This window comes from Cornus florida, unplaced genomic scaffold (genome assembly GCF_030987335.1).
Source record: "Cornus florida cultivar Cherokee Brave unplaced genomic scaffold, ASM3098733v1 CherokeeBrave_3.0.0_Hap2_Chr10, whole genome shotgun sequence".
Classification (NCBI taxonomy): domain Eukaryota; kingdom Viridiplantae; phylum Streptophyta; class Magnoliopsida; order Cornales; family Cornaceae; genus Cornus; species Cornus florida.
Window position 1 is genome coordinate 14,171,976 of NW_026775580.1, and position 72,089 is coordinate 14,244,064.

The window sequence follows — 72,089 nt, forward strand, 5'->3', positions numbered from 1 at the left end:
GTGGCATGGCTTAGTGGGTGAGAAGAGGTTTGGGTATATGGAGCATATGGGCCAAACTACATGGTTCGGCTTTGACTGAAGGAAGTGTTAACAACTCTATATGGAATCCAAATGGCATGTAAAGACTTACTTTAAATTAGATGATAGATAGAGTTTGTAAATTTTGTTTTATCTTTTATTTTGGGTGCATTTAAGTTTTAAGGTTATCTGTAGTTTAATTTAATTTGAATTGTTGTGTAGTTGTGATTAGAATTTTACTACAAGTAGGATGCTTGTATGTAGGGTTTAGTTGTTATGATTTATTCTATAAATAGTTAAAGAGGCATGCTGTACTAGAGGTCCAGTTCTCTCAGAATCATTTATTATTATTGTTTGCTTTCTCAAGCCTTTCCTAGAATAGCTTCCTTGCTATTTCTTTTCTATCTCTATCTCTCAATATCTCGATCTTTTTTTCTCTCTCTCTCTCTATCTCTCCTTATATTTCGTTCTATATCTATTTCTTCCCTTTTCTATTCTCTAAACTATTACTATAAATTATTCACCGCAAAGTCCTTTTAACTAAGGCAAGTAGAACTCACTAAGGAATTATTTGTTCTCTTCCTCCTATAATCGCCTGAAGTCAACCATCCTTAAGAGACTGCAAGTTGACCATCCACAATTGAACCATATAGTTGGTTCTGGCACACCCGTTTTCCATCAATTTAGAATCGGATCTTAGGAGCCGATTTTAGCGTCAACAATTGCATCTGTAATAAACTTGTATGTTAAACCATGTTCCAAGTCCAAGATCAAGTAATGGACGAGTTAGTTAAGAAACTAGCTCTGCTTAATAGACTTCATGCAAATTTGATTGATATTTTTTCTCAATAGATTGTAAATTAGCTAAATGTGATTGCATATAGAATTTTTTACAGTCATAATTAACTAGAATGAACTCACAAGATCATTTACTGGAATGAACATAATCAGCATTCAGACCCACTCAAGTGAGTAGCATAACAAAAACTACACTATTTTTAAAACAATTAAAATATCACAAACATGTAGGTTACAGCCTGTCATAAATAAGAGAAGAGTGAAACCTCTTCCATTTCCCAATTTTACTAAGTTACACATAGGTTTGGCAGATTTAAAGGAAAAGAAAAAATTAAAATTCAATAAAACTAAATTTTAAAATAATAAGACTAAAATAAATGTCAAAAGCATGTAAAACCAAAATATCTCAATTACTTTCTATCAAGTCTCTTTTTCTCTATTTCTCTCCATGTTAGAATTAAAAAATGATATGTTTATTGCTTTTTTCTGTCACTAGATTAATTCATTATCAATCAGTTGAGTTAGGAGCAATGGCAGGTTGGAATGGAAGGAAAATCAAGCATTTAAGCTTTAAATCAGTGTAAAAAAACTACACAGTACACACACAAAATTGAAGACACAAACACACAGAGACATATAAATACATTAACACACAAAAATCCTTCAAAAGTATGGAAATATTACCTCACGCACAGAAACACCCAAAAACTGGGTTGAAGAATACTGGTATAGGTTAACCCAATTGCAATGGCCAAATACCCCAAATCCCGTAGCCAATCACCCCTCTTCTTCGTCATATCCAGTCCCAAACTGTGGCTCAACGATGGTGAGGATACGGTGACCTCAGCAACTCTTTCTCGGCGATAGTAAAAGACCAACCAATGGCAAAGGACGAAGCATCAACACCAAACGTAGATACCCACCACAAATTCAATCACACATGGTGAATACACAAATGACAATTAGCGACAATAAATAGAGGGATCATCGAATCGGTGATGACGAGCCCCTTTCTATGTGTTTAGAAAATGAATTTTGTAATGCAAGAGGTCACTTCGCAAGGTTAAAATATGATTGTGGTTTAGGAAGCCTTTAAAAGTCAAATTTACATTTATAAAACCACTACTACAACTAATGAAGCATAGCGAGTAGGGATCGTCCGTAGGGATTATACATGTTGGAATTTAATTTCGACTCTAATGTACCAATTGATTGCAAAGAAAGAGATTGGTTGATTAAACTAAGATATAAGGAAATAAAAATACAATTAAAATAAACTAAGTTGAGTTAGGGATTTAAGAGATGAGAAGTGAGGTCTTAGGGTCTATTGGAATTGCCACCAAGCTTGCTCACCAAACCACACACTTTCAACTAATTTGGCGAAAACCTTCTTGTGAACAAAATGCGGCTACCAATTGCAATATTAAGCATGGACCATCAAATTCAAGTATGAATTGTCTACCTAACAAATAATTAAACTAAGTGTAGCAAAACCCATCAATTCTAAGCATGACCCATCAAACTAGCCACAAATATTGTAGCACACATCAATTTTGAGAATCACGGAATTTGTAATAATAAGCCATAGAATATCAAATCAAGAATAGATTGTCTACCTATCTATAAGCATACATGAAATTGTAGAACAACCTATTAAGTATAAGCATAACCCATCAAATTAATTGACAAACCTATTCAATGAAAACCATGTATAGCCATCACTAAATTCTTAGTTCATCATACATAGACATGCAATAGACAAAGAGAAAATAGTGAAGAGACCAATTCCCCAATAATCACACATAAGACAACACGTAATTACATAGAGAATTAGATAGAAGTATTTAATCATAGAAATCAAAGGAGAAACTAAGATTCATTAAATTCATGAGGCTAAAACACTAATCACAAGATATTATTCCCCAAAAAGTATGAAAAGAAGGGTTTAGATTTATAAACTTGGGGCTTATCCAAGCCCCAAGGAGAAGTCCCGCCAATCATGGAGGAGGTGGGTGTGATCTTGGAACCCTCAAGGGCAATCCTCAAACATGACTCAATCTTCTTCCTCTTCTTCTTTGTTGAATTCTAGAGAGAGAGCGAGTGTGTAGATCTTGAGATGTGTTTTTGGTGCCTCCACTGTTCTCTTTTCTTCTAACCCTAATCTCTCACTTTCTAGAGAGAGAAAACTAATGAAAAATATAAAACTTACAATGTAAAAATAAAAATATATCGCTTGTGCCTCCACTTCTCTTTTTTCCAAAACCCTAATCTCTATCTCTTACTTTCTATCCACTTTTTACAAAATGAAATGTAACAAAATAATGGTTGGCCCATTTGGAAGAAGTCCAGCTCAAGTAGGAAAAGAAAAGAGAAAAAAAAGAAGATAAATCTCGTAATGCTGTCAGGGGCTATGAGATCAATCCCCCAACCTTGGAGATCGATCCCCAAAGGGCATTTTTAGTTCTGTGAACAGTGGGGGATCGATCCTACACTCTGGGGGATTGATCCCTTAGAGTTGGAATTTTCTTTAAGCCCCTTTTTAACTCTATTTTGGCCCCGGGATAATCAGTTTGCTTCTTGATCATTAGGGACATCATCAAAGGCCCGAAAAAGGTAGAATTGACAGCTTTTGAAGGATAAACACACTATACGAACAATGGGCTGCGACCTTTTTTTGTTATTTTTTGAACTTTTTCCGAATGTCTTTGCTTGTCTCTAAAAAGACTTTAATGAACCCAAATTAGCCCATTTGAACCTTATTGACCTGAAATTGACAAAAACTCAAATAAGTACTAAAACATGAAAATAAAGATAGATGAATGGGCTAAAATACCCTACCTTAGGTGCTAAAATGCTTCATATTTGAGCACTCATTACACCCCCAAACTTAGATATTGTTAGTTCCTAGCAATGAACTATAAGGAAAAGAAAGAAATAAACAACTAACTATAAACTATAAATGCAATAAAAGGATAACGCCACTTTCGTAGGGAACACGATTGCATTTAGCATATGCAACAAGCCTTTAAAACCCCTAGGTTAGCTCTAGCGGACGAGTGAAATCTCGCGAGGGTTTCTAGAAATGATACCCATAAACATTAAGTTCTTTCTCACTAAAGAGGCACCAATATACAAAACAAGCATTGGGAAAGAATTACTTTAAGTATGCAATATTTTAACCCTTTCCAAGCAATCTGCCAAAATCTCAACACCAAGCAAGCAAGTATGGTCCTCCACACATCAAGACAATGATCATGCAAATTAAAACAACTTTAGAATCCTTGTTAAGGGAACCGACACCAAATATGTTGCTATTTAAGCCAACTAAAGAAATAATCACATCTGGCCTCAAGCTAGCACACAAATCTAGCACTAATCATCAAGATAAAGAATAGACTTTTTATAAAAGCTTTATTCAACTAGGTGCGCTTATTCATTTCACGCGATTTTTTTTTTTTTACTACCCTAAAGGATCAAAGATGGAAGTACGGTGCAATGTAGTGATCTATTAAGCTCTCTAGCAATCTATGAGGTCGAGCGTTAGGTCAATGACTCCCAAATCGAACAACTTTAGGGCATTAGGTGTTTAAACACCCCTAAGGACTTACAAGCTCAAATCAACTAGGTTACAAATCAAAACAACCTCCATCTAATCATTTCCCATTTCTAACCTTTTGGGAGAAGTTCTCACTTTTTTATTTGCTTTTGCAAATTTGTTTTTTTTTTTTTTTAACCTAGAGTTTGAGCCCTTTACCTTTCGGCGCGAGAAATTCAGTGTTTGATGAGGCTAGAATCCTGGCTACTTAATGAAAAGGGTTTATTATCCACCTTTGTCAAGAATGAAAGCTTTCAATGTACTAATAGCTCAATTGGTGTATAACCAAATCAATAATCAACAAAGCATATACCCCATAAATGAATGCTAGTGTACACCTGTGCTAGTGTAGAATCCTAGAGTGAATCTCAAAATAATTACAAAATCAGGATGATGTGGACCACAAATGCAAGCAAGATATCAATCTTTCAAAAAATTTACTCCTAAATGGCATCCAAAAAACATACAAGGAGTATTGGACTCTCAAGTCAAGTAATTTTTAAATTCCAAGTATCATGGTCCTCAAAAAATCAAAATCATAGCTAACATCAATCTCAAATCTCAATCATGCATTTAAAGCTCAACTTAAATAGAATGCCACAAAGCCACTTTACCCCCAAACTTAGACCGCACATTGTCCTCAATGTGCAATGAGAACAATGGAAAAGATGAAAAGAATATACCATGGTGGCAAAGACATGAAGCTCGGTAATGATCCATTGGGAAAAAGAGCACCCCCAAACTTGAAATCAACAACCTACTTGAATAACCACACTAGAAAACTCACATCAAATATCAAATGGGATAAGATAAGTAAATCAAGCATTCTAAGGCAATATAGCACAAGATAAAAGAGAGATATGAGATCAAGCCCAATAGAAAATATGAAAGTAGCATGACTACACATAAGGGGTTTTTTTTATTTATATTTTTCATTTAATGAAAGCAAGTATATACAAAATGCAAGAAAATCAAAGAATAAAATGCATGAACAAAATACAAAAAGAAAAATAAAGAAGGTAAAATACAATGAAAGAATATGTACAATGCAAGAAATGAAAAACAAAAAGTAAGAAAGGATGCAAGAACAAAATAAAAATAAAATAAAAATAAAAACTCTTTATTTTTATTATTATTATTTTTTGACATAACAAGTATGTACACACACACAAAAATAAAATAAATAAACATGCAAGGAATGAAAATGCAAAGAAATAAGGGATGCAATATATATATATATATATATATATATATATATATATATATATATATATATATATATATTATGAACAGTGCTCGATCGATTGAAAGGGGGCTCGATCGATCGAAAAGCTTGTAGAATGATGCCCTGGGAACAAAAATTTTTGACACAATTCTGATCAATCGAAATGATTTTCGATTGATTGAGACCACTTTTGATCGATCAGAATAAGCGTTGATCGATTGAGAAAGTCTTTGATCGATCGAATTGGGCACTGCCTGGGCACAAAATGCTGAATTTCGAAAAATTTTCAAAGGTAGAAATTTTTCTAAGGCCCCAAAATGCATGAGTATGGTCTAAAAACCTGATTTTTGACAATGAAATGCAATGGAACATATCTAGACGCTACAAGAAATAAAAAATAAAAAGAAATAGGAGAGGAATAGAGATGAAAACTCAACCAATGCTAATGTTTAATGTCTCTAACAAAACGTTGGGTCGACTCACTAGTCGAACGAATAAAAAACTAGATATGAAACATCCTCATTGACCCTCTTTTCTATTTTCTTATTTAATGCCTCACTTACAACAATGAAATCATCCTCCAAAAGAATGACTTGAAAAGAAATGAAAGAGATGATTTCGTTCCTTTCATCAACGGTCTTGAAAACAAAATCAATCATGGTTGGCCTTGTCCTATTTTTATGCTCTTGAAGTGTATTCAAAGAATCACTTCCTTTGTGAATTGTTAAGGCAATGTCTTTCAAAGACTCATTTGGAATATCAAGAAACACTTTCTCTTCATCCTTTTTCTCTTCCTCAAAAATCACCATCTCCCTACCTTCCAAGTTAGCTAAGGAGTCTATTAGAGAGTTTATTTCATTTTTAAAGCTTTCAAGGTCAAAACCACAATTTTTATACATTTCAAAAAGACATGTCTTAAGAGGGTCTTTGGAGATAATAGAAGAAACGCTCTCTTCAAAAAGTTCCTCCTTATCCTCTCTTACCTCTATAGTGGTCAACATCTCCTCACTCTCTAAAGTATCAAAGGTCGGAATCAAATCATGATCAAAATAAGGAAAATCGTTATAAGTCATGTTGTGCTCTATTGGACTAGCCATTGGTGGACTCATTAATTCCTTAAATTACTCACTTGTTACTTCTTCCTCTTTATTTTCATCATCCTCATCTATATAAATTGAAGTTCTTGCCATTTTTTCATTTGCCTCTTCCCCATCCTCTTGATGAGAAAGAGTACTTGCAATTTGCTCAACTTAAGCTTCAAGCTTGGCTAAGATTTGAGAATGTGAAAGAATAAGTTAAGTTTGTGAAATATGCATATCAAGTAAAGCTAAATTTTTTTCTTGAAACTCGGGTGAATAAGGTGATAGAGGTGGTTCTTCATAAAATGGTGGGGGAAGGTAATAGTCACAAGGAGGATTAAAAAAGTGATTAAGTTTATAATAAGATGATGCATGAAATGAATTGGACTCAATCTCATAAGGATTAAAATATGATGGAGGAACATAAGATGAAGGGATATAATTTCCCCCCAAACTTGGATTCAACAATTCCTCTATTCACAATTAAAATCCAAATGCAAGAAAATATTGGCCATCACATGGGCTGATACTTGGACAAAAACTTAAGCAGTATAATGAGCCTCAACAAGGGCTATCACAAGCATGTAAAGAAGTGAAACAATTAAACTATGAGATTTTCAAGAAATGCTCACAAAGGTCCTTGAGCAACTTCAAATTCCAATGCTAGCTTTAAGCTCCAATGATATATTGCTTTAAGATCCAATGTTTACCTTCCTTGCAGTCAAGTACCTAATTGAACAAATAATATCAAGAGTAAGAAAAGAATATACAATGGAAAATAAAATAAACATAGAAACAATCAAATGAACACTATTGTCTAGTCTAATTCCAACAAAACCGTTAATCCCCGGCAACGGCGCCAAAATTTGACGAGCCCCTTTCTATGTGTTTAGAAAATGAACTTTGTAATGCAAGAGGTCACTTCGAAAGGTCAAAATATGATTATGGTTTAGGAAGCCTTTAAAAGTCAAATTTACATTTATAAAACCATTACTACAACTAATGAAGCATAGCGAGTAGGGATTTTATGCAGGGATTATACGTGTTGGAATTTAATTTCGACTCTAATGTACCAATTGATTGTAAAGAGAGAGATTGGCTGATTAAACTGAGATGCAAGAAAATTGAAATGCAATTAAAATAAACTAAGTTGAGTTAGGGATTTAAGAGATGAGAAGTGAGGTCTTAGGGTCCATTGGAATTGCCACCAAGCTTGTTCACCAAACCACACACTTTCAACTAATTTGGGGAAAACCTTCTTGTGAACAAAATGCAACTACCAATTGCAATATTAAGCATGGACTATCAAATTCAAGTATGAATTGTCTACCTAACCGACAATTAAACTAAGTGTAGCACAACCCATCAATTCTAAGCATGACCCATCAAACTAGTTACAATTGTAGCACACATCAATCTAGAGAATCACGGAATTTGCAATAATAAGCCATGGAATATCAAATCAAGTATAGATTGTTTACCTACCTATAAGCATAAATTATATTGTAGAACAACCCATTAAGTATAAGCATAACCCATCAAATTAATTGACAAACCTATTCAATAAAAACCATGTATAGTCATCACTAAATTCTTAATTCATCACACATAGAGATGTAACAAACATTGAGAAAATTGTGAAGAGACCAATTCCCAAATAATCACACATAAGACAACATATAATTACATAGAGAATTAGATGAAAGTATTTAATCATAGAAATCAAAGGAGAACCCAAGATTCATTAAATTCACAAGGTTAAAACACTAATCATAAGATATTATTCCCCAAAAAATATGAAAAGAAGGGTTTAGATTTACAAACTTGGGGCTCATTCAAGTCCCAAGGAGAAGTCTAACCAATCATGGAGTTGGTGGGTGTGATCTTGGAACCCTCAAGGGCAATCCTCAAACATGGCTCCATCTTCTTCCTCTTATTCTTTGTCGAATTCTAGAGAGAGAGAGAGAGTATGTAGATCTTGAGATGTATTCTTGGTGCTTCCACTCTTCTCTTTTCTTCTAACCCTAATCTTTCACTTTCTAGAGAGAAAAAACTAATGAAAAATATAAAAGATACAACGTAAAAATTAAAATATATCACTTATGCCTCCACTTCTCTTTTTTCCAAAACCATAATCTCTATCTCTAACTTTCTATCCACTTTTTACAAAATGAAATGTAACAAAATAATGGTTGTCCCATTTGGAAGAAGTCCAGCCTAAGTACTGTTCAAGCCAGAATGACATTCCTTAGATCATTTGAATTGTCTTTTTAACACAGTGAAATGGACAAGCTACCCCTGTGGATCAATTTTATGCACTGTTTAAGCCAGAATCACTTGGAACTCAATGTAGAGAACCCATGTTAGACTTTTTGACATTTAAAAAAGAAAACCTTAATTCAAAGATGGGTCTAACAGTCACCTTATTCAAGAAATGATATAAGTGGGTCTTATCAAAATATCTTATGTTCATACTATTGAACAAGTTTCGAACATTTTGACTAAAGCTCTTAGAAGGAATATAAAAAGACAAATGATAGAATTGTGTAAAGGCTTGAATGAGATAAATCACTCATTCACAGCTCTAGTATTTATAGATAAAAAGAGCACATGCTCATATTACAAGAAAGGAAATTAAATCAAATCTAAATCAAATCATAGCATATTTTATAGCATAATCAAATCTCTACTAATATGGTAAGTCATTCCATAAATCGTGGCTATCATAGCTGTTAACACTTAATGAGTGCTTAGTCGCTTCACAATTGTCAAATTAAGATAGTGTGGTTCAAGAAGCCTTTAGTCAAATTTAAATTTATAAAACCACCACCACTACTACTACTACTACTAATGTAGCATAGAGAGTAGGGATTGTCCAAAGAGACCGCAAGCGTATTTTGGAATCAAATTTGGATTAGTAGGTCGAATGATCAAGGAGAGGGTTGGTTGGTTTAATTAAACTACAATTGGATTGAAAACGTGCAATGTAAACAAGCTAAAATATGATTAAGGTGAGAGAATAGAAGAGAGGCCTTAGGGTATTGGAATTACTGCTAAGCTCTTCTTCTAAACCACTAGTCTTTGATAAATTTGGGGGAAAATTAAATGTTGTAAACCAAGTATGTGCTAACAATTGAATCAATGAGTATGGATGACTAAAGAAATGTGAATTGTCTACTTAGGCTAGTGTGTAGCACAACCCATCAAGTAAAGACATTAACTATTCAATAAACCCACAATTATAGCACATAATAATCTAGAGAAAGTTACATCATGTGACAAAAAGCATGGACCATCAAACGCAAGCATGGATTGTCTACCTATCTAGGAATTTAAATGCAATTACACTACAATTACACTAATAACAAGAAAATTAAGCTAATTAACTAAAAGGTTGTAGAACAATCCATCAAGCATAAGTATAACCCATCAAATCAATCACAAGTGTAACCAATAAGCACCATGCATGACCATCACTATATTCATAATTCCAACACACATAGACATGCATCAAATTTATAGAATCTAATGTAGAGACATAACCATCCATTGCATCACACATAAACATGTAATTAAACTGGAAGATTAATTGGAAGAATTGAATCATGAAAATCACAAGATTTATTAAATCACAAGGTTAATACATTATTTACAACAAAAATCCTCAAATAGGTCAAAGAACTAGAGTTTAGAAGGCAAGCCTAGGGGTTTTTCCGAGCCCCACGAGGAGGATCTAGCCACTCATGGATGTTGTCTTTCAACCCTCAATGGCTATCTTTATGGTTGAGTTCATATTCTTACTCCTTTCTTCCTCTTCTTTTGCTCCAAAAACCCTAATCTAGAGAGAGAAAACTATGTCTAAGCTAGCTAAATTTGGAACAAAACTTGGACAAAAAATGGAACTAAAAGTGGAACCTTATACAATTAGTTCAATTTGATTTTTATATAAGCCCCTTTGTGTAGGAAACAAGTCAAAAAATAGCCATTTCATTTGTCTAATCCTGCAACCAAAAGTTAGGTGGAATTTGGGTGCGCACGGGAATTAAACAGCTCATTGCCAGTAGGATTTTAATTGATCGAAAGGGGTCTTTTATGGATCAAGATTATCTTCGATCGATCGTGAATGACATAGCATGCTTATTTTGACAACTGGTAACCTTATTTGATTAGCTGGCACTAACGTGGCACTACGATTGATCATGAAAAGCTTCGATCGATCGGGAACTTGGTCGAATGATGAGGTGGCAGTCTTATCCCTTTGTTGAAGTGGCTTCGAAGGATCACCAACCTTTGATCAATCCTGGATGGATCTTTGATCCATCGAAGTTGCTCCAAGGCAAATTTTTAGACTTTTTTTAGATTTTCTTCTTGACCCTAAAGAGGGCTTAATAGGTTGTTTTTAGCCCATTTGAACCTTATTGACCTGAAATAGACAAAAATAAGAATTAGAACAAAAATGAGAAAGTAAGATAGATAAATGGACTAAAATACCATAGCTTAGGTGCTAAAATGCGCAACATTTGAACACTTATCACAACCCCAAACTTAGATATTGCTAGTCCCTCGCAATTAACTATAAAGCAAAGAAAGGAAATAACAAATAAATGACTATGAACTAGAAAGCAATAATAGGATAACGCCACTTTCGTAGGGAACACGGTTGCATTTAGCATATGTAACAAGCCTTTTAAACCCCTAGGTTACCCCTAGTGGACGAGTGAAGTCTCGTGAGGGTTTCTAGAAATGATACTCACAAACATTAAGCTCTTTTTCACTTAAAAGGCACCAACATTCCAAACAAGCATTGAAAGAAAACTACTTTAAGTATGCAATTTTTCAATCATCTCTAGGCAATCTCCCGAAATTTCAACAACAAGCAAGCTAATATGGTCCTCCACACATCAAATAAGATGATCATGCAAATCAAAACAACTCTAGCATCCTTGTTGAGTGAACTGGAATAAAAATGTTGCTATCTTAGTAAATCAATGAAATGGGTATAACCGGTCTCAAGCTAGCACACAAATCTAGTATCAATCATCAAAACAAAGAATGAACCTCTTTATTTCAATTTATTTCCTACATGCTCTCTTTTTTATTTCTTTTTCACTCTTTATTTAAATTTATTTATTTATTTATTATGGGATCAAAGACAAGAGTATGGTGCAATGTAGTGATCTCTTAAACTTTTTAGAAGATCCATTGAACGAGCGTTAGGTTAATGACTCCCAAACCGGACTGCTTTAGGGCATTAAGCGTAAAGACACCCCTAAGGACTTACAAGCTCAAATCAATTAGGCTACAAATCAAAACAACTCCCATGTAATCATTTCCCTACTTCCACCTTTGGTGAGAAGTGCTCACTTATTTGCACTTTGCAAATTTTATTATTATTATTATTATTATTTTAACTATTGTGTGGGCCTTCGCTTTTCGGCACGAGAGTTTAATGCTTAATAAGACTCGAATCCCGGCTACTCGGTAAAAGGTTTGTTATTAGCATGCAAGGTCATCTTGTCAAGAATGAGAGCCTTCAATGTAATACTAGCTCAATTGGGATATAACCAAAGCAATGATCAACTAAGCATGTACCTTACAAATGAATACTAGTGTGCGCATGTGCAAGTGTAGAACTGTAGAGATGAATCTTAAAATAATCTCACAAACATGATGATGTGGACCACAAAAGCAAGCAAGATGTCAATCTTTTGAAAAATTTTGCCCCAAAATGACATCCCAAAAGCACATAAGGAGTATTAAACTCACAAGTCAACAAATTTTTATATTCTAAGTATCATGGCCCTCAAAAGATCAAAATCATTGCAAACATCGATCTCAAATCTTAATCATGCTATCAAAGTTCAACACTTTAAGTAGAATGCGACAAAGTCATCTTACCCCCAAACTTAAACCACACATTGTCCTCAATGCGCAATGAGAACAATGAAAGAAATGGAAAGAGTATACCGTGATGGCAAAATCTATGAAGCTTCGCACTTGAAATCAACAACCTACTTGAATAACCACACTAACAAAATCACATCAAATATCACAATGGGATATAGACGGAGCTGGGTTCATCTTTCTGGCGATCTGTTTCTTCATCCGATGGTACAACTGGTTCGAGGTTCTTCTTCGGCGTCAAGGCTGGATCTTTGCGGTGTCGCAGCTAGTTCTTCTTCTTCAGATCTTGGCTAGGACCAGTGATTTGTTTTTCTGGCGAACCGCGGCTGGGTGCTTCTCTGGTCGTGGCTGGGTCGCCATTTTCCCCAGCGATTTCGGCTGAGATTCTTTGGGTTTCGATTGGGATGATTACAAGATAAGTTGGGTTCGCCGATTTGATTTGGTTCTTCTTCTTTAGGTCCCGGCTGGATTGTTGTTCTGCCGGTGAGACCCAGCAGCAATTCCGGTGGCTGTTCATCTTCTACAGCATCGCTGCTTTTCGTCTTCTACAGCGCTGTTTTCTGGGTTCGTCGGCGTCACGGCTTGTTTGCTGGTCTCGTCGGCGATTCTTGGCCAATTTACCTAGCTTTGTCGGTTGTCTACTTCGGCTAGCTTGTGATGCTTTAAAAAAAAAAAAAAAAAAAAAAAAAAAGGGAAAAAGAAAAGGAAAAAATTAAATAAATAATAAAGAAAAGAAAAAAAATTAAATAACAAAAAATAATAATAAATACAAAAATTAATTTAATAACAAATTAAATAAAAAAAATACATAAAAAAATTTAAATAATAAAAAAAAATTGAATTATTGTTTAAAAAAAAAAATTGCATCGATAATTTAAAGAAAAGAAAAAAAAAATTTGAATTAATTTATTTTAAATAAAAAATAATAATAAAAAAAATATAAAAAAAATTCACTAGCATTCCGTCTTGCTAGAGACGTTAAACTTAGCCCATTTTTATTTTATTTTATTTTGTAGGCTGTATATGCATATTCTTTTTCTTTGTTTCTTAAAAAAAAAAAAAAAAAACAAAAGCTTAATTTTCTTTCCATTTATTATTATTTGTTTATTATTATGTAAATATATATATATATATATATATATATATATTATTTTAGTATATATTTTTCTTTCTACTTTAGTATATTTTTCTTTGTGTTAAAAAAAAAATTAATTAAAAAAAAAAAAATCTGGGAGATCAATCCCATTCTTGTAAAAAATAAAAAAAAAATTCAAAAATATGTGTTTCTAGTATGCCCTTCTGACTGGTTAGGAATGTTTTCCGATTTTATAAAGAGTTTCATCTCATATTTCTTTGCTTCGTGTTATATATTATTTTGAACTGTATGCATTACTTATCCCCTGTGACATTTGCTGTGAGTTTGCTAGTATGGTTACACAGTTAGGTTTTTGCATCCAAGTTTGGGGGAGACATCTTTCCTACTGGATCATTGCCGGACTTTATAGTCTTTGCCATCACGGTAAACTCTTTCCATCATTTTTCATTGTTCTCATCACATTGAGGACAATGTACAGTTTAAGTTTGGGGGTAAGGTCATCATGATTCATTCTATTTTAAGTTAAGCTTTAAATGCATGATGAGATTTGAGATGTGTTTGGCAATGATTTCGAACTTTTGAAGCATAGTATGTGACGACCCTGGTTTTTAGGCCAGCGTGTCCTGTAATGAACCGTAAGGATGATCTAATAACGGATCCGAATGCGGAAGCGAAAATAGAAAACAGGACTTTAAGAAGTCAAAGTGACCTTTCATGAGGTTGTGGAACTCAACAAGATCTGATGCGGAAGCAAAAGATCAAAAATATGACAAATAAGTCCCCAGGGGTAAAATAGTCATTTTTCAAAAAGGTGGATTCAGGTGCCACCGGGCACACCCCTAGAAAGACAACAAAAAAATAATCAAGATGGACTCAAGAATCGCATGATTCGGAGTCCGGACAAAGGAGAAACGGCCTAACAAAGAAAAATGAGCACTTAAGGCTAAAAGGGTAAACTGGTAATTATCCAGAAAGATCCGGGTGCAATTTGAGCACACCGTTGGAAAGACAGCGAAAAATTAGTCAAGTTAAAAAAAAAAGTTCACTAAATTTGGAGTCCGGACGAGGGAGAAACGAGGGTTTGAAATTGAGACGTCTCGGCGGCCCGACGAAGGCCATGGCGCACACGGCGCCCATGCTCGAGCCCACCAGTGCGCATGCCGGCACCCAAAGACATGGCTGGTGGTAGCCCTTGGCTGCTGCTACATTTTTTTTTTTTAGCTGCCCAGAACTGAGGCTTGAAACGGAGGTCAAGACGAGTTTTTCTGGAAAAACACGAAGAAGAAACCCCTCCTAAAATCGAGTTTTCTACCCGTTCACGCGAAAGGAATCGAAAAAAACTTACTATGAAATCCCCAAAATGCCCCTAGATCAGAACTAAACAAGAGGGTTAAAAGTTGCTACAGTGACTGTCTGCAACTGAGAGCAAAAATGGGCTAGAAGATGAATTTTTCTAGAAAAACACAATGAAGAAAGCCCCCTCAAAATTGAATTTTCTACGTGACCCATGAGAGAATTAAAAAAAAATGAAATGTAGAATGCCCGAAATGCCCCTCCATGAAATCTGGTCATAGAGGTCCAAAAAGCTACTAAATTGAAAAACTGAGAGCTAAACTTCGTAAGTGATTTCTAATATCAAAACGACATTTTCTGGAAAAACACGAAAAAGAAACCCCCCCTAAAATCATATTTTCTATTCAACCATGTTAAAAAAAGAAAATAAAATCACCGTGAAAGGTCCATAATGCCCCTAGATCAGAATATGCAAAAAAAATGCGAAATGAATTCACAAGAGGATCAAAACACAAACGATAAGGTTTTGCCCAGAAACGACCATGCACATAAACGTAACTTACCTATTTGGACGTGCTACAATGATCCACGACTTAAAAATACTACCGATACAAAATCCGACCCCCCAACGGGCAAAGGCAAAAATGGACTTGGAATGGAAAACATGGAATCCAAAAATGTAAAATGGAGTCAAATGACCATTTGGCCCTTGGCCACACTTCATACAAGATTAATAAGACCCCATGAAAGAATGAGAATGGAATTCCCACACCCGATGCAACCATGGTAAAGCAATGACTTGCGATTTTTCAAGATTTTCACAATATATCATGAAGTTAAAAAGTACATAGAATACAATATAATGGTCATTGGCCTCCAGCCTCATCTCATACATATCAAATACATTGAAAGGAGTGTACTTAAGTACGCATTACATACATGGAATGAAATATACATATTTTGACATATAAGTCTACAAAATGACATTTCATGCTAACATTTGCATGAAATGAAAACTTGAAAGCTACACGACATCCAAGGAATGCTAGGCGTCACAAACCAAGTCTTTGTACCTAAAATATGCCCCAATATCGTAGGGGTGAGTAACATAAAGCTACTCGTAGGAGATGAGCATGCATTGACCTAGCAGTTTACAAATTTATCACCTTAAGGTGAAGCATGTTAAAGGGGTTCATGCCACCTAACGTCTATGTCCAAGTGGGACTCGGGGAGCATCTTAAGCTATCTTAGAGTCTAAGCAACAAGAATCATGATATACATACGTGTATGAAACGAATCATGGTTGGGATAATCCAAAGAATACGACAAGAAGAATGCTTGAGCATAGATTAACATGAATTACATTTTCAATACAATTGAACTAGGTCTAGAGTAATCCATACAACATGACCAAAGCATATTTGAATACAAGTTAACAAGAATCACATTATCCATGCAATTCATCAACAAAAGAGCATGTTATACAATGTAACAAGGTTTAAGTTCTCAAAGCCATCAACTTAGAATCTAAAGCACAAAATAAATGTAGTGGTTATTGCCACCTAACGTCTATGTTATAAATGAATCAATAGGATCAATCCTAAGCTTTATTAGAACGTCAAAACACAATTTTCAATATCGATGTAATTTAAACAACATTGGAACTTCCAATACAACGCATAAAGCACAATTTCGCAAAGTTAACATCCTGTAGCTTAAAATGGAACGACAAATAAGAAACAACAAGTTATAACATCATCTAGTTATCAACTTGAAAATGAAATGCGAAATCAAACAAAGTGGATACTCGGACATCACGTCGGATTAGACCGACAACATAGTTACTTTAGGGTTACTAGCCCATAGGTAACCTCCCTATGTGCGCACTAGACCATATAGAGGGACTAACCCCCGTACTAGAACCACATCCTAGCCATAGTTAAACAACGACATCCCCAAGTTTCTAAAATCAAGAAGTTGTGCAACAACGCATATATCAATAGGAATATGCAAGATAATCAACTATCTACTAAGCACAACTAAATTTTGAAACCTATACAATACATGCTCTAAATCCACAACTAATATAATATGATGAATGTCGAATCTTCAGTGTGCAATTCGTTTCACGCTATGCATGAAAGATGTTAAACACAAAGTGTACAAATCATTACACAAGGCAACAATATATTCAACAAGGAAAACATATTATCACGAATACAAACATAGCAACTATGTTATCCAATGTTCAAAACATAACCAAATGAATATACAATAAGTCTAAGTCCATGATTTGAATATAGAAACCACTTCTAAAATATAACTAGATCATGGAGCAAATTGATAGAATTTAAAAAGATAAACACAATTAAATTCTCTAGATCTCCGATTCAATTTCAATTAACCTCAATTTAATACATGTTAAAGGGCATGGCAAGGTCATCACCTATATCCATTCTAAAACTCAATTAGGTTGTTAGAACAACAAAGTAGAACTTCAATTAAATCATGCTAATTTAAATCCCAAGGTTCTAAAACAATTTCAGATAGTCCCAAATTAGTATATACTAGTAAACAAGTCATGACCAATACAAATATCAAGTTAAAACCTTAATTAAGCTAATGGGACCACAAAATAGATTTTAATTAATTCTTTTAATTAAAATCTCTAGATTTTCAAACTTGACCAAATGCTCTCAATTTAACATATCTTAGAGAATATGCCAAGGACTAATGTAATATCACATTACAAGTTTATTTCATTCAATTTAAGACCATGTGACTTAACCTTTCACTAAAGTTAAATATAAATTAAAAGTTACAATTCTCATGCAATTAATCCCAATTTATTATATGTGAACAACTATACCTAAGCTTAATTTTCTAGCATGCCACACTTCAATTCCAAGTTGTATATCACCATGAGGATTAAATCTTAAACAAGGAATTTAATTAAGTGAAGGGTTTGAAAACCTAATCGAATATTCTAAATCAAATATATGTGAAACTATATGACATGTAAGTCAAGAATATCAAGTCAGAATTTAAATAGAGTGAATAGTACACTCGGGGCAAATTAATTAATCAAATTAATTAATAATTACTAATTTTCAAAATACCTCCAATCACTTTCAAATTCAACTATGTTGGAGAGCATGCTAAAGCCTAATTTAATATGCTAACACATATTGATTTCAAGCTAGTTAAGGCCATGTGAATTAATCTTTCACCTAAGATAAATATTAAATAAAATCTGTAATAGTTATTCAAATGTTCCAATTTTAATACACGACAATGAGCATATCAAGGGGCAATATAAAATTATGCTACATGTTTAAATCAAGTCATGAGCAACCAGGAAAATTAGATCCCGTATAAGAAAAATAAATAATAAAATCTCTATATTTTATATTTAATCATGCAAACAGGTAGTATAAGCATCACAAGCATGCTATATAACAAGAATTTAAACCTAGAACATTGCCTACCTCAATTTAAGATGAAAATCTCAAAAGCCATCAAAATGGAACGGCTCCGAATCCAACAAAACTACTAGGTTTTGTTGGGGACAACGCCGTGAACATAACCCCCATCAAAGCCCCATCAATATCATAACTTGACCTCAAAACCAAACTCAAGAAATGGTCAAAACTGAATTCTAATAAGGGGGAAAGGTAGAGCACGGCGACCGGAATAACAAATGTTAAGGCCGAAGACTTTCCATCAAGGAAAAGTGAACCAAAAGAGGAGAGAGAAGATGGCAGCACCCCTTGGGCTGCTATGGGAGCTCCAGGTTGTGCATGAAGAGGGGAGAAGATGAAAAATGAAATATCTCACCCCCCTTTTATAGAAATCTCAAAAAGTGCCCCGAACGGGCCCCGTCGTGTCTGAAAAAGTAAAATTTGAGCAGACGCGCTCAAATGGCAAAACTTTGTGAACGAAAAAGATTCAAAATGATAAAATATGAATAACGGAAGAAATGGCGTCAAAAATTGAGTCCCGAGCAGAATGTTATGCCCCGGACAAGTTCGGCAGCAACCGGGTCTAGAGACTCTGAAACTGGAGAAAAACGACCAAAATGGAATTCTAAGAGTCCATGACTCGACAAAATGTGAAAATAAATCATGTACGAGGATCCAGGCTCTAGACGAGACATTTTGCAATAACTTTCGTTAATTACACAATGACCCTTACAAAAAGGGTTAACTGCGAAACTGCCCCAGAATGAAAATATCTTCCAAAAGATATTTTCTCAGATACCCCTAAAATAAAATATCTTCAAAAGATATTTAAGAAAAACACCCCAAGAAATAAAAAAGATTCTAAAAAATTGTGCATCCATGCCCCTGTGGGCACCGGGAACAACCAGAGTACTTTCTTGCAAAAATAAAGATACTAATTTCGAGGAAGCCACTTAAGATGAAGGCACGTGAAGTCAAAAACCAACTCCGAGCATGAGAAGTGAGGTTATGCCAAATACTGACAAATGGAGATAAGACAGAATAGGGAAAAGGACGAAATAACGCATAGTGTCGAAAAACGAAAAATATAAAATTGACTCGATCCTCAAAGGAAGTTGTCAATCCACAGAAAAAAGTCTCGGGAACCAATTTCGAGCACTCGAGATGACACTAAGCGACACGAAACAGAGCTCAGAAAATAAAATTAAACGAAAAAATTTATTCGTAAAATTTCAGGAAAAAAGAAAGGAAGGCAAATGACTGAGTCGTTACAACCTACCTTTCTTAAAGGAATTTCGTCTCCGAAATTAGGAACATACCAGAGAGAACAGAATAATGACCGAACAAAAGGTCAAATCAAAGGACAGCTCACAACGCACTGAAGGACAAATCCTGAAGTCTAAAGATCAACTAAAGGAACGCGAAACCATGAACTGAGACAACACCTCATACGAATCGGCACGTTAACTCAACGTCAACTACCGAGAGAATCCCAAGACAACGAAATGTTAAAACATGATACAAGAAGAGAGTGATAAGGCAGTACGAACAGTGACCAGAACCCGCCCACACTTACTCGTCAGCAAGGTATCATGACAGTATAAGGCACTAGTTCGTAACATGCCCCAGAAGGGAACTTTTCGATACAAATGACATCAATGTCAGAAACGACCATTACCAAAAGCTCTACGGGAACCAGGCATCTGCGAGAGTTGTGGTAGCTAATCCCAAAACTCAGACAACAATGACACTGGCACCATTATGCTTAAGGCCTTAGATTTAGAAGCCACGAAGGAAAAAGGAAATGAAACGGTGCCTCCCTGGCCCACGTCTCACTCCACCAGACAAGAATTGCGATTCTACACTCACATGAGCCTTACTCGCATCAATTGATAGAACAGATAAGAAGGTTCCCGACATGGGTCCTTACAGAATGAATTTCTCCTATCTAAGGAAGAAACTCGTGAAACAAGAATGCATCTAAGGGATACGATAGATCCTAAGAGACAATGCCAAAACCAGACATAAAAGTAAACAGCTAGCATGCATCATAGCAATGGACTATCTACTCAAGGTGCCACAGAAGCAAACAGACATGTTATCAAATCAAAACATTTTATCAAGAAGAACATATACACATAAAGTATGCTTAACAAATAATAGATGTCTCAAAAAACCTAAGCATGTGAACATGTTATCATACAAGACATGTTATCAAGATATAAATGACACATCAAAGCAAAACAATGTGAGCATGATATGCACCCAAAACCCATCGTCCTAAGGTTTTCGAACCTAGGAGCTTTGATACCACCTGTGACGACCCTGGTTTTTAGGCCAGCGTGTCCTGTGATGAACCGTAAGGATGATCTGATAACGGATCTGAATACGGAAGCAAAAATAGAAAACAAGACTCTAAGAAGTCAAAGTGACCTTCCATGAGGTTGTGGAACTCAACAAGAACTGATGCGGAAGCAAAAGATCAAAAATATGACAAATAAGCCCCCAGGGGCAAAATCGTTTTTTTTTTAAAATATGGATTCGGGTGCCACCGGGCACACCGCTGGATAGATAACAAAAAAATAATCAGGATGGACTCAAGAATCGCATGATTCGGAGTCCGGACAAAGGAGAAATGGCCTGACGAAGAAAAATGAGCACTTAAGGCTAAAAGCGTAAATTGGTAATTATCCAAGAAGATCCGGGTGCAACCGAGCACACCGTTGGAAAGACAGCAAAAAATTAGTCAAGTTTAAAAAAAAGTTTACTCAATTTCGAGTCCGGATGAGGGAGAAACGAGGGTTTGAAGTTGAGACGTCGCGGTGGCCCGACGAAAGCCATGGCGCACATGGCGCCCATGCCTAAGCCCACTGGCGCTCATGCTGGCGCCAAAAGACATGGCTGGTGGCAGCCCTTGGCTGCTGCTACATGTTTTTTTTGATTTGCCCAGAACTGAGGCTTAAAACGGAGGTCAAGGCGAGTTTTTCTAGAAAAATACGAAGAAGAAACCCCCCCCCTAAAATCGAGTTTTCTACCCATCCGCACGAATGGAATTGAAAAAAACTCACTGTAAAATCCCCAAAATGCCCTTAGATCAGAACTGAACAAGAGCGTTAAAAGTTGCTACAGTGACTGTCTGCAACTAAGAGCATAAACGGGCTAGAAGATGAATTTTTCTGAAAAAATACAAAGAAGAAACCCCACTCAAAATTGAATTTTCTACATGACTTGTGAGAGAAGTAAAAAAAAATACAATGTAGAATGCCCGAAATGCCCCTTCATGAAATCTGGTCATGGAGGTCCAAAAAGCTGCTAAATTGAAAAACTGAGAGCTGAACTTCGTAAGTGATTTCCGATATCAAGACTACATTTTTTGGAAAAACATGGAAAAGAAACCCCCCCTAAAATCATGTTTTCTATTCAACCATGTTAAAAGAATAAAATAAAAACACCGTGAAAGGTCCATAATGCCCCTAGATCAGAATATGCAAAAAAATACGAAATGAATTCACAAGAGGCTCAAAACACAAACGATAAGGTTTTGCCCGAAAACGACCGTGCATGCAAACGTAACTTACCTATTTGGACGTGCTACAATGGTCCACGACTTAAAAATACCACCGATACAAAATCCGACACCCCAACAGGCAAAAAGTCAAAAATGGACTTAGAATGGAAAACATGGAATCCAAAAATGTAAAATGGAGTCTAATGACCATTTGGCCCTGGGCCACACTTCATACAAGATTAATAAGACCCTATAAAAGAATGAGAATGGAATTCCCACTCCCGATGCAACCATGGTGAAGCAATGACTTACGATTTTTCAAGATTTTCACAATATTTCATGAAGTTAAAAAGTACATAGAATACAATATAATGGTCATTGGCCTCCGGCCTCATCTCATACATATCAAATACATTAAAAGGAGTGTACTTAAGTACACATTACATACATGGAATCAAATATACATATTTTGACATATAAGTCTACAAAATGACATTTCATGCTAACATTTGCATGAAATGGAAACTTGAAAGCTACACGACATCCAAGGAATGCTAGGCATCACGAACTGAGTCTTCGTACCTGAAATATGTCCCAGTATCGTAGGGGTGAGTAATATAAAGCTACTCGTAGGAGATGAGCATGCATCGACCTAGCATTTTACAAATTTATCACCTTAAGGTGAAGCATGTTAAAGGGGTTCATGCCACCTAACGTCTATGTCCAAGTGAGACTCAGGGAGCATCCTAAGCTACCTTAGAGTATAAGCAACAAGAATCATGATATACATACGTGTATGAAACGAATCATGGTTGGGATAATCCAAAGAATACGATAAGAAGATTGCTTGAGCATAGATTAACATGAATTGCATTTTCAATACAATTGAACTAGGTTTAGAGTAATCCATACAACATGACAAAAGCATATTTGAATACAAGTTAACAAGAATCACATTATCCATGCAATTCAACAGCAAAAGAGCATGTTATACAATGTAACAAGGTTTAAGTTCTCAAAGCTATCAACTTAGAATCTAAAGCACAAAATAACAGTAGTGGTTATTGCCACCTAACGTCTATGTTATAAATGAATCAATAGGATCAATCCTAAGCTTTATTAGAACGTCAAAATACGATTTTCAATATCAATGTAATTTAATTAACATTGGAACTTCCAATACAACGCATAAAGCAGAATTTCGCAAAGTTAACATCCTATAACTTAAAATGGAACGACAAATAAGAAACAAAAAGTTACAACATCATCTAGTTATCAACTTGAAAATGAAATGCAAAATCAAACAAAGTGGATACTCGGACGTCACGCTGGATTAGACCGACAACATAGTTACTTTAGGGTTACTAGCCCATGGGTAATCTCCCTATGTGCGCACTAGACCATATAGAGGGACTATCTCCCGTATTAGAACCACGTCCTAGCTATAGTCAAATAACGACATCCCCAAGTTTCCAAAATCAACAAGTTGTGCAACAACGCATATATCAACAGGAATATACAAGATAATCAACTATCTACTAAGCACAACCAAATTTGGAAACCTATACAATACATGCTCTAAATCCACAACTAATATGATATGATGAATGTCGAATCTTCAGTGTGCGATTCGTTACACGCTATGCATGAAAGATGTTAAACACGAAGTGTGCAAATCATTACACAAGGTAACAATATATTTAATAAGGAAAACATATTATTACGAATACAAACATAGCAACTATGTTATCCAATGTTCAAAACATAACCAAATGAATATACAACAAGTCTAAGTCCATGATTTGAATATAGAAACCACTTCTAAAACACAACTAGATCATGGAGTAAATTGATAGAATTTAAATAGATAAACACAATTAAATTCTCTAGATTTCTGATTCAATTTCAATTAACCTCAATTTAATATATGTTAAAGGGCATGGCAAGGTCATTACCAATATCCATTCTAAAACTCAATTAGGTTGTTAGTACAACAAAGTAGAACTTTAATTAAATCATGCTAATTTAAATTCCAAGGTTCTAAAACAACTTCTGATAGTCCCAAATTAATATATAGTAGTAAACAAGTCATGGCCAGTACAAATATCAAGTTAAAACCTTAATTAAGCTAATGGGATCACAAAATAGATTTTAATTAATTCTTTTAATTAAAATCTCTACATTTTCAAACTTAACCAAATGCTCTCAATTTAACATATCTTAGAGAATATGCCAAGGACTAATGTAATATCACATTACAAGTTTATTTCATTCAATTTAAGACCATGTGAGTTAACCTTTCACTAAAGTTAAATATAAATTAAAAGTTGCAATTCTCACGCAATTAATCCTAATTTAATATATGTGAACAACTATACCTAAGCTTAATTTTCTAGCATGCCACACTTCAATTCCAAGTTGTATATCACCATGAGGATTAAATCTTAAGCAAGGAATTTAATTAAGTAAAGGGTTTGAAAACCTAACCGAATATTCTAAATCAAATATATGTGAAGCTATATGGCATGTAAGTCAAAAATATCAAGTCGGAATTTAAATAGAGTGAATAGTGCACTCGGGGCAAATTAATTAATAATTACTAATTTAATTCAACTATGTTGGGGAACATGCTAAGGCCTAATTTAATATGCTAACACATATTAATTTTAAGCTAGTTAAGGCCATGTGAATTAATCTTTCAGTTAAGATAAATATTAAATAAAATCTTTAATACTTATTCAAATGTTCCAATTTTAATACACGACAATGAGCATATCAAGGGGCAATATAAAATCTTGCTATATGTTTAAACCAAGTCATAGGCAACCGGGAAAATTAGATGTCGTACAAGAAAAATAAATAATAAAATCTCTAACTTTTATATTTAATCATGCAAACAAGTAGTATAAGCATCACAAGTATGCTATATAACAAGAATTTAAACCTAGAATATCCCCTACCTCAATTTGGGATGAAAATCTCAAAAGCTATCAAAATGGAACGGCTCCGAATCCGACAAAACTACTAGGTTTTGTCGGGGACAACGCTGTGAACATACCCCCATCAAAGCCCCATCAAAATCATAACTTGACCTCAAAACCAAACTCAAGAAATGGTCAAAACTGAATTCTAATAAGGGGGAAAGGTAGAGCACGGCAAGGGGAACAACAAACGTTAAGGCCGAAGACTTTCCATCAAGGAAACGTGAACCAAAAGAGGAGAGAGAAGATAGCAGCACCCTTGGGCTGCCATGGGAGCTCTAGGTCGTGTATGAAGAGGGGAGAAGATGAAAAATAAAATATCTCACCCCCCTTTTATAGAAATCTCCAAAAGTGCCCCGAATTGGCCTCGCCGGGTCTGAAATAGTAAAATTTGAGTAGTCGCGCTCAAATGGCAAAACTTTGTGAATGAAAAAGATTCAAAATGATAAAATATGAACAGCGGAAGAAACGGCGTCGAAAATTGAGTCCTGAGCAGAAAGTTATGCCCCGAACAATTTTGGCGGCAACCGGGTCCAAAAACTCTGAAACTGGAGAAAAAACCAGAATGGAATTCTAAGAGTCCATGACTCGACGAAATGTGAAAATAAATCCTGTACGAGGATCCAGACTCTAGATGAGATATTTTGCAATAACTTTCGTTAATTGCACAATGACCCCTACAAAAAGGTTAACTGCGAAACTGCCCCAAAATGAAAATATCTTCCAAAAGATATTTTCTTAGATACCCCTGAAATAAAATATCTTCAAAAGATATTTATGAAAATACCTCAAGAAATGAAAAAGATTCTAAAGAATTGTGCATACATGCCCCTATGGGCACTGGGAGCAAGCAGAGTACTTTCTTACAAAAGTAAAGATACTTATTTCGAGGAAACCACTCAAGATGAAGGCACGTGAAGTCAAAAACCAACTTCGAGCATGAGAAGTGAGGTTGTGCCAAAAATTGACAAACGGAGATAAGACAGAATAAGAAAAAGGACGAAATAGCGCATAGTGTTGAAAAATAAAAAATATGAAAATGACTCGTTCCTTAAAGGAAGTTGTCAATCCACGGAAAAGAGTCTCGGGAACCAATTCCGAGCACTCGAGATGACACTAAGCGACACGAAACAGAGCTCAGAAAAGAAAATTAAACGAAAAAAATTCATTCGTAAAATTTCAGGAAAAAAGAAAGGAATGCAAATGACTGGGTTGTTAGATAGTGCCTTTGAAAAGCAAATTGTTAGAGTCTAATACTTCTTGTATGCTCTAGGATGCCATTTAGGGGTAAATTTCAATTTTTGACATCATGTTTGCTCTTGTAGTACACATCATCTTGTTAGTTGAAAATGCTTTGCGAGTTGGTTCTAGAATTCTACACTTGCACTTGTGCACACTAGCATTCAATTTGTGGGGTACATGCTTAGTTGATTATTGTCTTGGTTTATCCCAATTGAGCTAATATGCTTTGAAAGCTTTCATTCTTGATAAAATGACCTTGCAAAGAAAAGAAATAAAAGCACTCACCAAAGGTGAGGAAAAAAAAAAAAAACTGCATTCTTTTAATATGTCAACTGATTAAAAAGGAAGACAAGGAAAGAATGTAAGATATATGATTAGTTTGAGTTCGTAGCCTAGCCATTCCGAGTCATTACGCCCTTAGGAGTGTCTTTACACTTAACGCCCTAAGACCATCTAGTTTGGAAGTCGTTGGCTCAATGCTTGTTATATGGGGTGATTAGAGAGCTTAAGGAACTTGGACATTACACATGGTCATACATAAAAAAAAAAATAATAATAATAATAAAAATGAAATCAATAAAGAAACAAAGAATGTTTGATTGAATAACAAGGTTCATTCAATGTCTTGATGTCTGGTACTATATCTGTATGCTAGTTTGAGGGTAAAGCTACGCCATTACTTTGATTTACTAGGATAACAACACATTTTGATGCCGGTTCACTCAAAAAGGATAATAGAATTGATTCAATTTGTATGATTAACTTGCTTGATGTGTGGAGGACCATTTTGCTTACATGATGTTGAAATGTTGAGAATAGCTTAGAAATGGCAGAAATTTGCATACTTGAAGTAGTCTACTTTCAACACTTATTTGATATGTGTCGTTGCTTCTCAAGTAAGAAAGAGTTGTTGATGTTTGTGGGTACCATTTCTGGAAACCCTTACGAGACTTCACTCGTCCACTAGGGGTAACTTAGGGGTTTAAAAGGCTTGTTGCATATGCTAAATGCAACCGTGATCCTTACGAAAGTGGTGTTATCTTTCTGTTTTTGGGATAATTTCACTGACACCCCCAGTAGTTTGGCCAAATATCAGTCTAAAACATTTGTCTAAAGTAACTATCACTCATATTATAAACGTTTGCTCCGTTTTTCACTCACACCCCAAAAGTTAGTTGACAGGTGTGTCAGACCAGTTTTAACATGTAAAAAGACATTCTTACCCTTTGACTTTTGTTTGACCCACTAAATTATTTCTTTAATAATTAAAATTACATGTTTACCCTCATTTGACTTTAGTTTGACTATTCAAATGACATGTTTACCCTTCCTTTTCCATATATAAGAATAAATAAAATAGGTGATCAACATCATACAGTGTGGTATTAAGGGCTATTATATGCCACACAAGTGTCCGGTTCTATATTTTTTTAAGGAAATTAATGAAATTTTAAGTAAGAAAATTTTATTTTATTTTATGGAAATTAATGAAATTTAAAAAGAGAAAGAGAAAAATAAGAAAAATTTTAAAAACTAAAATAGAATAATAAAAAAAGAAAAATCACCCATTCATATATTTTTTTAAGGAAATTAATGAAATTTTATTTTTTTAAGGAAGTTAATGAAATTTAAAAAGAGAAAGATAAAAATAAGAAAAATCACCCATTCATATATATATTTTTATAATTTGAATTATATATGTTTAGGTCTGTGAGAATTGCTTATTGCATGTTTATTTTTTTCAGATTGGTGGATTTGAATGATTTAGGAATTAATTGGTTGACAAAAATTTCAAATTTATTACTCTATTTATTTTTAGAGGAGTGCTAACGGCTAATTAATTAGTTGACTTAGGAATTAATTGGTTGAATTTATATGTTTATTCAAAAATTCCAAATGGGTTGATTTAGGAATTAATTAGTTGAATTTATTTGTTTATTTATTTTTGTTAATTTTTTATTTTTTTTTTTTTCTGTTTATGGGTCCACTCCCTCTCTGCTCTCTTTCTCTTTCTTCCTTTTCTCTCTCTAATCTCTCAGGCTAGATAAGTCTCCGGCGCCGACACCATCAACGAAGACACCAACTCTCATACCGCCACCTCCTGCAACCCATCTGGTGCATTCAGTTACATCTGGTAAGCCCAACTAATGTCGAAAACTCTTAAATAAACAGGTGGAGAGAGAGACAGAGAGATTGAGAAAGCGTAGGCATCGATGGTGGAAGTGAACCCATATTTGCAGACCCAAATTACAGAGGCACCGACGATGGTGCCAAAATAGTGGAAGAGAACCACTATTTGCAAACCTAAATTGCAGAGGCATCGACGATGAACCCATATTTGCAGATCCACTTGATCGGCGGTACGCAGTTAGATGGAAGGTATATGGATTTGCTCGGTGATGTATGTAGATGGCTCTGGAACTTGGGCTTGATGGTACGAAATTTGGACTCTAGAAGGTTTTGTGTATCTGTAGAGAAGAGATCGATGAGCAATTGGGTGGAGTTAAAAACTCGGCAGCAGAGAATTTGGATAGAGATAGAGGAGAGAGAAATAGTGTGTGTAGGGGTAAAGAAGTCATTTATATTATCTAATATTTTAGAATAAATGTGATTAAAAAATTAGGGGCAAATATGTCTTTTCCCATATTTTTAACGTAGACAGTAACGGAAAAGCGAAAATGGACTTAAGTGATAGTTATTTTCGAAAGATGTTTTACACTGATATTTGGCTAAACTACTAGGGGTGTCAGTGAAATTATCCCTATTTTTTTTATTAGTTCATTGTTGTATATATGTTTGTTTCATTTCCATGCTGTAGTTCATTGCTAGGGACTAGCAATATCTAAGTTTGGGGGCGTGATAAGTGCTTAAATCTTGCACATTTCAGCACCTAAGCTAGGGTATTTTAGTCTTTGCATCTATCTTAATTTCGTGTTTTAGTCCTAATTTATGTTTATGTATATTTCAGGGCAATAAAGTTAAAATAAGCTAAGAATGGTCCATTAAAGACTCTTTGGAGTCAAAGACATTCAGAAAAAGTTCAAAAAAATGGCAAAAAGAGGTCGCAGCCCATTGCTCGTATAGTGTGTTTATTCTTTAAAAGCAGTCAATCTTGAGCCTTTAATGATGTTCTCAAAGATGAAGAAGCAAACCAACAAGCCTGGGGCCAAAATGGAGCTAAATAAGGCTTAAAGAAAATTTCCAACTCTTAGGGGATCGATCCCCAGGATGGGGGATTGATCCCCCAGGACTTGGCAACATTACAAGATTTTCTTATTTTGGGCTTATTTTTGTTATTTATGGGCTTTAATAGGGTTTGTTACTTAAGGCCTAGTGAGCCATTAGTTTAGGGTTAGTATTATTTTATTTAAGGGAGTTTTTAGTTTTTTATGATTTTTATTTAGTTTATTTTTTTTTTTTTTTTTTTTTTTTTTTTTAAGATATATTGTTCTCTCTCTGGAAAAAGCGAAAGAAGAAAAAGCTAGGGTTTTGAGATATTTTACAAGCTCTCTGTCTACAATTGAAGGAAGAAGAAGAAGTAGCCAAATATGGGGATTGGGCTTGTTGACACCATGATCATCTCCTCCATGAGCTAGTTCTTCACTTAAGGCTTGGATGAGCCCTAAGTTCATGTAACCTAAACTTTTGTATTTCTTTTTTTGGGGAGATTAATATATTGTTGTAGTTGACATTATGGCCTTGTGATTCCTATTTACATGCTTGATTTGACAAATCATAGCTTGTGTTGGTTTAATTATTCCATTAACTCTATATGTTAATTATATATCTACGTATAATTAATCTAGGGTTATGCTCTTGATTAGATATTAAAGATTAATTCTTTCATTAATTCTCTATGTAATTGCATGTCTATGTGTGATTAGAGGATTATACTCAACACTCGATTCCATTGTTATTTGGATTTAATGATGGCCATGGCATGGGTTTTATTAGATGGGATTGCTGATTAATTTGATGAGTTATACTTTATCTTGATGGGTTGTGCTACAAATTAGTTTACTTATCAGTAGGTTGACAATTCATTGCTTGAATTGATAATTCACACTTATTATATGCAAATTCCATTATCCTCTTGATTAATGTATGTTCTCATTAGATGTAATTGTGGTTAGTTTGATGGAGTATGCTTAGGCTTGATGGGTTGTTCTACACCCTAGTTTACATGTCATTAATAGACAATTCATACTTATATTTGATAATTCATGCATACTTGATTGCAAGTTGTTTTAGTGATTGAAGCTACATTTAAGTTGCAATAATGTTCTCCCCATTAATGAAAAACAAGTGGTTAATTGCATGAGCTTAGTGGTGATTCCAATGAACCCTAAGAATTCTCTTCTATCTCTTAAACCCTTAACTTCAACTTAGTTCATTTTCATTGCATTTTAATTTAATTGTTCACTAGCTTAATCAACTAACCATCTCTTTTATTCTCTCTCTCTCTCTCTCTCTCTCTCTCTCTCTTATGGTAATCACTTGTTAAAACCAATTGTCTTATTTAAATCCAAGCCAAAGGTCTTTTGGGTTCGATCCTTGCTCACTATATACTTCATTATAGCAGTAGTGGTTTTTATAAATTTAAATTTAACTCTTTGATAATTCTTTGAAAAAGGCTTTTCCTAAACCACATATTAAAACATCTCATTTTGATTAAAGGAAAAACGACCCCTACAAGGGGGCTTGATCAAATTTTGGCGCCGTTAAACTATGATGCGACCCGAGCGCGTGCACAAAATAATGCACAACACTTTAGGTTTTGAAATAATGTCAAGTGGGCATCATATTTTATAATTTATAAAACTGCTAGATACTTATACTCTGAAGTATATAGTGAGTAGGGATTGAACCCAAGAGACCCTTGGCTTGGATTTAAATAAGACAATTGGTGTGATACCCCTCAGATCTGAGACACCGGTTGATCAGGCCCAGGCCTAAACCCGAGGGATATCAAAAAACTAATATTCAGTAACGAACACAAAATACAAGATGAAATAAAAATAAATAACAAAAGCTGAAAAGAATACTAATATAAAATCCTCAACTGATAAAACTTAGTAAAATCCAACTGTTAAAACCTCCATGATTACAACTCGGGAATCCATCTCTAGTGGACCCCTAACAATAATCCCAAACTGAAAATAAAAATAACTGAAAGAACATCCAGAAAATAAGCTATGGAGAGAATCCTACGTAGTTGATGGAATGGAAGTCCGTATCTACTCTACACGACCAAGCTTTAACCCTGAAACTGACGAGCACCTGAAAAATAAAAGAGTGGGTCAGGCCCAAATGCAAGTCCTAATCCAACTGTAATCCATACAGTGCCCGATACGCAGATACACCCTAGATACCCTCAACATAACTACGTAATCCATAAATATACATATATATCCATACTAAGGACATTCACTGGACTATAGTAGATGTCACAACCTGAATAGAAGGCAACATGCAAAAACGCGCCCAAAGGTGGACACGAGTACCTAGACCTAACAGGATACACCTACCTACTATATCCAGCTACGCATCCACTGCATATACGCACCCTAACCAACGACTCTGAGACTCACGCTCATATCATGGTACCATAACCATATATCTAAAGTCCGTTCGAAACCATAGTATGTCATTCACTTATTCAATGAAGAGACATACAAAATACCGTCCAGATAAGCACTCAACTTATTCAGTTGAAGTGACTTAACTACAACCAATTAATCCAGGAAGTCACTCAACCTAGTCAGTTGATTCGACTTAAACACATTAATGGATTCAATATTTTACAATCCATATTTTCCATCCGGTAGGTTAAGTTAGCATTTTTAAGCTAAATCATCCCCTAGTATGCCACCGTCCCATACCGGTGCATACAATCCTCCATAATCATGTAGATTATAACATATAAATAATTATTAAGTGATTTACAGTCCAAACCCTCATCCAAGTAATTGCAGAAGAACAGTTTATATTCTAGCAATTTAAATCCGAGCAAAAATTTAGGTAATTGCAGAAAAGATTAAATCTATCAACATTAATAACCAGAGCATGCATATAATACATTTATTAAACAAATGACCCTAATATGCATTTAGAGTAAACATATAAGCACATGATAATCCACTGGATTCATAAAGTTTAGCCTAAGCAACTAAGTCTCCTTCCATCCGTTAATCGTATACAATGTGCATAACTTTTCTACAATTTGTTCCGTTAATTCAGAGGCAAGCTTTGATCAATCAAGGATCCTATTAACACTTAAAATTAGCTTCTTAGTCACACTGGAAAGTCCCAGAATTTTTAGACATAGTTCAGACACTCAAAACTCTAAACAACTCGTTAAATTTCACTTCAGAAAATAGTTTGAGAGAGCCTGCTCTACTTTTGAAAGAGCAGGCTCTTGGAATTCATAGAGCCACCTCTTAGGAGGGTAGAGCCAGCTCTACCTCTCCTAGAGTTGGCTCTTCAATGGGGGAGCCGGCTCTTTGCATTCCAGAGCCGGCTCTCTCCTCCTCCTCGAGCCTCCTTCAACCTCTGTTGCTCCTGCGACTTTCTGCAGTAATTCTGGCCATTCACAACCTGTATAGTTGGTTTTAAACTGACCCTAAGAGTCCCATCTAAGTCCAAAATAAATCCCAAGATGTGTTTATAGCAGTTAAATACAAAAATAGAGGCTACATATTCTTCAGGTTTTTCATGCTGTAAGAAACAAATTAATCACAAACACGCACAAACTGTAATTGAACAAATTTTCACACATACAGAACATTGATATAACATCTATTATACCTAAGAAAATCAGTTAAATGTTTAATTAAATCCTAGAGGCTATCTAGGTGCATAGAACACAGGCAAAGGGAAAAAGAAAGAAAAGAAATTGCTTTTGAGTTTCAGACTTGAAACTCTAAATTCCCAGTTTCTGTATTGATATGTTTGTGTCCTAAACTACAAGCCTGCTCCTCCAGTGCTTTGGTTCAACCCAGAAACACCTCTCCTTCCTCCTTCTTGGTCCAACCTTGGTCTAGAACAAAACCTAGGCCTCCTCTCTTTATCTTCCTTTGTGTCTCTCAATACTTCACTGTATCTCTGTTCTACAGAAAACCTACGTTTTGTTTTGTGATGTTTCTAAACCATAATCCACCGTAATATACATATATATAGGTTTAGACATTAAACCCTAATCCATATATAACTCGGCCCATAGGTAAACCTTAGTGATAAACAATGACGGCTGCCTATGAAAAGCTATATAACAGTCATGTTAAAAACTAAATCCATGTAACTAAATTCAGTTATTTAAAACAATTAAATAAAAATAATTAAATAAACAAGTACCTAAATACAATTAAATAAAAACAACTAAGCAAATAATTACATAACATGACTAATTAACCAAATTAAACTATGAAGCAAATAATTAAATAAAACAATTATGCAAATAATCAAATAAAATGCAAATAAACAATAAACTAAATTCCAGGAATAACCTTTTAAAATTAGGGGTATTACAATTAGTTTTAACAAGTGATTACCATAAGAGAGAGAGAGAATAAAAGAGATGGTTGGCTGATTAAGCTAGTGAACAATTAAATTAAAATGTAATGAAAATAAACTATGTTAGAGATAGGGGTTTAAGAGATAGAAGAAAATTCTTAGGGTTTGTTGGAATCACCACTAAGCTTATGTAGTTAACCATTTGTTTTCTATTAATGGGGAAAACATTGTTGTAATTAAAATGTAGCTACAATCAATGGCACATTTGCATATGTAAGCATGATCAGCCAATTCATTTGTAATGCATTGCCTACCTAACCAACAAGTAAATTAAGTGTAGAACAACACACCAATCTTGAGGCCTAACCTATCTTACCAATCAACAAATGCATCCAATGAGAGCACACATCAAGTAGATAATACCAATTTCAATCATGATGATGGATTGATTAATCAAGTGTAGATTGTCTACCTAATAATAGGTAAACTAGGGTGTAGTACAACCTATCAAGACAAAACCTAACTCATCAAATTCATTGACCATTTGCATTTAATCCATAATCAAGAAGATGATACAAATTGCATATAATAAGTGTGGACTATCAATTTCAAGTGTGAATTGTCTAATCATAGTACAACTCATCAAGAATAAAGCATAGACCATCAAATTAGTTAACAATTGCATCCATTAATTACCATGACATGGCCTTCAAGTATAATTCTCAAATAATCACTCATAGACATGCAATTAACATAGAGAACTAATGAAAGAATTAATCTTTAACATTTATTAAAGAGTATATAACCATAAATTAATCACACATAGACATGCAATCAAAATAGAGAAATAATGGAAGGATTAATCAACAAAAATCTTGGAACATCCAAGTATATAATCACAAGACCATAACATCAACTACAACAATATATTAATCTCCCCAAAAATAAAAATACAAGGGTTTAGAAATAGATAAACTTAGGGCTCAACCAAGCCCTAAGTGGAGATCTAGCCCATCATGGTTGTAGTGATCAAGGTGTCAACAGGATCCTCCTCCATGCTTTGCTCCTTCTTCCTCTTCTTTTATGCTCAAGAGAGATGAGTGTGTAGATGTTCTTGAAACCCTTGTGCCTCCCCTCTTCTCTTTGTTCTCACCCTCGCTTTTCTCCTGAGAGAACGTGATATTTCGGTACAGAAAAAAAAAAAAAAAAAAAAAAAAAAAAACAACTTAAAAATCTAATAAATTAAAAACTCCCTTAAATAAAATAATACTAACCCTAAACTAATGGCTCACTGGGCCTTAAGTAACAAACCCTATTAAAGCCTATAAATTACAAAAATAAGCCCAAAATAAGAAAATCCTATAATGTTGCCAAGTCGTGGGGGATCAATCCCCCATCCCGGGGATCGATCCCCCAAGAGTTGGAAATTTTCTTTAAGCCTTATTTAGCTCCATTTTGGCCCCAGACTCGTTGGTTTGCTTCTTCATCTTTGAGACCATCATTAAAGGCCCGAGATTGACTGCTTTTGAAGAATAAACACATTATACGAGCAATGGGCTGCGACCTCTTTTTATCATTTTTTTGAACTTTTTTCTGAATGTCTTTGCTTGACTCCAAAGAGGCTTTAATGGACCATTCTTAGCTCATTTTAACTTTATTGCCCTGAAATACACATAAACATAAATTAGGACTAAAACATGAAATTAAGATAGATACAAAGACTGAAATACCCTAGCTTAGGTGCTGAAATGTGCAATATTTAAGCACTTATCAGAAGGGCAAATCAAACATTCAAAGGCAATATAGAACAAAATGAGAGAGATGAGATGAAGCCCTAGATAATACATGGAAATATGCATGACTATACATAAGGACACAATGGTGAAAAGTTTTTATGATTTTTTCTTTTTATGAAAGCATGTAAAGAAAGAAAATAAAGAAACAAAAATGCAAGCAAACATGCTATATACAAAAATAAAATAAAATGTAAGAAAAAAATATTATTATTATTATTATTTTGAATCCTTGCTGTAATCGATCGATCGAGAATTCTGGCGAACGTTTCCCTGGGACATGAAATATCTGATGATGCTGGTGATTGATCGAAGATTTATCGCAATCAATCGAAGAACCTAGTGTGATCGATCGAAAAGACTGGTGATCGATCGACAGCTTACAAACGATTCTCTGGGAGATGAAAATTTTTGAAGCTCTGGTTCAATCAATCGCGAAGCCATTTCGATCAATCGAGATGGCTTTCGAAGGGAGATAACGAGGGGGTGATTATTTTAAACATATGTTTTATCGATCACCAAGGTTCTGCGATCGATCGAAAACATATTAGAAGGGAGATGCCGAGAGCTATTTTTAAGGCAAAAATGGGCTTTGTAGACTTCGATCGATCGAAAAGGCTCTACGATCGATTGAAAAGGCTCTACCTGGGCATAAAATCCTGAGTTTTTGAATCCTTTCAAAGGCAAAAATGTTTAAAGGACTTAAACACCTAGAAATATGAGATGATGATACATGAAACTTATCTAAGCTTCGCAAAAATGAAAAGCAAAAGAGAAATGGGGGATGAAACTAGGTTTAACGTCTCTAGTCGACGTTCAAATGCTCTCAATCATCAAGATAGACGGGATCCACCAAGAGGGCGGCTTCCACATCTCTTTGAAAAACTTGTCCTTCAATGTAGGGCTTCAATCTTTGACCATTTACTTTAAAAGTGTCCCATCTTTTAGGCTCTTAATCTCAACCATCCTATGAGGAGCAACGGAAGTGATTTCATAAGGGCCTTCCTATTTGGTGCAAATTTTCCAAGGAAAAAGTTTGAGCCTAGAGTTGAAAAGCCATGACTTTTCCCTAGGCTTGAAAGGACTTTTTCACAATGTGTTGATCATGAAAAGCCTTGGTCCTTTCTTTATAGAGTTTAGCATTGTCATAGGCACTATATCTCAACTCCTCTAACTCATTCAATTGGAGTAAACGATTCTCACAGGCCTTATCAAGATAAAGGTTGAGCTTTTTGATTGCCCACAAAGCCTTATGTTCTAGCTCCACCGGAAGATGGCAAGGCTTCCCATAAACAAGTCTATAAGGAGACATGCCAATGGGAGTCTTATAAGCCATCCGGTAAGCCCACAAAGCATCATTCAATTTTCTTGACCAATCTTTCCGGGTTGTGTTCACCATTTTTTCAAGAATTTGCTTAATTTTTCAATTTGAAACCTTAACTTGCCCACTTATTTGAGGATGGTAGGGAGTAGCAACCTTGTGAGTGAAGGAGTACTTTAAGAAGAGTTGTCTTAAAAATTGATTGCAAAAGTGTTTTCCTCCATCACTAATCATTGCCCTTGGCATACCAAAATGAGTTAAGATGTTTGATATAATGAATTGAACCACCATGGAATGGTCATTCATTTTTATTGCACAAGCCTCAACCCACTTGGAAACATAATCGACGGCAAGGAGGATATATTGGAAACCTTAAGACATTGGGAAGGGTCCCATGAAATCAATGCACCAAACATCAAAGATTTCAACAACAAGGACCAAAGTCAAGGGCATCATGTCTCTCTTTGACATTGATCCCATTTTTTTGCATCGCTCACACACCTTGAAAAAGTTATGGGTATCTCTATGAATTATGGGCCAAAATAGGCCACTTTGAAGAACCTTCAAGGCAGTCTTCTTTGCACTAAAATGCCCACCATATGCAAGAGTATGATAAAACACTAGAACACTAGGAACTTCACTCTCTGGCACACATCTTCTCACTATCTGATCCAGACAATATCAAAACAAAATGGGATCTTCTCAATAGTATTTTTGGATATTAGCAAAAAAACGATCATTTTCTTGTCCTGACCAAGTAGTGGGAAGTTTGCCAATTGCAAGGTAATTCACAATGCCGGCAAACCAAGGCAACTTCCCATTGGAAATGTGAAAAAGTTACTTATCCGAGAAAGAATCACGAATTGGAACACTAACATTGTCGGAGCCTTTGTTATCCTTAATTTCAAAGTCAAATTCTTAGAGGAGAAGAATCCATCTTATTAAGCGTGGTTTGGTTTCTTTTTTCATCAAGAGATGCCTAAGAGCAGCATGATCAAAAAACACAATCACCCTAGATCCCAAGAGATATGACCGAAATTTGTTAAGGGCATACATTAGCACAAGCAATTCCTTCTTGGTAATGGAGTAATTCAATTGAGCTCCCAAAAAAGTCTTACTTGCATAGTATATGGCGCACAGAAGCTTGCCCACCCTTTGCCTTAAGACGACACCCATAATAAAGTCGGAAGCATCACACATAATCTCAAATGGTAATAACCAATTTTGAGGTTGCATGATGGGGAAAAGCATCAAGGCATGCTTGATCAAAGACAAACGGTGTCTCCTTGGCAAGAAGATTGCACAAGGGTTTAGCAATTTTGCTAAAGTTTTTGATGAAGCGGCGTTAAAAGCCGGTATGACCAAGAAAGGAGCGGACCTCTCTTACCATAGAAGGTGGAGCTAATTCAGAAATAAGCTCAACTTTATCTTTATCAACTTCAATACTCCTTTGAGATATAACATGGCCTAACACTATCCCCTCTTGAACCATAAAATGGCTTTTTTCCCAACTAAAAACAAGATTTGTCTCGCGACATCTTTTAAGTACAAGTGAAAGGTTTTGGAGGCAAGAAACAAAGGAGGACCCAAAGACCGAGAAATCATCTATGAAGACTTCTAAATATTTTTCCACCATGTCCAAGAATATCAACGTCATACATCTTTGGAATGTGGTGGGGGCATTGCACAAACCAAATGGCATCCGTTGGTAAGCAAATGTGCCAAAAGGACATGTAAAGGTGGTTTTCTCTTGGTCTAACGAATCAAAGGCCACTTAATTGTACCTCGAGTAGCCATCTAGTAAGTAATAGTATTTTTGCTTGACCAATCTTTTCAAAATTTGATCGATGAAAGGTAACGGAAAATGGTCCTTCCTAGTGGAGGAATTGAGCTTGTGGTAATCAATGCATACACGCCACGAAGTGACGGTGCGTTTCGAGATTAGATTACCTTTGGCATTCTCCATAACCATAATTCTTGACTTTTTGGGAACTACTTGTGTTAGACTAACCCACTTACTATCGGAGATAGGGTAGATGATCCCCGCATCTAGTAGCTTTACTACTTCCTTTTTGATAACCTCCTTCATGTTGGGGTTCAATCTCTTTTGAGCATCTCTAAAGGGTTTTTCATCCACCTCTGAAGGGTTAATTCCCTTTAGGTCGGCTACACTCCACCCAATGGCTTTCTTATTTTCTTTAAGCACTTCCAAATGATCATTCTCCTAATCCTTTTCAAGGTTCGAAGCAATTATGACCACAAAAACCTCTTTTGGGCCTAAAAATGCATACTTAAGATTGGAAAGGAGAGGTTTAAGTTCAAGAATGGGTGGAGAGATGAGAAATGGAACCGGTAGAGTGCTAGAAAGTAGAGGAAGAGGTTATTTTTTATTTTTCCAAGGTGGGAAGTCTAGAGTAGCAACGGATTCCATCAAAGCATTCACTTTGCTTATGGATCCCTCATTATCAAAACCACAATTTCCATACATTTCAAAAAGACACGCCTTATGGAATCCTTAGAAAGGAAAGAGGAAAGGATCTCCTCAAGAGGGGTCTTTGAGAGCATTAAGGGAGCAGACTTTTCCATAATTTCATCCAAAACATCAACAAGGCAACACTCCTCTTCATCGATAAGATGTCGACTCGTATTAAACACATTAAGTTTAACCATTATATTACCAAAAGAGATGTCCATGATGCCGAACCTACAACTGATAGTTGCATTTACGGTGGCAAGGAATGGCCTTCCTAAGATAATTGGAATGTGATTAATCAGATTGGGTAACAGTTCAGTATCTAGCACCACAAAATCAACCGGGATGTAGAACTTATCGACTTTAATGAGAATATCCTCAACCATGCCCCTTAGCTTCTTGACGGATCTATCGGCTAATTGAAGAACTACCGAGGTCGGTTTTAAATCACTCAAACCCAGTTGCACATACACGGAGTAAGGAATCAAGTTAACACTTGCCCCTAAATCAAGAAAAGCTCTACGAACCTTATGGTTACCAATTACAGAAGAAATGGTCAGAGCACCGGGATCTTTGAACTTAGGGGGATGTTATAAAGAAGAATGGAGCTCACTTGCTCCATGAGAAGCATTTTCTTAGGGCTTTGTCCCTTGTTCTTTCACTTTTGTGTGCACAAGACCTTCAAGAACTTTGCATATGGTAGAATTTGCCTAATAGTATCTAAGAGAGGAAGATTGATTTTAACTTGCTTGATGACTTCCATCACGTCATGAATTTTTCCCTCTTGTCTCCTAAAAGGTGAAGATTCCCTCAAAGCATAAGGAAATAGAGCTTTTCGCTCATAAGATTTTTCAACTTGGGGAGATGATGAAGGAGAGTTCTTTTTGGAACTACTTGCATCCAAGGAAGTAGGAATTGGATTGGAAACGGGACTGGTGTCAACACTTGGTTGCATCGGTTCACTATCTTTACTTGGTCTTTTTACCCTATTATCAACTTTTCTACCACTTGATTTTTCTCTCTTATTTCCTCGCTTTAGTCTAATTTCATATTTTTCTCCTTTTTTGGTGCTTATCCCCAAAATAAGTCAAATCATCTGAATTAAAGCATTGGAAGAAGCAATCCAAAGTTTAGTGGAAAGAAGAAGCAAAGTGCAAGCTAAGTGGTGAAAATTTCCTCTTCGATCGATTAAACTATGCTATGATCAATCCCATTGTGATCGTTCCAACCCTGCCTTGATGGATCGAGCCCTTGTTTTTATCCTCAAGAAAATTTCCTATTCAATCGATCCAATCTTTTCTTCGATCGATTGAACCTTTTGATCTTATCCTCATAACCACTTTTATCTTTTTCCCAATAAATATCTTAGCCTTTGTCCTTATCTAAATAATTATGCCGCTATGCTTTGATCGATCGAAGCGACAGTGTGATCGATCGAACTGCCTTAAAAATAGTGGAAAATAGATTTCAAGCCCAATTGAATGTGTGCTCGTGGTGCAATCATTTGGAGGTCTTAGTGCACGAGGTCTGACCATCTGGTGTGACATTTGAGTGACCTATATAAGGAAATTAGTTATTTTTAGTTGGTGTGGTCTTTGTCGCGAGACCACCGAAGCTTGCAAAATGGACTAAGATGAGTGTGGCCAAGTTTTACATTTATAATTTGCCACTACTACCTTTCACTAAAAATATAGTTAGGGCGAGTAGGGATCATCCCAAGGGATTGGTGGGTCGTATTAGGTTGTAGAATCGAGATTAGGGTTAGTAGGTCGAGTGATCAAAAGATTGGTTGGTAATTTAATTATACTAAGATGCAATTTAAACTAAAGTAACCAAATAAATGCAATAGAGAGAAAATAAGAGGGAGAGATCTTGGGGTTTAGAGATCACCACTAAGCATACCTTTTCTACACCCTTAATGAATGATTAATGAGGGGGAAAACATGTATTGCAACAATAGTGTGTGTGTGTGGTTGTTTCAACAAGCATGGATAACTAATTAAGTATATATTGTCTAAGAAACATAGTGGATAACACAATATATCAAACTAAGCCATTAATCCTTTCTTTAAGCTCACAATCCAAACACATCACAAGGTTAGAGACATATGCTACTTGTTTTCATAAATATGGAACATCAAACAACAAGCATGGATTGTCCTCCCATTTAACATCTAAACTACAACTATACTACAATTAAGCTAATGACATGAAATTAAACTAATTAAACTAAGGGAGAGGTACAATCCATCAAGAAATGAGTATGGACCATCAAATAAACCACAAGAGCATTCTATTAAGCACTATGTCTTGACAATCTCTAGATTTAAAGCATCAATACACAGACATGCATCAATAACACAAAATCTAGAGACAAACACATGAATATCTATTCTAGCATACATAGAGATATGGATAGAATGAAATGATCAATTGGAAGCATTAAACCACACTAATCATTGAATAAACAAGATCTTTGTATATAAAAATGTCAAAACATATATCATAATACAAATCCCCTCAAAAATACATAAATCAAGATGTAGAAAGCATGCTTAGGGCTAAGTCTAGCCCCAAAAGGATGTCTAGCCACTCATGGATGGTGTTTTCCAACCCTTAAGGGATAACTTCTGGTAGAAATTGCTCCTCTTCTTGGTTGATGGAAGAACTCCAAGCTTGTGTCTCTAGCCTCCTCTCTTCTTTTCTTCCTCACTAAGAATATAATATGAAAATTATGTCAAAAGTCTCTTTTCAAGTATGCTCTCAAGAATGGCTCCTATTCCTTATATAGATAGGTTAAAATGTCACACTCAATAGTTTGGGCTCGTACATCAATATTCCTCCTAATGATTGGATATGAGACGACTTTTAATGAGCTGGAATTTGAATTTTCTCGCACTTGGGGAAGTTCGATCGATCGAACTTATGGTGAGATCTATCAAACTTTGGCTGGATCAATCCTCTATGGTGGTGCCTTTTTGGATAAGGACAGATCTGAGATATTTTGGGGAAAGAGACAAAAGTGGTAGGTGGGGTGGTACAACAGGATAAGATGGAATCTTTTCGATCGATCTGAGAATTGTTGGATCGATCGAACTTTGTGGGATCTTTGGATAAGGACAAAGGAGCTTGGATCCATCTTGAAATGCTGAAATTGATCAAAGTTGGATCGATCGAATATTTCCTGAGATCGATCAAACTTGCTGAATTTCCACCACTTGCTTCCTTTTGCTCCCACTTTGCTCCTTTCTTTAATTCATCTCAAGATTGCTTCAATTATTCTCTTATGTAGTTGAGTTAGCTTATTTTGGGGATAAGCACCTAAAAAGGGCAATAACGCGAAATTAGTTTAAAATGGGAAAGTAAGATAGATAAAGGTCCTAGAATACCTAAACTTAAGGGGTTTAAATGCGCACTTTTCAGCGCTCATCACACCCCTAAACTTAAATATTGCTAGTCCTTAGCAGTGAACTACAAAGTAAAGGAATGAAATGAACAACTATACAACTATGAACTAGAAAACAATAAATGGATAACGCCACTTTCGTAGGGAACACGCTTATATTTAGCGTATGCAACAAGCCTTTTAAACCCTTAGGTTACCCCTAGTGGACGAGTGAAGTCTCGTGAGGGTTTCCATAAATGATACCCACAAACATTAAGCTCATTCTTTCAAAAGAGGCACCAATATTGCAAACAAGCATTAGGAGAAAACTACCTCAAGTATGCAATTTTTTAACCCTTTCCAAGCAATCTCCCAAAATTTCAACATCAAGCAAGCAAGTATGGTCCTCCACACATCAAGAAAATGATCATGCAAATCAAAACAACACTAGAATCCTTTTTTAGTGGATCGACATCAAGTATGTTGCTATCTTAGCCAACTAAAGAAATAATCACATCCTTACCCTCAAACTAGTACACAAATCTAGTACCGGTCATCAAAACAAAGAGTTGACCTTTTATTAAAGATTTATTGTTCTAGGTGCGCTTATTCTTTTTACTCGATATATATATATATATATATATATATATATATATATATTCCTATCCCTAAGGATCAAAGATGGAAGCATAGTGCAATGTGTTGATCTATTAAGCTTTCTACTGATCCATGAGGTTGAGCGTTTGGTCAATGACTCCCAAACCAGATGGCTTTAGGGCATTAGGCATTCAAACACCCCTAAGGACTTACAAGCTCAAATCAACTAGGCTACAAATCAAAACAACCTCCATCTAATCATTTCCCACTTCTCACCTTTTGGGAGAAGTCCTCACTTTTTTATTTGCTTTTGCAACAACTTTTTTTTTATTTTAGATAAACAAGTTCAATAATTAACCTAGAGTTTGGGCCCTCCACCTTTCGACACGAGAAGTTCAGTGCTTAATGAGGCTAGAATCCTGGCTACTCAATGAAAAGGGTTTGTTATCCACCTTTATTAAGAATGAAAGTTTTCAATGCACTACTAGCCCAATTGGGATATATCCAATTCAATAATCAACAAAGCATGTACCCCACAAATGAATGTTAGTGTGCACTTGTGCTAGTGTAGAATCCTAAAGTGAATCTCAAAATAATCACAAAATCAGGATGATGTGGACCATAAGCGCAAGCATGATATCAATCTTTCAAAAAATTTACTCATAAATGGCATCCACAAGGCATACAAGGAGTATTGGACTCTCAAGTTGAGCAATTTTTAAATTTTATGCAGTATAGTCCTCAAAAGATCAAAATCATAGCTAGTTATGGTCCAATCATAGAAAATTCCTCAAATATACAAGTCGTGCTCAAAATTTTGAATTGAAAGCAAATACTGCAATTAACACCATTACCCCCCCCCCCCCCCCAAACTTAAATGGCACAATGTCCTTAATGTGCAAAGAGAACAAAGGAAAGAGTATACTAGTGCAGCTAAGCAAAGAATGGCTAGGACACAAGTATCCAATGTAGGTGGCATAGCCCCCCGAACTTAGGATTAACTGTGGTCCTGAAAAGATGGCACTGGATAAAATTTCATTAGACAACAAAAAGGGATAATAATAGTGCACAGTGGACATGCAAGTGTAAATGGGATAAGAAATTAAAGTAAGGAGAGAGGAAAAAGGGTGGTCATGAAAAATTCGGGCAGCACTTTCTCACTAAAGTCACTGGAATGCACCTGATGGAGTCAGATAGATAGATATATCAATAGACAATATGACATCTAAAAACAAAGCATGTATAAAATAAGAACAGTAAATGGTACATCGCAGTAGAGGGCCAACAGACCGACTATAAAAATATAATAGTATTAGAAATACAATAGTCAAATCACAGATATAAAATGAGAAGGAGATATAAAAATTATGAAGAAGAGGTAGGACGGGCAGGGCATGATCCGCGGATGTCTCTGGATAGATCTCGCAATGCAGCTATGACATCCGTACGGAGTGAAGCAATATCAGCCCGGATGGAAACCATGCCATCCTCCAGAGTCTGAAGACACTCTCCGAAGCTGGGTATTTGAACTAGAGCCTCAGGTGCTGCTGGATCGGGAGAATGATGATCCTGAGTTTACTCCTCATCATGAACCGGCTACCTAACTGGAAAGTGATGCTCTGGGTCCTCTGTAGGCTGCTCTAAATAAATGTCTATATGCATGGCAGTCGGATCGACTGGTACATCGTCCGCCGCCTGCTCTGTTGCTACTGCAGTTGCTGCCTGCTCCATCTCCTCTATCTCAAGCTCCTCAGCTGCCTTTGCAACATTCTCTTGTAGACTCTTGATAAGTGCCTTGTAGCTCTTATCCCAGTCCTTCTTCTTGAACGAGTAGGCCTCAGCCTCAGTACGCTCCCGGTGCTGGAAGGGATAGCACTAGTCCCACAATATCTGTGTAATAAGATGGCCAAATGGGAGAAACTTAGCCCGTTTGGGCTTGGCCTTGCTGTTGTGATCAACATATAACTTCATCATAATGCTCCAAATGAGCGCAGGAATGGATAGCCAATGCCCTGTATAGAAAGCGTACAGAGCTGTCAGATAGTCGCCTAGCCTCTATATTTTGTGGCCGGCCATGAAAACATTTCGGAATAGCACCGAATCAAAGAACCACAGGTAGTCTAATAGATAAGTCCGAGTGGCGAAAGTCTTGCCAACTGCATAGTGACAGTGAGTGCCACTGCCATGTCGACATAGGAAGGCCTCCATAGAGTAGGATATGTAGCCTCGAGATCAGGAGGGCAGACATGTGGACATCGGCAAGATCTGGATAGAGTGTCCACAGTGATACTGATAGGGTGGCCGTTAATGGTAGTCCGCAGCTCCCTCAGGTTACTCGGGGCAGGTCGGAGGTTCTGCAAGAACATTCGGACCAACCTCGAGTACACTGTATATGTAACAGGGGCTAATATGGCTAAAATGCCCCTCCGGTCTATGTCATCATATGCTGCTCCGGTAAGAACAGACCGGGAGAAGAAAGTCTATATCGAAGACCGACTCATGTACCACCTGAAGGGGTGTGTATCTCAGCAATGGTCGGTCTAAGTCTTGGGCTGGCTGAGCTGGTGGTGGTAATGGATATGGTATGTGCTCAGCCTCAACATCAGCCTGTAAAGAAGATACCTCAGTCGAAGACTGTAATCTAGAGTCAGCGGATGGGGACTGAGCTGTATCTACCTCTGTCTGGTCCTATATCTGCTCTGGCTCTGGCTCTGGCTCTGGCTCTGGCTCAGGAATGGGGTGTTGGACGTAAGATAGACCTGCCTGGTCGTATAATCTCTGCCTGACTCTGCGATGATAATGTCCACGGGCAACAGTCTTAACCCTAGCCATGGCCTGTAAAATAAAAGGAAACTCAAAAGGAAGTTAGTACCGGTATAAAGAATTAAAGCACAGTTTATAGAATCATGTATGCCAAATAAGATAGGCAAAACAGATAAGGAATATGAATCTATGCAAGTGACAAGGAATAAGTGACATGATGTAAAGCATGCTAGACAGTATAAGTATGGAATACATCCAATGTGGAAAACACAGGCATTGGGCATGTATGAGATAGCATGAAACACAAGAGATGGTGTGTGAAGTGTGTGATGCAAATCTGTGAAGTTCGATCGATCACAAAACTATGAGATCGATGTAAGTTCGATCGATCTTGAATAAGTGAGATCGATCTATTACAGATCGATCTAAGAAAAAGTTTGATCGATCGAACTATGAGGTGAAATTCGAAAAGTCACAGATCTGTGACGTGGATAGCACGGGGGCCTCACAAACAAGCTCGTGGGCCCTTCTACACAACAAATCAACAATCTTGGTCACTTTCCTTGGCCCGTGACCCCCAAAATCAAAATTAAAATTAAAAATATATAAAACTGATATATACATATATATACACATATATACAAAGGTTCAAAGCTTCATATATGGCAATAATCATCATCATAACATCGTAAATCTAACATGGAAAGTATTAATGCATGAAGATAAAGCTCGAATCAAAAGATGGAGTTCAAATCTTACCTAAACCGAGAGAGAAGTGGATCAAAGGAAAGAGAGATGAAATCTGAGATCCGAGATAAGGGAGAGAGATTCAGGCACGATGGAGTCACCGGAGCACTTGCTAGAAGATGGGAATAGTGGGGTTGTAGCGGCAAGGGGAAGCTAGGGTTTTTTGGATCGATCTTTGAATCGATCTGAAATAACCCTTGGCCTCTATTTTTAAAAACATTCCCTCTTTAATTTGATCGATTGAACTGAAATCTTAGATCAATCAAACTAGTATCGATCTCTCCTCACTAAAAGATAAAATTGTTTTTGAAGCTTTTGAATTTTTGAAAATTAAAAATGAAAAATATTTTTTTGGATTTTTGAAAAATAAAACTAAATAAAATAAAAATAAACTAAGTAAAATAAAAGAAAACAAAAGAATTATTTTTTTGGAATTTTTGAAATATAAAGTAAAATAAAAGAAAAGAAAATATTTTTGGGATTTTTTAAAAATAATAGAAAAAAAATACAAGAAATAAAAGTATTTTTGAAAACTTTGAAAACCCCCCCCCCCCCCCCCCTTTTAATTCAGAATAAAATATTTTTGGAGTTTTTAAATTAAAAATTCAAAACAAAAAGTCAAACTTAAAGTCAAAATAGTAAATCAAAGAACAAAGATTTCAGAAAGAGTCAGATCGATCGAACATGCAAAAACCTGCAGACATGTTCAAATGATGGGACAGAGAGGCCTTTAGATGCAGGTTGGATGTAGGTTCAAAATTTTTCTAAGTGTTGAGACTGCAGATCGATCCAAGATGAAGTTGAATCGATCGAAAAACTCAAGATCGATCTAGGAACAAGTTCAAACGATGGGACAGAGAGCTAAAATATGCAGGTTTTCTTTGAATGATTGGACAAAGAGGTGATTAGATGCAGGTTGGATGCAGGTATGGAGTTCGATCGATTGAACCTCTTTGGAGATCGATCGAACAGGAACAAAATGCTCACTTTCAATATGAAAGTGCATGTAATCCTAATCACAATTCCTAGCAATGTATATGAACCTAAAACAAATATTTAGACTTTGCAAGAAATGAAATTTAAAATAGAAATGAGGGAGGAGTAGGGTTGTGACACCCTACGAAATGTACTAGTCTTTAACGTCTCTAGTAAGACGTTGGGCTCTTTTAGCCCGAATCAAACATCTTGTAGTGCGTCCCCTCCTCAATGGGGTGATAAGTAATTTGAACTCCACCCAACAAATGGTTCCCTAGAGAACTTGTTGGATTAGGCTCAAAAGAAATTTTTGGTTCTTGGTCAAAATGATCTTTGGGCTTCCATGCCCTTTCAAAACAAGATTTTGAAACAACTTTCTTGGAATTCAGGGTTAAAGATAAACTTTTTGAAATTTTGGTTTCACACAATGACTGTATTTCTTCATATTCATGGTCATGATATTTCTCTACAACATTTACTTCTTCATGCTTGTCAAATGAATTCGGGGTTAGATTGAAGATATTCAAGTTCACCTTCATGTGGCCAAATGAGATCTTCATTATGCCCATCCTACAATTAATGTTGGCATTTGTGGTTACCAAGAAAGGACGGCCAAGGATAACTGGAATTTGGCTCTTAGGATTTGGGACCGGTTCCATGTCAATGACAACAAAATCAACGGGGAAGAAGAATTTATCAATTTTGATCAATACGCCCTCAATAATACCCCTAGGCTTTTTGATGGATCGGTCGGCAAGTTGTAAAACCACCAATGTCGGTTTCAAGTCTCCTAAGCCTAATTTGACATATACCAAGTATAGAAAAAGATTAACATTTTCTCCTAAGTCTAAGAGAGCCAGATTAATGACATGGTCACCAATGATGCATGAAGTGGTAGGTGAACCGGGGTCCTTAAACTTTGGAAGAGTGTTATGTTACAAAATAGAGCTCACTTGCTCAGTCAAGACCATTTTTCTAGGTGCTTGGCTTTTGTTCTTCCTCTTTTGGGTGCAAAGATCTTTTAAAAACTTGGCATAAGCTAGAATTTTCTTGATTGTATTCAAAAGTGGAAGGTTAACCTTCACTTGCTTAAACACATCAATGATTTCATTTGTTTTGGCCTTTTACTTGTCAAGATAAATGGATCCTTTCAAGGCATCCGGAAATGGAGCTTTTGGTTAAAAACTTTTTTCAGAATTTTTCCTTGAAGTCTCTTCAACACAAGAATTTTTGGAATCATTTTGCAAATCATGCTTTGATTCATCTTTCAAATCAGTTTTGAACTCACTTTTCAAATCACTTTTTGACACTTTCTCATTTGAATGATCATGCATATGCTATGAAGGAGGAATATGATAAGAAACGGGACGGGTGTCAACTTTTGGTTGCACCAGTTCATTCTCTAGCATCGGACATACCTACTTGGTTGTCAATGATTCTCCCACTTCTCAAGGTTGTCACCGCATTGACATGCTCAATTGTGTGACCTTCTGATGAGGAATGAGTCTCCACAACGCATTATTGCTTTGGTGGGGCATTCAAATGCATTTTCCCTTTCTCTCTAGCATTTAAAGTACTAGCTATTTACCCTACTTGGGTTTCTAGCTTAGCAATGGATTGAGAATGAGAATGAAGCAATTGAGTGTTCACCTCTAGAGTGTCTAGAGCGGTCAAAACTTTCTCTTCAAAAGCGGGACTCCTAGAATTTCCTTGAGAATATGATGGTTGATTAGGAAAATGAGAATTAGAAAATTGATTTCCTTGTGATTGATATGATAATCTAAAACCTTGGGAACCTTGGCTTTGCATCAGAGGTGGAACATACTTCCTTTGAAAACCACCTTGGGGAGGGTTTGCGCCTTCCCCTTGGTTTCTCCAGGAGAAGTTCGGGTGATTCCTCCAACTAGAATTATAGTGATTGCCATAAGGATTGTTCCCTTGATTAACAAAAGCTGCATTGACTTGTTCATGATGCTCACTTTGCACATGTCCATGGGGACAATTGGAAGTAGAATGTAAAAGACTTAAACAAGTCATATATGATTCATTGGATGCATGATGGGAATGGTTAGGGAAGGAAGATACTTGATTTGTCGAGTTTTGGTTGATCAAGAATTGATCAAACCTTTGAGATAAGGATTTCATCTCGGCGGCTATTTCATTGGAATGGTCAACTTGATGTAAGCCAACACTCTTCCTTCCACTTGAATTCCTACCATTCTTAGAAGATAAATTTCGATGCAAAGTATTTTCACTCATGCTCTCATAAAGACGCCACACGTCATCCTCATGCCTATCAATGTAAGAGCCACCCATGGAAGCATCAACCATGCCCTTGTAATTATTGGATAAACTCTCAAAGAAATATTGAACTAATTGCCATTTAGGCATGTCATGATGTGGCACCTCCTAAGTAATTCATCTAATCTTTCCTATGCCTCATGGAACGCTTCCCCATCCCAGTGTGAAAACTCTCAAATTAAGGTTCTCATAACATTGGTCTTAGAAACCGGATAGTACTTCTTCAAGAACTCTTGTTGCATTTCTGCCCAAGAAGTTATTGAAAAAGGCCTAAGATTGTTATACCAATATTTTGCCTTATCTTTAAGGGTGAATGGAAAAAGTTTAAGCCTAATATCTCTTCCGACATGTCCGTGTATCTCACGGTGGAACATACTTCAAGAAACTCATCTAAATGCTTATAAGTTTCTTCACTTGGAAGTCCATGATAGTTAGGAAGCATTTGAATGGTTTGTGGTTTGATTTCATAGTGGCGTGCTCTAAATGGTGGCAATTGAATGCATGTGGGTGCATTATATTCACTAGGCATATAGTGATCTCTTAAAGCAAGGGGAGGGTTAACAATTGGAGGTGTAACATGGGCACCTTGATTGCCTTGAACTATGGGAGGTTGTGGAGCAAACATTGGCTTAGGCATTCCTAATGGAACTTGGCTTTGTTGTTGTGGTGGGTGAATGAATGGCCTCGGCATGCCTAATGGTACTTTCATGTTATCATGATGCACATTGGGGTGGAGGATACCTTATTGATCTATGTGACCAAGGTCCTCTACATGGTCATCATTATATACCTCCATTGTAGAAGTAGAATGATTAAGATTACCCCTTCCCTTAGGTGTACGAACAATGGATTCTAAATTCAAATTAAGAGGGACAAGAGTAGGATTTAATGACCTTCGACCATGCATGCACAAGCAAAACACAAACAAGTAACAAACAATCAACAATCACTTCACCTTCATAACAATTCCACATACAATGATCCCATACTCCCATGCTATCAACAATATGCAAAGAATAATAAAATTACCTCCATGTGGGCTCATGATTTATCTAATAATTAAAATACAAGCCTCCATGTGGGCCGACGATTTAACTAGAGATTGAGTTAAGAAAGAGCTCACAAAGGGTCCTTTAGCACTTCAATTCAATTTTCAATTTTAGCCTTGCAAATTTTTTAGATTTTAGCTTTTTCCTATCTTTTGCTTAGCTCCTTGCTTAAAATGCTCCTTTACTCACATTCTAGCTTAATGCACCTAGTCAAACAAGAACCAACACAATAAGTAACCAAAATGGAAATGAAAATAAAGTAAAGACATGATCAAAAGAGTATTAACTCCTAATTGATTCCACAAATACGACATTGCCTTTAATCAATCCCAGGCAACGGCGTCAAAAACTTGGTGTGGTCTTTGTCGCAAGACCACCGAAGCTTGCAAAGTGGACTAAGATGAGTGTGGCCAAGTTTTACATTTATAATTTGCCACTTCTACCTTTCACTAAAAATATAGTTAGGGCGAGTAGGGATATTCCCAAAAGATTGGTGGGTTGTATTATGTTGTGGAATCGAGATTAGGGTTAGTAGGTCGAGTGATCAAAAGATTGGTTGGTGATTGAATTATACTACGATGCAATTTAAACTAAATTAAACAATTAAATGCAATAGAGAGAAAATAAGAGAAAGAGATCTTGGGGTTTAGAGATCACCACTAAGAATATCTTTTCTACACCCTTAATGAATGATTAATGAGGGGGAAAACATGTATTGCAATAATAGTGTGTGTGTGTGGTTGTTTCAACAAGCATGGATAACTAATTAAGTATATATTGTCTAAGCAACATAGTGGATAGCACAATATATCAAACTAAGCTATTAATCCTTTCTTTAAGCTCATAATCCAAACACATCACAAGGTTAGAGACATATGCTACTTGTTTTCATAAATATGAAACATCAAACAAGAAGCATGGATTGTCCTTCCATTTAACATCTAAACTATAACTATACTAAAATTAACCTAATGGCATGAAATTAAACTAACTAAACTAAGAGAGAGGCACAATCCATCAAGAAATGAGTATGAACCATCAAATAAACCACAAGGGCATTCTATTAAGCACTATGTCTTGACAATCTCTAGATCTATAGTATCAATACACATAGACATGCATCAAAAACAAAAAATCTAGAGACAAACACATGAACATCTATTCTAGCATACATAGACATATGGATAGAATGAAATGATCAATTGGAAGCATTAAACCACACAAATCATTGAATAAACAAGATCTATGTATATAAAAATGTCAAAACATATATTACAATACAAATCCCCTAAAAAAATACATAAATCAAGATGTATAAAGCATGCTTAGGGCTAACTCTAGCCCCAAGAGGATGCCTAACCACTCATGGATGGTGTCTTCCAACCCTCAAGGGCTAACTCCATGGTAGAAATTGCTCCTCTTCTTGGTTGATGGAAGAACTTCAAGCTTGTGTCTCTAGCCTCTTCTCTTATTTTCTTCCTCACTACGAATATGATATGGAAATTGTGTCAAAAGTCTCTTTTCAAGTATGCTCTCAAGAATAGCTCATATTCCTTATATAGGTAGGTTAAAATGTCACACTCAATAGTCTGGGCTCGCACGTCAATATTCCTTCCAATGATTGGATATAAGACAACTTTTAGTAAGCTGGAAATTGAATTTTCTCGCACTTGGGGAAGTTTGATAGTCTGGGCTCGCACGTCAATATTCCTCCCAATGATTGGATATGAGACAACTTTTAATGAGCTGAAAATTACATTTTCTCGCACTTGGGGAAGTTTGATCGATCGAACTTGTAGTGAGATCGATTGAACATGACTGAGATCTATCAAACTTTGGCTGGATCGATCCTCTATGGAGGCGCTTTTTTGGATAAGGACAAATCTGAGATATTTTGGGGAAAGAGACAAAAGTGGTAGGTGGGGTGGTATAACAGGATAAGATGGAATCTTTTCCATCGATCTGAGAATTGTTGGATCGATCAAACTTTGTGGGATCTTTGGATAAGGACAAAAGAGCTTGGATCCATCTTGAAATGTTGAAATCAATCAAAGTTGGATAGATCAAATATTTCCTGAGATCGATCGAACTTGCTGAATTTCCACCACTTGCTTCCTTTTGCTCCCACTTTGCTTCTTTCTTTGATTCATCTTAAGATTGCTTCAATTATGCTTTTATTTAGTTGAGTTAGCTTATTTTGAGGATAAGCACCTAAAAAGGGCAATAACACGAAATTAGTCTAAAACGGTAAAGTAAGATAGATAAAGGTCCTAGAATACCTAAGCTTAAGGGGTCTAAATGCGCATTTTTCAGTACTCATCATTAGTAAAGATGTTGGTTAGTTAGATATTGGCTAGAGACTAGAGAAAGAATATACACATTTTGGGGAGGATTCTTCCAACTTCTAGGGTTTCTACCATGAACACCAAGGGGAGGAAGATGAATTCAACCATGAAGAGAGCCTTTAAGGGTTGGATGACAACAACCATGAGTGGCTAGATCATTCTTTTGGGGCTAGAGATAGCCCTAGCCTTGCTTCCTAAACTTTAGTACTTTGTAATTAGTGTGGATTTGTTTTGTAAATATTGTATTGACCTCCTGTTTATATTAATCTTGTTTCTACATGATTTGTATGGTTTAATGCTTCCATTTAATCTTTCAATTCTATTCATATGTCTATGTGTGATGAAATGGATTATGAGTTTACACTTGATTCTTTACATTTGATGCATGTGTAATGACCCGGATTTTTCGGATAAATTTTTTTCGTTGTCTTTTCCCTTCTGAGTTTGGTTTCTTATCGATTAGTGTCGTCTCGAGTGCTCTGGAGTGATTTTCGAGACTCTTTTATGTAGATTGACAACTTTCTTTGATGACCGAGTCAGTTTCGCATTTTTCATTTTTCGACACTATTCACTTTTTATCTTTTCCCTATTTTGTCTTTTTCCCTATTTCGTCCTTTCCTCATTGTCACTTTGTTTGCGTAACCACTCTTCTTGTGTTTGGAGTTGGTTTTTTAATTCACGTATCTTCATCTTAAGTGGTTTCCATAAAATACGTATCTTCACTTTTGCAAGAAAGTACTCTGGTTGCTCCCGGTGTCCATAGGGGCGTGGATGCACAATTCTTTGAAATTATTTTCTTTTCTTGGGGTGTTTTTCATAAATATCTTTTGAAGATATTTTATTTCAGGGGCATCTAAGAAAATATCTTTTGGAAGATATTTTCATTCTGGGGCAGTTTCGCAGTTAACCCTTTTTGTAGGGGCCATTGTGCAATTAATGAAAGTTATTACAAAATATCTCATCTGGAGCCTGGATCCTCGTATGGGATTCATTTTCACTTTTTGTTAACTCGTAAATTCATAGAATTTCCTTCTGATCATTTTGTTCCAGTTTCAGGGTTTCTGGCCCCGGTTTACGCCAAACTTGTTTTGGGCATAACTTTTTGTTCGAGACTCTGATGTCGTTTCTTCTGTTGTTCATATTTTCTCATTTTCAATCTTTTTTGTTCACAAAGTTTTTCCATTTGAGCACGTCTGCTCAAATTTTACTTTTTCGGACCCGGCTGGGCCTGTTCGGGGCACTTTTTGAGATTTCTATAAAAGGGGGGTGAGATATTTCATTTTTCATCTTCTCCCCTCTTCAAGCATGACCTGGAGCTCCCATGGTAGCCCAAAGGGTGCTACCATCTTCTCTTTCCTCTTTTGGTTCACTTTTCCTTGATGGAAAGTCTTCGGCCTTAACGTTTGTTGTTTCCCTTGCCGTGCTCTATCTTTCATCCTTATTAGAACCCATTTCTAGCCAAATTTTGAGTTCAGATTCGGAGCCGTTTCACTTTGGTGGGGATTTGAGATTTCATCTCAAATGGAGGTAGGGGATGTTTTAGGATTTTGTATGTGTTGTATGGGGTGTTTTCCATGATTATACAACTTAATTGCATGACTTGTATCAAATCTAGAAAATTAGTAATATTTAATTCTTTGTATAAGATTAAATTTACATGGATGTACCTTGCGTGAAATTGACTTATAGTATGCTTTTAAATTAAGTCTAGGCATGTTGTTTAACATACTTAAATTTGAGAGCATTTGGATAAGTATGAAAATCTAAAGATTTTAATTAAAATGATTAATTAAAATCTATTTAATGGTTCCTTTAGCTTAATTAAGTTTTGACTTGATATTTGAGATGACTAGGACTTGTATTTATGTTGTTTTAGAATTTAGGGATTTGATTATCATGATTTAATTAAATTCCATTTTGTTATTCAATTGGCCTAATCAAGTTTTGGAATTGGTATATGCAATGACCATGCTATGTTATTTAACATGTGTAATTTGAGGCCATTTGGTTGAGAATTGCAACTTAGAGGAATTAATTAGTTTACTTGATTAAATTCCGTTTCTATTGCATTATAGATTTAAATCATGTGTTTGACGTTGATTGTATATCTAAAGCATGATTTTAGACTTGTAATGAATTTATGAGATTACATTTTAATATTGGATTATCTTGTTATAGCGTGTAACGAATCGCACATTGAAGATTTGACATGTGATTTTATTATAGCGCGTAACGAATCGCGTTCTAAAGATTCGATATTTGTCATCCTATAGTAGTTATGAATTTAGAGCATGTAATGTGTGGTTACATATTACTTGTGCATGGGATGTGGTTTCGTATATATATAAGTTGTTAACTTATTTATTTTGGAGTCACTTGGGACATGGTTACTATGATATGGCTAAAGTTCGGCTTCAGTGCGGGAGGTATGAGTTCTCCCCAATTGAGATAGTGCACACTTAGGGTGGTTTTCCCTGCGGGTTAGTGCCCGGAACAACCATTGATCTCGGCAGAATTCCAAGTCTAGATGTCCAAGTCTTCCATTATTTATTTTCGCATTCAATTCCAAGTTAGCAATCATGTTTATATTGTGACTTGTGGTTTTGGCTATCGGCGATTTTGATGTTGTTAAGTACATCCATGCTTTATGATCTATGTAGATTTTAATGTTGTTAAGTACATTCTTGTTTTATGATTTTAATAAATCATTTTAATGTTATTAAGTACATTCATGTCTATGATTTTTAATAAATCATTGTGAGCTTTTAATGTTGTTAAGTACATTCTTGTTTTATGATTTTAATGAATCATTATAAGCTTTTGATGTTGTCAAGTACATTCATGTTGTGTTGTTCAAATGTAAATTAGGAATGATCCTATAGATTCATTTGGAACATAGACGTTAGGTGGCATGATCACTTATGTCGTTTTTGTTCTTTAGATTTCAAATTGATGACTTTGAGAATCTATGTTTGTTGCTTTGAATAACATACTTGTATGTTGTCAAATTGCATGAATGATGTGATTTATGCTAGAAATGATCTTAGGTAGCTTAGGATGCTCCCTGAGTCTCACATTGACATAGACGCTAGGCGGAATGAACCACAATGAATAAATCATGCAAACTTGTAAAACGTAGGTCGATGCATGCTCATTTCCTACGAGTAGCTTTATATTACTTCCTACAATACTAGGGCATATTTCAGGTACAGGATTCAAGGTTAGAGATTCTCACCATGCTTGGGAACTTGAAGGGTTCAATTCTTGTGAAGGTTGGCTTGAAAAGCCATTTGTAACCTTATATGCCAAATGTGTATATTTGCTTCTAGACTTGTAATGTGTGCCTAAGCACACTTTTTGATTCTCATTTGATATATATGACATAAGGCCAATGGCCAAACTCCTTTTGAAATTACATTTATGTCATGGATGTTAATTTTTACCTTCAATGAGAACATATAGAAAACCATGCGTTTTAGTATGCTATTTTGCACCGGAGCATGCATTGTGTATGAACTTCTTCCATTAGCATTAATTTAATATGCATGAAGTGTGGCCAAGGGCCAAACGGCATTTCGAAACCATTTCATGATTTTAGGTTTCAAGTTTTCATTCCAAACTTCATTTTTGGCATTTTGGCCGTTGGGAGGGTCATATTTTGCTTCAGCCATATTTTTGAGCCATGGACCATTTTAGCACATCTTATTAGGTAAGTTACGTTTGCGTGCATGGTCGTTTCCAGGCAAAGCTTCTTCTTTGGTGAAATGAGCCTCGTACGGACTCATTTTACACTTTTGTTGCATATTCTGACCTAAGGGTATTTTGGAAATTTTCTTTGGGAAATAATTTCCATTCTTCACATAGTCACTTAGAAAATGTGATTTTAAGGGGGGTTTCTTTTTCGTATTTTTCCAGAAAATGCCATCTTGGCATCAGAAATCACATCCGAAGTTCAGCTTCTGTTTTTCAATTTAGCAGCTTTTTGGACACCCTGAACTAGTTTTCTTGGAAGGGCATTTTAGGCATTTCACATTGTGTATTTTTCGATTTTCCTTAAATTTATGTAGAAAACTCGATTTTGAGGGGGGTTTCTTCTTTGAGTTTCTCCAGAAAATGCGAAGTTTTTGGGCTGCCCATTTTGCCTCCTTCACATGTAAACGGTTACGAGGGGTTTTGTAACTGGTTACATGTGCATGGGCAGTGTTTTTCTTGTGATTTTTGGCCTCCTAACCGGTTAGGAAGGTCTCCTAACTGGTTAGATGATCTTGGGTTGGCACTTTTTGACCGTTTTGCCCCTTCTTCTTCCGTTAGCCATATCTTCTTCATCCGGACTCCAAATCAAGTGATTTTTGAGTCTAAGTTCATTAATTTTTCATTGTCTTTCTAATGTTGTGCTCGGTGGCACCCACTTTTAAGCTAGAAATGGTGTTTTTTCCCCTAGGTCCATTCTTGTCTGTTTTTGAAATGTTGCTTCCGTATTTGTTTCCTTTGGGTTCCGTGACCTCGTTGAGGGTCACATTGGCGTCTTAGAGTCATGTTGTATCTCTAGAGACCGTTGTTTATCTTTTGTTTCCGTATTTCGGATCCGTTATCGGGTCATCTTTCGATTCATCACTGACGCACCGGGTTGAAAAACTTGGGCCGTCACAGTATGTCTATGTGTATTAAAATAATGAATCTAGTGTTGGTCAATGCATTGTGCTCAATTTATTACTCTTATATATTATTTGATGGGTTATACTTATTTCTTGATGGATTGTACTACCTCATTAATTTAACTAGTTTAATTTTCTTACCGTTAGTGTAGTCGTAGTATAGTTGCTTTAATTTCCTAGATATGTAAACAATCCATTCTTATTGTTTGATGATCTAAGCTTTTGAATGCAAGTAGTATATTTCTCTAGATTTTTGTGTGTGTATTAATTGTGGGTTTATTGAATGGTTAATGGCTAAATTTGATAGGTTGTGATACTCACTAGATTGATTAGACAATGTATGCTTATATTGACATCAATGCTTAGTATTTCAATTAATGGCACACACGCTAGATTTACAACATGGAATTCTCATAAATTGACAAGTATTAGATGTTTAGTGAGGTAAAGCCTAGTGGTGAACTCTATATCCCAAGACCCCTCTCTCATTCTCTACACCTCATTTACTTTAGTTTATTTTACATTGCATTGTTTTTAATTAATCATAGCTTAATTCAACCAACAAACCCCTCTGTTTGATCATTCGACCTACTAATCCATTTTTGATTCCATAGTATCTTGCAAATCCCTTGGGACGATCCCTTTTCACTCATACTACATAGTATAATGTTAAGTGATTTTTATAAATTGTAAATGTGGTGGCCACTTCTCACACTCACAACTTTTACATCATTTTGAGGTATCAATCATGGACACACCACATTTTTGGCGCCTTTGCTAGGGATTACCGACGTATTACTAGGAATTGAATAGGAATTAGTACTCTTTTGATCTTTGTTTTATTTTATATTTATTTTGTCTCACTTTGTTACTCTTAATTGACTAGGTACTTGGAGTAAAGAGAAGCAAAGCAAAGGAACCTCAAAGCAAGCAAAGCAAAAAGCTTAAAAAAAATTCTTGAAGTTGCTTAAGGACCTTTGTAAGCGTTTCTAAACTCTTCTTACTTAGTGTAAATCATCGGCCTGTGTGGAGGCAACTTAATTTCTTGTATTGTTAAAAAACATGTGAGTATGGGATCAATGTATGTGGAGGCTTGCTGTTGATTGATTTGTGTCGTGGAGGAGAAGTGTATTTGTTATTTGTTGTGTTTGTTGTTTGTGTTGACTTTAATTGTGCATGCATGGTCGTAGGTCTTTAAACCGCCCTCTTTTTCCATTGAAACTTAATCTTGAGTCAATTGTGCGCAATCCAAGGGGTAAGGGTAATTCAAGTGAATCCATTGCATCAATGGACGATTATATTGAAGACCTTGGTCATGTAGATCAACAAGGCATACTCCATCCCAATATGCAACAACATGATAATGTGCACGTTCCTTTAGGTATGCTTAGACCTTTTGCTCCTCAACCACAAGGCCAATTTCCACTTGAATGCCAAGGCCATTCTTTGTGCCACCTCCACCACCCGTTGTCTAAGCTAATAATGGAGCTCATGTAGAGCCACTAATTGCAAATCCTCCCATGGCTTTAAAGGGTCATTATGTGCCTAATAAATATAATGCACCCATATGCATTCGTCTTCCTCCATTTAAGGCACAATTTTTATGGACTAACCAATGAGGAACCTTATAAGCATTTGGATTAATTTCTTGAAGTTTGTTTCAGTGTAAAGTATACAGACATGCCGGAAGAAGTTTTAAGGTTGAAACTCTTCCCATCTACCCTAAAAGATAAGGCAAAGTATTAGTTTAACAATTTGAGACCTCTTTCTATAACTTCTTGGGCTGAAATGTGTGATACCCCTCGGATCCGAAACACGGGTTAATCAGGCCCAGGCCCAAACCCGAGGGAAATATCAATCAATTAATATATAACCGAACACAGAATACAAGATAAAATAAATAATAACAATAAGCTGGAAGAATACTAATTGAAATCCTTAAGATATCATTAATGAAAACTATTAAATCCAAACTCCAAAACTCCATAAGTTACAACTCGGGAATCTATTTAGTGGACCCCTTATTAAAATCCCAAAAGAAACTAAAATAACTGAAAAAGAAACTTAAGGTAACCATAGCAAAGACTCCTACGTAGTCGGAGGAATGAATGTCTGTATTTGCTTTGCACGTCCAAGCTCTAACCCTAAAACTGACGAACACCTGAAAAATAAGAGAGTGGGTCAGGCCCACATGCAAGTCCTATTCTACTACGATCCAAACAGTAATTCAATATGCAGATACATCCTAGGAAGACTCAACAATATCTAGAGTAGTCCATATGAATATATATAATACACACTATAGGACGCTCACTAGTCCAGTAGGTCTGTCTCAGCCTGAGTAGAGATACCATGCAAATTGCACAATAATGTGGTCATGTGTGCCTAGACCTACTAGGGAACAACACTTATGTCCAGTTATCCATCCTAGGCGATATACGCGCCCTAACCATGGTCCTGAGATTCAAACTCATACCATGGCATTATATAATATATATATATAAAATCCTTGTACTCCTAATACAAAATATCAACCATCTGTATTGTGGTTTGATATATGTATAACCAATCCATCCTAAAACCACCATAGGTCATTCAATCATTTTAATGATATGACACAATTATGAGATGACTTAACCTCTTGTTTTGGTTAATCCACCGCTAAATCCATATTAGGTAGAACACCATGTTCGATTTAGTTCATACCTAGTATGCCACCATCCCATACCGGTGCACACAATCCTCCATCCAACACAGTTAACAAAATAGCATAATAACCACTTATTAACTATACTCTAGAACCAACATACAACCAATCTAATATGTGTATGATTCAATTATACAGTTAATATAAGATATAGAAATCGTATTCCGGTCCTCCAAGTTTATAAAGAAGGACTACGTATATAACTCCTCCAAAAAAGTACAATAACTAATGAAAATTACGGTATAATTATACTTCAATTAGTTTCCATTTAAGTGTACCTACATTACTTCCCAGAATATATAATAGATGCTTATAGCCAAATGAGACACAAATAACAGTTTACAATCATGCTAAGGAACCAAGTTACTTGATGGAAACTGTAAGCAATAACAAAATATACTACAACCTTCCACATGCAGTGTATTAACTAACTGTAGGTTACTCCATGCTTTAAAAATTAATACTTACATGCTTCCCAATCTTTTACATCTCTAGAATAATTTTATAAATCCTCCACAGTCCTTAGAACCACACAGAAATCTTCCTACCGGCTAAAAACAACCCAGAACGTGGAAAAAATAAAAAATATAAAAGAGGAGCCGCCTCCACTAAAAGTGGAGCCACCTCCCCCCTTGGTGGAGCCGCCTCCACCACAAGTGGAGCCAGCTCTACCCCTTGTAGAGGCGGCTCTACCCTTGTGGTGAGCCGGCTCTACTCCCCTGTGCTCCGTTGGCGCGAAAACTGATCAACTTCTCTGTCTCCGGCGCAACGCAAAGCCTCTGCAATGTTTTTAATCTTCATTCTAGGTTCAATCTTAGTTCTAGACAAACTTAAATCATTGAAAACCAATCCTAACATGTGAAGAACACAAGTTCTTAAGCCACGGTCACAGAACCTCCGTTAGAAAATTCAAGCAACTTATAACAGATCTTTACAAATTAATTTAGTGAAATCAAAAACTGATCTAAGAACTTGTTCTAGGGTTCAAACTCAGTTTTAGATTAGTTACCAGACATCCAATCCATTATTAATCCCTATTAAACAAAGCTTATACGTAACAATAACAGGAACAATTTACAGAGCAACCTCCTATCAACACAGATTTATGCAACGTTTAAACCACTGATACAAACATGATTTCAAGTTTAATATTACCTTCAATCTAATCTATTTTAATGCTTGGTAAATCCCTGGAGTCTACTAGGAATGCACAGAACACGAATTAAAGGGAAGGAGAAGAATAGTGACTTGCCTTTGAGTTTCAGATTTGAAACTCTAAACTACCATATCCTGAATTTTCCGACGAGGTCTCCGACCGTTGTTCCACCTTCGTCACTTTAGGTTTAGTCTCAGTTGAAACCCACAACCCCAACTTCCTTCCTCTCTGTAACTCTCTCAAGTTCTCCTCTCTACTTCTCCCAAAACCACAACTATTACCCTCTATATGTTCTCTTTGTTTCACAGTGTGACTATGAGAACTAGGATTGTGTTTCTAACCCTAAACTAACGTAGAATATGCATATATATAGAATTTTAAATTCTAAACCCTAATCCTTATACAACTCGGCCCATTGAACAACCTAGGTTTAACAGTGCCGGCTACAAGAACTTACGTAAATTTATAATAACAATTATTTAGATAAAGAAATAAAAACAACCATTAACAACCAATTAAATAATTAAAACAATTTAAATAATTTAAATAATTAACAATTTACAAAATAATTAACAATTAAACAAAATACCCGCAATTAAATAATTAACACAACAAACAAGGAAAACAATTAATAAAAAAAAAAACAATTAAATCAAAAATAAAATACCAGAAATATCCTTTTAAAAATTAGGGGTATTACAAAATGAACAAGACTTCTTGAGGAAGTATTATCCCGTTTCCAAAACTAATGCCATGCGCACTTCTATTTGTGAATTTTCACTAGGGATGGGGAGATGTTACATAAGGCATGGGAATGGTTGAATGACTTGCTTAGGAAGTATCCTCATCATGACATTCCTAAGCGGCAAATCGTCCAACATTTCTATAAAAGTTTATTGGACACCCATAAAAGGCATGGTTGATGCTTCAATGGGAGGATCTTATTTGGATAAGCATGAGGATGATGTGTGGAGATTGTATGAAAGCATGAATGAAAACCCAATGCATCGATCATTATCCTCTAGAAATGGTAGAAATGTAAATGTGGGAGGAAGAAAAAATTCAAGCTTATATCAAGTGAAAAATTCTAGTGACATAGTAGCCGAGGTAAAGTCTTTAACTCAATGGTTTAATCAATTTTTGATCAATCAAAATTCGGCTCCTCAAGTGTCTTCCTCCACTCATCATCATCATTCTAGTGAGTCTTGCATGACATGTTCAAGTGTGCTCCATACTACTTCCAATTGTCTCTATGGATATGTGCATAATGAGCATCATGAACAAGTCAATGCCGTATTTGTGAATCAAGGATATAATCCTTATAGTAATCATTACAATCCTAGGTGGAGAAATCACCCCAATTTCTTTTGAAAAAGCTAAGGGGAAGGCTCAAACCTTCTCCAAGGTAGTTTTCAAGGGAAATATGTTCCGCCCCATTTGCAAGGTGAAAATTCCCAAGGCTATCGTCCGCCTTATCAAGCTACCAATGTGAATCAATTTTCAAATTCTCAAAGTCCCAATCAACCATCTTATTCTCAAAGTCATCCTAGAAGTCCCACTTTTGAGGAAAAAATTCTATCGGCTTTAGGTACTTTGGAGGCCAATACCTAATTGCTTCATTCTCACTCACAATCAATTGCCAAGCTAGAAACCCAAGTAGGGCAAATAGCTAGCACATTGAATAGAGCAAAAAAGAAAAAAAAATGCCTTTTAATCCCACACCTAAGCAACAATTCTTAGTAGAGACCACTTCCCCAATGGAAGCCCTTTCACTTGAACAAGTAATGCGGTGACCAATTTGAGAAGTGGAAGGGTGATTGATAATAAAGTTGATATTTCTAATGAAGAGAGTGAACTGGTACAATCTAGTGTTGACACCCATCCCGTTTCACATCCTATTCCTAATTCACTTAGTAAAAAGAACCGTTTTGTTAAGAATTCATCATCAAATGTGTTTGAAAATTCGTTTGAGCCAAAGGCTCCATTTCTAGATGTGACGGCTCTAGTTTTTAGGCCAGTGCGTCGGTGATGAACTGAAAGGATGATCCGATAGCGGATCCAAATGCGGAAGCGAAAATTGAAAACAAGACTCTAAGAAGTCAAAGTGACCTTCCATGAGGTCGTGGAACACAACAAGAACTGATGCGGAAGCAAAAGATCAAAAATATGACAAATAAGCCCCTAGGGGCAAAATAGTCACTTCTAAAAACTATAGATTCGGGTGCCACCGAGTACACCGCTAGAAGGACAACGAAAAACTAATCAAGATGGACTCAAGAATCGCATGATTCGGAGTCCGGACGAAAGAGAAATGGCATGACGATGAAAAACGGACACTTAAAGCTTTAAGGGAAAATTGGTAATTATCCAGAAATATCTGGGTGTAACCGAGCACACCGTTGGATAGACGACGAAAAATTAATCAAATTAAAAAAAATTCACTTGAATCGGAGTCCGGACGAAGGAGAAAAGTCCAAAAGAAGAATTGACGTCGCGGCGGCCCAACGAGGGGCTATGATAGCCCCATGCGCATGCCCATGCACGCTGCGCGCGCTGGGTGCATACATGGCTAGCAGCAGCCCATAAAGCTGCTGTGTGGTTTTTTTTTTTTCTTCTAAAAAATCCAGAACAGAAGCTGAATTTGGAGGCCTAGATGAATTTTTTTTGTAAAAACACAAAGAAGAAACCCTCCTAAAAATTGAGTTTTCTATATGACTCGCAAGAGAATTCAAAAACAAATTACTGTGAAATAGCCAAAATGCCCTCCAAAGGAATCTGGTCAAAAGAGCTAAAAAGCTGCTAAATGAAAACTGGAAGCTGGAACTTCATGAGGGATTTTCGGTACCACGACGATGTTTTCTGGAAAAACAGGAAGAAGAAACACCCCCCTAAAATCACGTTTTCTAATTGACCATATCGAAAGAAGAAAATAGAACTGATGTGAAAGGTCTAGAATACCCCTAGATCAGATTATGCAACAAAACCTCAAAATGAGTCCATAGGAGGCTCATTTCACCAAAGGAGAAGATTTGCCTAGAAACGACAATGCACGCAAACGTAACTAACCTATTAGGACGTGCTACAATGGTCTATGACTTAAAAATACCACCGATGTAAAATCCGACCCCCCAACGGCCGAAAAGGCAAAAATGAACTTGAAATGGAAAACATGAAAACCAAAATTGACAAATGATTTCAAATTACCGTTTGGCCCTTGGCCACACTTCAAGCATGATTTATGAGACCCTATGAAAGAATCAGAATGGAATTCCCACGCCCAATGCAAAAGTTATGACATAACAACACATGAATTTTCAATATTTCCATATGAACTTTGAAAGCATAAGTGTATAGAATACAAGATACATGATATTGGCCTCCAGCCTCATCTTATACATGTTAAATACAATGAAAAGGAGTGTACTTATGTACACTTTACATATGTGGGATTGAAGAATACAAGTTTTATCAAAATAAACAAAAGTAAACATGATATGCTAACATGTGCATATTCAACATCATCAAAAATACTTCAAGACTTCTAGCCTATCTAAGAGTGTTGTGTATCCCACAATAAAGCTTCTTCACCTGCAAAACACCTAGTAACTTCGGGGAGAATAAACAAGACTAACAAGTTTATTCGTAGGGGATGAGCATGCATCGACTCGATTTCTTTAGAGATTTTTAGGACTAACATGATATAGTTCAAAAGTGATCATGCCACCTAACGTCTATGTCAAAGATTAGACTCAAGAATCATCCTAAGCTATCTTAGATCATTTCTAGCATAAATCACATCATCTATGTAATTTAAACAATATGGAAGTACGTTATACAAGGCAACAAGATAAAGGTTCTTAAATGTATTGTAATACCCCTAATTTTTAAAAGGATAGTCTCGGTATTTTGTTTAATTGTTTTCTTTTCATTAATTGTTTAATTTAATGTTTTAATTGGTTTATTTTGTTTAATTGTTTTCTTTTCATTAATTGTTTAATTTAATGTTTTAATTAATTTAATTGTAATTAGTTGTTTTCTTTTCATTAATTATTTTATTTAATGTTTTAATTGGTTTAATTGTGTTCTTTAATTCTTTGATTATTGTTTTATTTAGTTTTTGGTTAATTGGTAATTAAAATAAATTAAAGTTACTTGTTTTCCTAAATTCACGTTACTGTAGAAGTGGTGGTAAGTAGCCGACATGCTTATTCACTTAGATGGTGTTATGGGCCAATTAGTTTTCACATTAGGGCTTCAATTAGCTTTAGGTTTTGTGTAACCTTATAAATAGATGTAATAAGGTTGTACTAGTGTTTTAAAAAAAAAAGAAACAAAACCCAAAACACGTCTGTGGAAATAGAGAGGAGGAACAAAGGAAGTTTGCAGTAGGAATCGCCGGAGATCGTAGAAGACAACGTGAAGATTTTTTAACAAAAAACTCAAAAGGCAAGTTCTATCCTTACTCTCTCCCTTAGGTTTCATGTTCTTTGCATTCTTAAACAGTTCTAGGATTAACTAAATCAACTAAACACATGCTCTGTTTGTGCTTAAACTAGAAACTGATCTTTATGTCTTGTATGGTTAAAAATTCTGTTAAAACATGATAGTTACTTGCATATCTCTCTGTTTAAACATATGTATGTAATGTAACAAAGACTTAAATAGGACTGGGAATATGCTGAGATTGGGTTACAGCCTCTGGAAATTGTGACGGTGAAGTAACAAAGGTGTAAAACGAAGACGGAGGGCGAAGAAATGAGACAGAGAAGGAGAGAGCCGGCTCCCTTTTAATATGGAGGCGGCTCCAAAAAAGTGGAGCCGGCTCCAAGGTCTAAAGGAGGCGGCTCCACTTTTTGGAGACGTCTCCTTTGGTGCATTTTCATTTATTTTTCTTTATTCCAGTCAGTTTGTATGCGATGGTTGCTTCTGAAGTTTCTAGTTGAGTTCAGGATTTAATATGAAAGGTCTAATGGATGTATATGGTTATATTAAGGCTCCAAATGTGGTATTAATTAAGTCTAAGGGCTTAGAATAGTTTGGACCGTGAGGAATTAATCAGACAGTTTCACTATGTTTAGGAATTGGAAAGTTAGTAATGTTTAACTCTCTGAATTAGTAGTCTTCTGAGACGAACGATATAATTGTAACATGCTTAAGTGTATATCATGATCATGTATCTTAATGATAACTGTTTTGAATGAGTTGGTGTGGAATAATACTAAGAATTAAACCAACTTGGAATAATATTAAGAATTAAACCAACTTAGTATTACTGGATTTTGGGGAAATACTATAGATTAAATATGTCTATATACTCACAGTATTTCTGTTCTTGATGTTTTCATGATTTTAGTTTTGTCAATTATTGGAGTTACGAACTTAGTTGATAGTTACTTTGAGATCTGTAATATCAACTGCTGGCTATTGAATATTATTAAGATTTAAACTTAATAGTACACCAGATTTTATGGAACTATATGTACTGAGCATGTTTATGTATATACTTGTACTCTACTTATCAATGCTTACATTAATACTGTTGGTATCAAGTGTGGGATGTATGGATTTAGTTGATGTTTACTTTAATTGTTGATATTATGAACTATTGGATGGTTGGATAGTATACACCAGTATGGGACGGTGGTATACTAAGGGTGGTTTGGATTCAAAATACCAAAACCTACCTACTCTGGATTAAGAATTGGATTAACTAAAAGTTAAGTCCTATTGATTGTAGTGTCATGGCAACAACTAGTTGAGCGGTACTACTTGGATTTGGGATGGACTTTAAATATATTGTTATGGTACCTTGATATGAGCTTGAGTCTCAGGATCGACGGTTAGGGAGCGTATATACATTAGGATGCATAGCTGGATAGGATGGTTAGAAGTGTACCCTATTTAGGTTTAGGTACACATGCCCACTTTATGTGCATTTAGGCATGTTACCTCTATTCAGGTTGAGACTTGCCTATAGTCCAGTGAGAGTCCTTTAGTGTGACTATATATATACCTACAGACTATTAGCTATTGTTAAATTGTTTAGGATGCACATGTGTATCGGGCCTCTGTTTGGATTGTAGAAGTATAGAACTTAGGCGTGGGCCTGACCCACTTCTATTTTTCAGGTACACGACAGTTCCAGGCTTAGACGTGTTTGTGCTGAGCAGAGGTCTCTATTCACTCTTCCGACGATGTAGGATTCTCTCTATAGTTTATTTTTTAATGTTATTACAATTGTTTTATTTCAGTCTGGATGTTTATTAGGGGTCCACTAGAGATGGATTCCCGAGTTGTAAACTGATGGAGTTTTGGAGTTTGGGTTTGATGGATTTCAATAATTATATTATTTTTATGACTTCTATCTTTAGCTCCTTTCAGCTTTAATTTCATTTCTTTCTTCATTTTTGTATTCTGTGTTCATTATAACATATTAATTGTTTGATATCCCTCGGGTTTGGGCCTGGGCCTGATCAACCCGTGTCTTGGATCCGAGGGGTATCACAGTTGGTATCGGAGCACTCCAGGTTTAAGTGTCTCTAAGAAGTTTCGTATTAAGTCTTCCGCGAAGCGTTCTCTGGATTAGAGCTTAAGTTAGAATTCATTGTAATCCTTACAGTTCATGTAGAAATGGTACTGATGTTTATCTTTTCATGTTAACAAATGGTTAATGCTAGAAATGGACAGAACATGCAAAGAACTAGGAAGGAAATGAGAGCGGCACGTAGGCAACAGTATCTCCTATGGCGTCAGTAAATGGAGGAAGATCAACAAAAGATTGGGTTTCAGGATGACAAGGGTCAATTTCAGGAAGGACAGGACAATGTTCAGCAGACTCTAAACCAGGTCAGGGATCCAGAGATTGCTCCTCACCTCAATGACCTCGTTGCTCGGGCTATGGAAGCTGGGGTAACAGCTGCACTTCGGAATCAGCCTCAAGTACAGCCGGTATCACTACCAGTACCGGTTGTTCAAATTGATACTTGGGAGAAGGCCAGGAGTTCTTTCACAAAGGGGAGCCCACCTGAGTTCACAGGCTCCACTGATGCGAGAGCAGCTCACCAGTGGAAACAGGACATCGAGCGATATCTTCGCTTGGTTTAGTGCACGGAGGTTCAGAAGCAGATGCTTGCTACATCCAAGCTAGTTGGGGATGCACTACAGTGGTGGGAGTCAATTACCATCGCAGAGGAAAGGATGGCATTGACTTATGATCAATTCAGTGCACGCTTTAATGAAAAGTACTTTCCTTATGCAGTCAGGGCAGCTATGAAGACTGAGTTTCTAAATCTGCAGCAGGGAAACATGACAGTGGCGGAGTATGAGTAGTAGTTCACACGCTTGTCTCTTTTTGCACCGGAGGAGGTGGATACAGAGGAGAAGAAGCACAACAGTTTCGTTAAGGGACTGATGTGGTCCATCAAGAGAGCTATTACAGGTAGTCCAGCTTATACTACCTATACTCAGGTGGTAGACGACACGTTACAGCAGTATCAGTTGATTGTGGATATCAGACAGGCCAAGGGTAAGAAGCGGGGTGACAGAGACTTTGCTAATCAGTCAGCTGAGAAAGGGAATGGGAACGGTCACCGACAGAATGACAAGGGCAAGTTCCAGGGACAACAGCCTTGGAAGAAACACAAGGGTGGATTAGATGCTCCCAGGGATGTGGCACTTGTTCAGCGACAGTATAATGGGGGACCACAGGCAGGACAGGGTCAGCCACAGGCTAACTGACAGAGGAGGCCATTCGGTACTTTCCAAGGTAGTTGCTATACTTGTGGGGAGTATGGTCACACTTCCCGGCAGTGTTCTACAGTCAGACAGGGACAAAGACAGGGACAGGGACAGGGACAGCATGTGCAGTAGGGACAGAGGGCGCCAGTGCCTTTACCAGCTCCACAGGTTCCACGGATTCAGGGACAGACACATCTGGCTTTACCGGCACTGCCGCAGCCTCAGGGACAAGCATCGCAGTAGTTACATTATGGCAGGGTGTACAACCCTAAGCCATAGGATATGTAGGCACCTCAGGCTGTTGAGGGTAAGTTTCCTATACATGGTTTTCATGGACATGTTTTATTTGATACGGGTGCTACACACTCATTTGTAGCTAGGACTTTTGTTGTTTTATCTGGGATGAGGACGAGGGTATGCACTAGACCTCAGGGTATTTCTACGCCATTGGGCGATATAACTATTATACATGAGAGTGATGGGCCTGTGACACTAGACAATGGCAGACTTAGATTTCTAGCCAATCTATTGGTCCTGGACATACACACTTATGATGTGATACTTGTGATGGATTGGTTGTCTCACTACCATGCCCAAGTTAATTGTTTTGATAGGTCTATTGTGTTTACCATACCTGGTCAGGACATGTTGTCGTCGCCATGCCGCGTTCTAGCGGGGTCATTAACACCTATTTATTCCATGTGGAGGAGGAAACGGAGGAGGGGACTACTATATCATTGGATAACATACTGATTGTACAGGATTTTTCGGATGTATTTCAGGAGATTTCAGGGTTGCCACCTAGTCGCGAGATCGATTTTGTGATAGACTTAGCTCCAGGCACTGCGCCTATTGCTAGGGCACCCTATAGGATGGCACCAGTGGAGATGAGAGAGCTGAGGGATCAGATTCAGCAGTTACTCAGCTAGGGTTTTATTCGTAGGAGTACATCACCTTGGGGAGCACCGATTCTATTTGTAAAGAAGAAGGATGGTTTACTTCACCTATGTATAGATTACAGGGAGTTGTATAAGGTTACTATTCGTAACAAGTACCCTTTACCCAGGATTGATGATTTGTTTGATCAGTTACGGGGAGCCACATACTTTTCCAAGATTAATCTGTGTTCTGGGTATCATCAACTGAGGGTTAGGGAGTAGGATGTTCCTAAGACAACGTTTCTCACGAGATATGGTTCTTATGAGTTCTGTGTCATACCGTTTGGGATGACTAATGCACCTACAGTGTTCATGGATTTAATGAACAGAGTCTTTCAGGCTTATTTGGATTAGTTTGTCATTATCTTTATTGATGATATTTTAATCTATTCTAGGTTTGAGGACGACCATGCTAGACATCTTCGCATAGTCTTGCAAACGCTTCATGAGCACCAGTTATATGCCAAGTTCGAGAAGTGTGAGTTTTGGCAGTGGGAGGTGAAATTTCTGGGTCACGTGGTGTCAGAAAAGGGGATAGCAATGGATCCGGCCAAGGTTTCAGCGGTGGTTGAGTGGGGACAGCCTACATCACTTACTGAGATTCGGAGTTTCCTCGGTCTGGCAGGATATTACAGGAGATTCATCCAAGGGTTCTCCAAGGTAGTAGGACCACTTACTCATCTGACTAAGAAGGGTGTACAGTTCGTGTGGGATGAGCACTGTCAGCGAGCTTTTGATGAGCTAAAAAGGAAGTTGACTTCTGCACCGGTTCTGGCTACTCCACAGAGCGGGATAGAGTATCTTGTCTACACAGATGCTTCATTGCAGGGTCTTGGATGTGTTTTGATGCAGGAGGAGTGACCGATTTCTTATAAATCTCGGAAGCTTAGGCCTCATGAGCTTAATTATCCAACACATGATTTGGAATTGGCAGCTGTGGTCTTTGCCTTACGCATTTGGAGGCATTATCTGTTGGGTGAGTCCTTCAGGTTATTTAGTGATCACAAGAGTCTGCAGTACTTGTTCACTCAGCAGGAGCTGAATATGAGACAGCGCAGATGGTTGGAGTTTGTGAAAGACTATCACTTTTCCATACAATATCATCCAGGGAAAGCGAATGTGGTGGCGGATGCACTCAGTCGCCGACCTGTCGGTAGTCTTTCTGCTCTATTCACTACAGAGTGGAATGCTTTGAAGAATGTAGATGAGTTGTCAGACACTTTTATGGCTTGCATGGTGGTTACACCTTCCATCATTCGCAAGGTTTTACAAGCACAACTCACCGATCAGTAGTGTGTTGACAAGGTCGCAGAGATAGCTTCCGGAGAGGTTCCATTCTACTATGTTGGGGCTAATGGAGGTTTACGGTACAAGGGATGGTTAGTGGTACCTTCTGCTGATAATTTGAGGAAGGATGTGATGACTGAAACTCACC